This window comes from Erinaceus europaeus, chromosome 14 (genome assembly GCF_950295315.1).
Source record: "Erinaceus europaeus chromosome 14, mEriEur2.1, whole genome shotgun sequence".
In the NCBI taxonomy this organism is placed as follows: domain Eukaryota; kingdom Metazoa; phylum Chordata; class Mammalia; order Eulipotyphla; family Erinaceidae; genus Erinaceus; species Erinaceus europaeus.
In genome coordinates this window covers 55982463-56054551 of record NC_080175.1, presented here as the reverse complement: position 1 = coordinate 56054551, position 72089 = coordinate 55982463, and the positions used below count along the sequence as shown (strand labels likewise).

Genomic DNA, 72089 nt, shown 5'->3' with positions numbered 1-72089 from the left:
GAATTTTTCTCAGGGCCTCCAGGTGAAATTTGGAAAGATCCAATAAATCCAGTGATTAGCAGAAGTACAAGCAAAAGGCTGAGTGGCTTCGGTTCAGTCCAGGAACATTTGCTTTGCAGAGTTCCCCACCATGCTTGGACTTTGTCAGACAGCAGGTATGACATCGCTTTCACCACCAAATCCCATCGGCAGACAGCTTCAAGGATGACACTGCCTAAGTGCTCTTCTTTGAGTGGAGTCTGCTGGGTCACTCAGCAGATTTGGGTCTTGTCAACCACCATAATTGTTTGAGTTCATTCCTCAAACATAAGCAAATGAGCCCACATCTATACATACATATCGTACACACACACACACACACACATTGATTCTGTTTCTATGGAGAATACTAATACACCAGGTAATCAGTCCAAGACATAAACTTGCTCCCAATTCAGTCCGAACCTTCCATCCTCCTAGCTAGGGATAGTCATCATATCTTTTACATTCTCAATTCTGTGTGGTTGGAAATAGCTTTTTGAACTTATCTTGAATCTCCTTCCCTCCTCTGATGTTGTTTTTTCCATTTTGCTAGTTTTGTTTTGTTTTATTTGCTTTGCTTTTTGTCACAAGAGTTATCACTTAGGCTTAGTGTCTACACAATGCTACTGCTTCTGGTGGCCATTTTGGACAGAAAATGACAGACAGAGAGAGATTAAAAAAGAAAGGAAGAGACACATAGAAAGATAGATACTGGGAGTCGGGCAGTAGCACAGCAGGTTAAGCACACATGGCGCAAGCTCAAGGACTGGTGTAAGGATCCCGGTTCAAGCCCTAGGCTCCCCACCTGCGGAGGAGTTGCTTCACAAGCAGGTCTGCAGGTGTCTGTTTTTCTCTCCCCCTCTCTGTCTTCCACTCCTCTCTCCATTTCTTTCTGTCCTATACAACAACAATGACATCAGTAACAACAATAATAACTACAACAATAAAACAACAAGGGCAACAAAAGGGAATAAATAAATTAAAAAAAAAAAAAAGAAAGAAAGAGATATACTGTAGCAGCTCTGCTCCACTGCTTATGAACCTTCTTCCCACCGGACCCTCACACCCTGCAGGCACTCTCCTATGGTGACTGAGGGCTCAAATCTGGGCCTTCAGCTCTGGTAATGTGAGCTCTAGGAGGTGAGCTGCCTAGTTCATTTATATCCATTAGCATCCTAGTTCCCTGCTAGTTCATTTATATCCATTAGCATCTCACTTTTGCTACTTAATGTCTTAGGAACTCAAAAATTATTTTCCCTTTCAAATATCTAGCTATACCTTGCTATAGTTTTTAAGAAACTATTCTTGGCCACAATATGCTTTTAAAATAGTTAATTCAACAGCATGCCCCATCTATCTGATGTAGGGCCCATATTCAGCACAGGAGCCTGTGTAACCTCTGCATTTCTGTAAGTCTGATCTTGCATTCTGTGGTCATAGCTAGGAACATTCTAGGCTGCACTCATTTCAGGCAGAGTATTTTGACCCAGCCTCCCTTTGGAGAATTATGCAGTCCCCACCATTATTGTTCCACACTGAAAGCAATGTCCTATAGAGGCCCACAAGAGGGTCCATGATGCTCTTCCTGATGGGGATGACCAGTGATGATGAAGAGAGGGATCTGTTAGAGGTCTAGACCCATCATATCTATGTGAAATCCCAGGATTCTCTGGCTAGAGCCCCAGATGATAGGGTGGCCTGGTAGTAGACAAAAGAGCCATTATAAAAGTATGCCATTCTCTATATGTTTTTCCCATATTCAGGAGCTACTTTCTGCTCTGATCCAGTTTTCTAGTCCTACTTCCAACTCTGACATCATCTCCCCAGGAAATACCATTAACCCACCTGAATGTTAGCTGTCCAACTCAGGCAAAATTGGGTCATAGGCCCTTTGAAATATGCCTAAAATAGGCTTCCTAGCTTTTTCCAAAATGGAGACCACAAATCTCATCTGCTATATTCTTACCTTTAGGTTCCTTATTATTAGACAAATTGTTCTACTTTATATATTAATGCTTTTCAGCCACCAGGTTCCAGATGTTACTGTGATGCCAACCTGACTTCCCTGGGCAGACAAACTCACCATTGTGTCCTGGAACCTCACCTCTCCAGAGCCCTACCGCCCTAGGGAAAGAGAGATAGGCTGGAAGTATGACTACTTTTAGCAAAGAAGAGTAATTACAAAACTAAGCAACACATTTTATGACATCTTTAATCTTCTTCAAAATTAAACACTAGGGTGCCCAACAAGATGGGTGAATGGACCAACGTGGATTGGATGGGAGTAGCAGCTTGTATGATAGAAGGTTATTCTGACACTGATGTAGACATGTCCCAAATCCTCTTTTATTTGTTTATTTATAAAAAAGAAACGTTGACAAAACCCATAGGATAAGAGGAGTACAACTTTACATAGTTTCCTTATCACATCCTCTCCCCTGATAGCTTTCCTATTTTTTTATCCTCTGGGAGTATGGACCCAAGGTCATTGTGGGATGCAGAAGGTGGAAAGTCTGGCTTCTGTAATTGCGGCAGCACTGAACATGGGCGTTCACAGGTCGATCCGTACTCCCAGCCTGCCTCTCTCTTTCCCTAGTAGGGTGAGTCTCTGGGGAATCAAAGCTCCAGGACACATTGGTGGGGTTGCCAAGTCCTCTTTAACAGCTCTGAAAACAACCCAGCAAAAACTTATTTAGCTGATGTACTTCTTATATATGGTTCAGTGTGAGACATAAGTATCTACAGAAGCTCTGACATCCAAGTTTCTCACTTCCATTTCACCTTTTGAGCTCATCTTCACTGGAAAACATATGCTTTCCTCCCTTGCCAGGAGTGTGTATGTGTGATTTGATAACCACAACCTCCACAAAAGTCTTATGCCTGCCCCCATAACTACCACAGTTGTCATAAAGTCTGAGAGACACATAAGAAGGAATTAAAAAATAAGAATGGGGGGGTCAGGCGGTAGCGCAGTGGGTTAAGTGAATGTGGTGCAAAGTGCAAGGACCAGGGTAAGGATCCCGGTTCGAGCCCCTGGCTCCCCACTTGCAGGGGAGTTGCTTCACAAGCGGTGAAGCAGGTCTGCAGGTGTCTGTCTTTCTCTCCCCCTCTCTGTCTTCCCCTCCTTTCTCCATTTCTCTCTGTCCTATCCAACAATGAAGGACATCAACAATAATAATAACCACTACAAGGCTACAACAACAAGGGCAACTAAAGGGGGGGGGATATTGCCTCCAATAGCAGTGGATTCATGGTGCAGGCACTTCTTCTTCTTCTAGCGTTTGCCCTTCTTCCGTAGCCAGTCAACAGCATCAGGTTGAGCCTGATGTAAAGTTTCAAGACCTCCTTTGAATCTGGAGAGGTGGCAGTCGTTGACTATGTGGGTCATAGTCTGTCTGTAGCCGCAGGGGCAGTTCGGGTCGACTCTGGCTCCCCAGCGATGGAACATAGCGGCGCACCAGCCATGGCCTGTTCGATAGCGATTGAGGAGGGCCCAATCATAACGTGCTAGGTCAAAGCCGGGTTGACGCTTGCAGGGGTCTGTGATGAGGTGTTTGTTCTTTACCTCAGCTGACTGCCAACTCTGTTTCCAAGAGCCTGGAACAGAGAAGTTCAGTGTAGGCGTAGGGGACCAGATTGGGTGATGAGACGTCAAGCGTTGGACAGGGTGGGCGAAGATATCCGCGTATATTGGCAGGTCCAGTCGAGCGTAGACGTGGGAAATGAACTTAGATGATGCCGCATCCTGACGAATATCTGGCGGGGCGATGTTGCTAAGAACTGGCAGCCATGGAACTGGGGTGGAACGGATGGTTCCAGAAATTATCCTCATGGAGGAATATAATTTGAAATCGACCAAGTGGACATGGGGGCTACGGAACCATACTGGGGTACAGTATTCTGCAGTGGAATAGCATAATGCCAGAGATGATGATCGTAGTGTGGAAGCGCTCGTGCCCCATGAGGAGCTGGCCAGTCTTGCAATGATGTTATTCCTCGCGCCCACCTTTGCTGCAGTTTTTATGAGATGTTTGTGAAATGACAGAGTGCGATCGAGAGTAACGCCAAGGTAGACTGGCTGGGCTTCATGCCGGATTCTCGTATCGCCAAGCTGCACATTAAGCTCACGCCAGGCTGAGGCACGGTGTAGATGGAAAACAGATGATACCGTTTTTGCAGTGCTAGGGATTAGTTGCCATTTTTTACAGTAATCAGATATCAGAGACATGTCTTCGTGAGTGTTTCCTCGAGGATGTCGAACTTTGATGCCTGAGTTGCACAGCAGATGTCATCGGCGCAGATGAACTTCCTTGAAGAAGTTTCTGGGAGGTCATTGATGTAAATATTGAATAGCGTAGGAGCCAGAACAGAGCCCTGGGGGAGGCCACTTGAGAAAAGTCTCCACAAGTCTCCACAGTGCAGGCACTGAGCCCTAGCAATAGCCCTGGAGGAAAAAAAATAAGAACAGGATCTGAGGGCATTCTGGCTGTGACATCTGTCACCCCATTGATCACCAGGGTTGATTCAGCTGATCTGGATGGCTAGGTAGGTGTCTTCTTCCTCCCTCACCGCTCCATGTGCATCTCTGGAAGCTGTGTGCTCAGTCAAAGAGGATGGCCTTCCCCAAATAGAGAAGTACCAGTCTTTGGTCAAGTGGTATAAAAGTAGCTGTGATCCCCTGCTAGAACCTCCAAACAAGCTCTCAACAAGGTCCATTTGTAGGAGAATATAGGGTAGTCAGTCTTCCAAGACTCCAGACACATCCAAATGAGGCGCTACATGTGGCAGTCTGCCTTAAGAAAGAAAAAGAATAAATAAATAAATATAAATAAAAAAATAAGAACAGATGTGCAAACACAAAGCAGAACTTAGACAGGACTTGGTGTATTGCACCTAAGTAAAGGACTCTGGGGTGGGTAGGAGTGTTCAGGTCCTGGCACATGATGGCAGAGGAGGACCCAGGTGGGGAGTTAGTGTTATATGGAAAACTGAGAAATATTACACATGTACCAACTACTGTATTTGAGCGTTGACTGTAAATCATTAATCTCCTTAATAGAGAAAAAAAATAGAACAATTTTTTAAAAATATCTGATAGTTTGTTTTCCCCCCACATATGAACTACCTTCCACATATGAGCAAAACCATCCAGCAGTTGTATTTTATTCTTTATTAAAATACTTCATCTGTTTAATGAGAGAGCGAGGCATACAGAGAGCAAGAAACAGAGCAAGATCAGAGCTCTCTACTGTGGTTTATTGTGTGTGTCACTTCAGTGCCTCAGACATGCGTCTTCTTGCATAATAATCATGCTATCTTCCCAGTTCTGTCTTTCAAAGCTATACTTACTTCAGTAAGCCTAACCCTGTAACTCATTATTCATAAAAAAATAAATAAAATAAGGAGAATCACGTGTCCTGAGAGATAGATTATCCTGTGTTTAGTTGATGATAGTATTCTAATGAATATCACAAGACTTCTTTCTTTTTTTAAGTATACATTGATAGGCATTTCAACTGCTTCTAAACCTTGGCTAGTGTGAATATTTTTGCTGGAAAACTTTAATGTCACTAAAAATATCTGAAATATCAGAGAAATGTACAAGTCTAGAACCTTGCTAAAGATAAAAAAAGAGAAACTCAATTAGTTTCTTTTTTTAATATTTATTTTATTTATTTATTCCCTTTTGTTGCCCTTGTTGTTTTATTATTGTCATTGTTGGATAGGACAGAGAGAAATGGAGAGAGAAGGAGAGAAAGACACCTGCAGACCTGCTTCACCGCCTGTGAAGCGACTCCCCTGCAGGTGGGGAGCTGGGGTTTGAACTGGGATCCTTAATCCGGTCCTTGTGCTTTGCGCCACCTGCGCTTAACCCGCTCCGCTACAGCCCGACTCCCTCAATTAGTTTCTTAACACTGTAGAAAAGCTGGGTTTGTTTCAAAACTCAAGTAAAATTGGTAGATTTTCCCCTTTCATAGCCATCCATGATAAAAACTCACAGATGGGGAGTCCTGCACAGCACAAAGTGCAAGGACCAGCGTAAGGATCCCGGTTCGAGCCCCCAGCTCCCCACCTGCAGGGGGAGTCTCTTCACAAGCAGTGAAGCAGGTCTGCAGGTCTTTCTCTCCCCCTCTCTGTTTTCCCCTCCTCTCTCTATTTCTCTCTGTCCTATCCAACAACGACATCAATAACTACAACAATGAAACAACAAGGGTAACAAATGGGAATAAATAAAAGGCATAATTAAAAAAAAAGATGATCAATGACCTGATTATTATATAATAAAGGGTATCATTCTAAATTGCATTTACTTGTTTTATGCAGTTTTCAAAATGTACTGGTTAGTTCTACAGACTATTTCAACTAACATTCTTACCCTTTGAGATAGGACTTTCAATTAAAGTAGGAAGTAGTCATTGATTTTCATTCTGGAAAATCACCTTCCCCTGGGTAACTACTCCAGATCACTTTCCTCTCATTACAGATATGACATCAGAATTTATATCCATGGTGAACTTAAATTCAGAGCCATTTTTGCTGATAAAATGATCAACCATTCTCTTCAAGTCTCATATATATATCAAGGTACTGCTTTTTTGGCAATATCTGTGCCTTTGTCAACTTGTAGTAGAAAATAATTTTCTTGCTTCATAAGTTCTAACTCAGTTTTCCACCTCTTTCATGAGTTGCTGAAAATGTTAAGCTCTGGGGCCACTGGAAAATACTTCACCCACACTATTTTTTAAAATAATATTTTATTTATCTGTTTACTTATTCATTTATTAGGCAGAGACAGAAACTGAGATGGAAGGAGAAGATAAAGAGGGGGAAAGAGAGAGAGACATTGGCAGCGTTGCTTCACCATTTATGAAGTTTCCATCCATGCAGGTAGTAACAAGGGGCTTGAACCCAGGTCCTTGTGTACTGTAACATGTCCTATCAGCCAAGTGGGCTACCACCCGGCCCCTCTTAAACCACATTCTTTGTGGCAGAGACCACCAACCTTTTCAAACAGAAACCTTGACTGCAGTCTTTTGGTTAAGCCTCAGCAATTGCCTTTCATGCTGGATTATTATACTTCATACGTATAAGAATAGATAAGAATAGATAAGAATGTGCTTCTGTCAGATTTTTTTTTCTGCCTTTCCCAGAGAGTTTATTCATAAAAAAAAAATTTGTTCCTTCTATTCGGAACTATTCTATGTGTTCTGGATGCAGGTGGGAACAAAAGAAGCAAGACCTATAGCTCTCTGCAGAAGTTGCTTTAGTCATCTAGACAGTAAACCAGTACCTGTAACCTGCAGCAAGTTGGAGAGTGAGAAGTTCTAAAGAGGAAAATAAACACAGAGCATGTCTGGGTTGTTGAGTGTTAATTCTCCATTTAAATGAGGCAATCTAGAAAGGAGTTTCTTAGAGGCAGGCTTTTGTCAGAAGTCCTAACAGAGGTAAGGAGGAAGAAATAGGGATCCTTTGGAGGGGGTGTGGGGGTGAGGGATTCAGTGGGAACCCTTGCACAGGACACATGTACACAAGCCCATTTTTAAGGTTCTATTCTGTTAGAATTAAATAGGAAATGAAGTTCCTTTATGGTAATGTAGTCATTGGCATGTTGGGGGGAAGGGCAAAGAGGCCACTGGAAGTGGTAAAGAGTGAATAAGGCAGAAGGAAATGAGGAAACTCGAAGAAACAACTGAAGGTCCCTGTGAGCCAAGGTAAAGATTTTCTCCTTTAGGGCTGGATAGTGGTGCATCTAGTTGAGCACACGTTATAATGCACAAGGACACAGGTTCGAGTCCCCTGGTCCCCACCTGCAGGGGGAAGCTTTGCAAGTGGTGAAGCAGTGGTGCAGATGTCTCTCCATTTCTCTCCTCTATCTCCCCCTTCCCTGTCAATTTCTAGCTGTCTCTATCCAATAAATAAATAGCGATAATAAAGAAATTAAGGAGTCAGGCAGTGACACACCTGGTTCAATGCACACATTGAGTAAGGACCCAGTGAGTAAGGACCCAGGTTCAAGCCCCTAGTCCACACCTGTGGGGGGAAGCTTCACGAGTGGTGAAGCAGGGCTGCAGGTGTGTCTTTCTGTCTCTTTCCTTTTCTATCCCCACTTCCCTCTTGTGGGAACACACCCTAGGCCCATAAGTCACTTTCTCATCACTCTGGTATGAGAACGCTTTCCGCCACTAATCTCCCGAGAATAACCTCAACGGTTGTACTTCTAGGAAACCGCTTCAGCAAAACCACACCTGCTTCCCCTCTGCAAAATAAGATAACCCTGCCCGCCAAAATTCTGCCCGCCAAAAAATTCCTTTAAATATCAATGCCCAGCACATAACAAACGAAGAACTGCTTGACAGACTTCCCCGCTGCGTCTGAGTGTCCTTTCGGGCTGGGGCTCCGGGGGTCGGGACCGAGATCTGAGGGTCCCGACACCTCTCATGTTCTCTCTGTCTCTAATAATTAATATATATCAAAATATAAATTAAAAGCAAATAAGTTAAATTAAAAATATTCTCTCTTTTATGAAGCAAGACTGAGTCAATTTGCTCAGAGAAATGACGCTATTGACAAATATTTTAAAAGGTCATTCTGATGAATACAGGAAGTTTTTTTTTTTCCTCCCACAAAATCTACCTGCAGAGATTAGTATTTAAGAGGAACCAATCTCAGGATGAAAGAAAGTTCCTACTGCTTATTTCCTGTTCTCCCCATGTATTAAATTCCTCTGCTTTTTATCGGATCCTCTGATGCAGCTATTAATACCAGATGCATCCTCCATAATCCATATTGGTGACAGGTGTGAACAATGAAGGGTTCCACCAGAGCCACTCTGTTAACACCATTTAATTGGTTTTTCAGGGATTTGGCACTGAAGGAGTTGCCCCTGTGGGTTAATAGCTTCAGCAATGCCTCAGAGATAAGATGTGCTCTAGCTTGCAGTACTATCAGTTTCCATGGATGTATGAGAAGGGGGATGAGGAGTGAAAGGAAAGAAGTCATTGCAGAGCAGCAAAAATCAAACTGTTATGAGGAAATAGTACGAACAAATTCGCACACTAAGAGAATTTAGGCAAGATGGGCTTTTAAAAATATATCTCACAGAAAAATCCAGAATATTGGCCCAATTATTTTGACACTTTGATCCACATCAAGTTGACAAAATTAAGTTGTCACGCCAGGTGTGCATATGACTGTGCTTGTACCATGCCAACTTCTTTTGTTTTTCTTTTTTTCACCATACTTCCTAGTTGAAGTACAAGAGAGAGAAATATCTACTCCTGGTGAATTTCAGAGCTTAGATGCAAAAAGGAGGTGGGGGTGGGAGTTCACAAAATTGCTCACCTGGATAGTGCTCTCCTTTGCCATGTGTGTAGTCCAGGTGCAAGTACAGTCCCCACTGAACTGAAGGAAGATACTAGCTTGTGGTCTCTTTTACTCTCTCTGTTTCTTTTAAAAAGAAGAGAAAATAAAATAAAAGAGCCTTAAAGTAATTTTGCAGACTGAAGGCTTGTACAAGGATTCTCAGACTCCGAAGTCTAATCCACTGCTAGAATTATATTTCTTTAAAAAATTTTAAATAAAAAAATTTTTTTAAAAGGGAAAGGGAAAATTCACATAGATGGGGGCTGGGTGGTGGTGCACCTAGTTTAGCACACATGTTATAATGCACAAGGACCTGGATTTGAGCCCCTGGTCCCAACCTGCAGGGGAAGTGGTGAAGCAGTGCTGCAAGGGTCTCTCTCTCTCTCTCTCTCTCTCTCTCTCCCTCTCTGTCACTCCTTTTCCTCTGGATTTCTGATAGTCTCTATACAATAAATAAATAAAAATAATTTAAAAAGAAAAAAATTACATACATGAAAGCACAGCATCTAACAGGGGAATATTATGAAGTATCCGACTTCTCGCTGACTTCTGCTATCCAGCCAGAAACAGAACTCACATGGTCTTTCCTGTAATTAAGGGAATAGTGGGAAGTTAAGTGTGTGAGAACCAGGGGCAAAAAGGCACATGTATTTCCTATCAAAGCTTAAGGTATCAGGACAACAGTGCATGATGAAATTCAGTTTCTCCTTATAAATTTATGTGCTCTCACCAGTGGGCCATTTCCTATGCTCATCCATGATAATTTACAGAGGGGAAAAGACAAAGCTTTTTTTAAAAATGTGCTGGAGACAGATAATGTTTTTTAAAAGCAGGGAAATATATATCTATCCACTGAACAGGTGTGTGCCTGCAGAAGGGAAATAAATGAACCTTTTAGAACACAATTTTTCATCAAAATGAGTCCTCCTGCTAACAAATAATGTAATATACCCTGTGGATATTTAATGTACATTCATTGGAAAGAGCTCTCTGTCTTTTTGTTCAGTGATCAATTGTTTTTGTCTATATTTTTATTCTAGAATGCCAAAATGAGAGACCATAATTCTGCTGAATGATACAGACAGATATTCACCCATTTGCTTGAATTTCATAGCTTCGTGGGAGAATAAATATACATTAACATTCCTTATATTGATCCTTAATTTACACGGCTGTGGTTAGCTATGCTATTAGCTTTTTGCATTGTGCTCTATATGCATAGAGAGTATTTTTCCTATCCAGGTTTTGACCATTTTGGCAATAGATGATGAAACCTACAGAGCTTAATCAAGGCATTGTTTTCTAATGGGAGATTTTGATTTAGGTTGAATGCAATGTAATGGTTAATACAACTCCAACATCAAATTCATGTGCATATAGGCAAACACACACTAAGATTAAAGATTAGGGTGAGGCAGGGTGCTAGTAAAATGGTATTTTGTCTTTAAAGCTCAGATGTATTGGAATCTTATTTGTTATGGCAGTCGCAGGTTTTGCCGGCTGTGGATTCCCAGTTTTGCTGAAATACCAAAACCACTTTATGAGTTGACCTGAGAGGGGCAGCCTTTTAAGTGGACTGAGGCTCACGAGAGCTCCTTCAAACAACTAAAGCATGCCCTGTTGTTGGCTCTGGCCTTGGGACAGCTTGATGTGACTTAACCCTTCCACCTTTTCATAGATGAAAAGCAAGGGCTAGCAAAAGGGGTCCTAACACAAACAGTAGGGCCCTGGACACAGCCAGTAGCTTATCTCTCAAAAAACCTAGACCCTGTGGCAACTGGATGGCCACCGTGCCTCCACATTATAGCTGCTACGGCCATGCTGACAAAGGACTCCTCATGCTGTAGATGGAATTCTCTGACAACCTCCTGACAGGTTGATCAGAAATGCCCGGCTAACTCAAGATAAAAAAGTTACCTCTCACCAACAAGCGTGGTAACTGGTGGGTGAAAACTGATGGTAAACTCATCTTACCCCAAGCCGTGACCAAACAACTGCTACAGCATATAAAAATGTTTGGGGTCATAAGACTCCCCCTGTGTGGAGGCTCTTGGGACCCAAGCTTAAGCTTGCTAATAAAGGCTCTTGTACTTGCATGTGACTCTGGACTTCCTTGTGTGTGATTGGGATCCGGACCTCTGAGTGTAACACAGCCGGCAAAAAGTGACTGCCATAACATTCTGGAGAAAGGAAAAGGGGAAGAAAAAAGAGGAGAGGGGTGGGGAAGGGAGGGGGAGGGGAGGGGAGGGGAAGGGGGGAAAGGGAAGGGGAGGATGAATGCAAATGGAAAATGCCAGGAAGGAGGAAGGGGAGGGAGGAAGGAAGGAGAAAAGAGGATAGGAGAAGGAAGGGACAAGAAGGGGAAACTTTGGAGCCCCCAGGGTTATCTCTAGTACTCTGTGCCTGCACTATGAATCCACTGCTCCTGGTGGCCATTTTTTTCCCATTTTATTGGGTAAGACAGAGAGAAATTGAGAAGTGAGGGGAAAGTAGAGAAGAGCGAAAGGGAGACACTTACAGACCTTCTTCACCATTTGTGAAGCTTCCCACCTGCAGGTGGGGAGCTGAGGGCTTGAACTGGGATCCTTGTGCTTTGTATTGTGTGTGCTTAACCCAGTGCACCACCAATGCTCAGTCCCCAGTGAGTATATTTGTTTGTTTACCACCAGGGTTATCACTGGGACTCTAGGCCTGTGTGACTCCACAGAGCCTGCTGGCAACTGTTTATAGAGGGTAAGATGCAGAAAAAGAGGTGGGGGAGGAGGGTGTGGTGGGGGGTGGAGAGAGAGAAAAAGACAGAGAGAGGAGAAACACCTGAAGCACTTCACCATATGTGAAGCACCCCCCCCCCCATCTCCCCCTGCAGGTGAAGACCCAGGGCTTAAATCCAAGTCCTCAAGCATGGTAATGTGTGGTCCTACTGGGTGCATCACCACCTGATTCTGCCCCAACACACATACAGGATATTTTTATTTTTACAAAATAGTTTTAAAGCTTATGTTATCATTATAAAGTTTTTGTCCCTCATCACCAGAGATCTAACCTCAAAAAGAACATGCCCAAATAATCCTCTCCACACACTGCCCGCTGAGAATAATGCTGAGTTTTTTTTTAATGGTGGAGAGATATGAAGGTGAATCTGGCTCTAGAAGAGAGTTGCAAAGTTGCACTTCAGACACTGTCAAAAAAAAAAGTATGAACTTCCAAGTGATAAATACCTTAAAATATTTATTGTTCAAGGACTCTGAGAGTTCAGAGAAAACAAAATTATGTTTAACAAAAGTTGACTTCACAACACTTTGAATGAAACAGCGTGCTAAAGTTTGAAGAGTCTTTGAAGAGTATAAGGGGGGAGAAGGAACACAAAGAATATTTAATTTGAAATAAAAAAGCCAGAAAAAAAAAACATACACCTGCAGGACTCAAATATTGACGCATCTGCTCCAAAGCTCTAGGATTAATTAGAAATTGAGTTTCATGCCTGCAATTAGCCTTTAAAAAGATGGGTGTTCATTAACACAGTTTGGTAGCATAATGACAAGCAATTAGTTGTAATTGTTCCAGTCTAGAAAGAAATAATAACTGGAAGAAGATGACTTCTAAAGAAGCTGAAAAATAAGCTTGCTGGATTAATTTTCAGAAATTTGTACAGAGAATTCAGTTAAGAAAGTTTTGTCTTTGAATATTTCTAGGGCATAAGGAAAATAAAATTCTTTTGTTTGTAGTCAGTTTTCCTCTATCCTCCATATCCTTTGGTCCCCTTTTCTTTAATTTGCCTCACCCCACAGAATCCTACTCTAAAATTTTTCATTATCGGGGCCAGGTGGTGGAGCACCTAATTGAATGCACACATTACAATGCACAAGGACCTGGGTTCAAGACCCCACTCCCCACCTGCAGGGTAAAAGCTTCACAAGTGGTGAAGTGCTGCAGATGTCTTTCAGTCTCTCTTACTCTCTATCTCCCCCTCCTCTCAATTTATGTCTGTCTTTATCCAATAAATAAATAAATAACGATAATAAAAATAATTTTAAAAATAATTACTTAAGTTCTCACTGATGATGGCAAGGGCTGAGCTAGATGATGTTCTTAACACCCTATATGAGCTTCTTTCAATGAAATCATTTAGCTTTGAAGGAGTTACTTATATTTCCACCTCTCGAGAATTGTAGTAATTACGAGATTTTTTTTAAATCCTGTTTTTTTTTTTATTTAAGAAACGAGACATTAACAAAACCATAGAATAAGAGGAGTACAGTTCCGCACAATTCCCATAACCCGATCTCCATATCCCATCCCCTCCCCTGATAGCCTCCCCTTTCTCTATCTCTGGGAGTATGGGTCCAGGGTCGTTGTGGGTTGCAGAGGGTGGACGGTCTGGTTTCTGTAATTGCTTCCCCGCTGAACATGGGCGTTGACTGGTGGATCCATACTCCCAGTCTGCCTCTCTCTTTCCCTAGTAGGGTGGGGCTCTGAGGAAGCGGAGCTCCAGTACACACTCATGGGGTCATCTGTCCAGGGAAGTCCGGTCAGCATCTCACTGGCATCTGGAACCTGGTGGCTGAAAAGAAAGTTAACATACAAAGCCAAACAAATTGTTGAACAATCATGGACCTAAAGACTGGGATAATGCAGATGAAGTGTTGGGGGGTATTCCCTGCATGATCTTGTGTACTTCTGCTTTCAGGTATATATTTTTCCCCTAGTTTATGGGCACGGGTGAACCTATGCTCTATCTCAGGGGACCTGGACTATATCTAGGTTTGGGGACTTTATTGGGGAGTAGAACACCTGGAATGGAATTAGAGAATACTATGAAAGGAAAGGTCTCACCCGAGTGATGAAGCTGAAGGGTTGTCATTCCACACCTGAAGTCTCTGGTCACAGTCTGAAGTGAAGCATGCTGGAGTGGCACTCGCGTTGATTAGGTTGCTATCCGTGGATGCAATATTATTTGATTTGAATTGAGAGCAGCATGAAGAAAAGTGGGCCCCACACTAAGGTTCCAGGACTGGGGGAAATACAGGCTCTATAGTGGAAATGTGAGGTTCCTGTTGTCTTAGGGTTCAAGAAGACAATGGATAGTTATTGTTATCGTCACATTATTTGGTGATAGGGTTAACTTTGGAAAGTCCCTTTGATAGGGTTTGGGGTATAATACCCAGCATCTTGTATATAGCTGTGCTACTGGTTGCTTCCATTCTCCCTGGTCTAGGCTTTTGGGAGAGACAACATATCAAAGACAGCCCATGTATTAAAAAGACTCAGTCTGTGTTTTAAGAAGTTCTAGACATATCATCAGTTTTTCACTTCTCATATTAATTAAATAGTGGTTTATATGTTTACACTTTAATAGATTGTACATAAACACCACTCCCACCACGAAAAGACTGTGTCCCATCCCCACTCCCCACCCCCACCTTCCCACCCCCCGCCATGCGGGGAGGCCCAATGGCCGCCTCCCCTTCACCACAGGGTTTTTACATCGGTGCCCTGCTCTCGATTTAATAAGATCCTGCTTTTAGTTTCCCTTTCTGTTCTTCTTTCTCAACTTCTGTTGATGAGTGGGGACATCCCATACTCATCTTTATCTTTCTGACTTAGCTGACTTAACATAATTCCTTCTAGCTCTGTCCACGATGGGTCAGATAAGGTGTGCTCATTGTTCTTTTTTTTTCTTTTTTCTTTTTTTATTTAAGAAAGGATTAATTAACAAAACCATAGGGTAGGAGGGGTACAATTCCACACAATTCCCACCACCCAATCTCCATTTCCCACCCCCTCCCCTGATAGCTTTCCCATTCTCTATCCCTCTGGGAGCATGGACCCAGGGTCATTGTGGGTTGCAGAAGGTAGAAGGTCTGGCTTCTGTAATTGCTTCCCCGCTCAACATGGGCGTTGACTGGTCGGTCCATACTCCCAGTCTGCCTCTCTCTTCCCCTAGTAGGGTGTGTCTCTGGGGAAGCTGAGCTCCACTACACATAGGTGGGGTCTTCAGTCTAGGGAAGCCTGGCCAGCATCCTGATGACATCTGGAACCTGGTGACTGAAAAGAGAGTTAACATACAAAGCCAAACAAATTGTTGAGCAATCATGGACCCAAAGCTTGGAATAGTGGAGAGGAAGTGTTAGGGGGGTACTCACTGCAAACTCTAGTGCACTTCTTTTTTTTTTATTTTTTTTTTTTAAGAAAGGATTAATTAACAAAACCATAGGGTAGGAGGGGTACAATTCCACACAATTCCCACCGCCCAATCTCCATATCCCACCCCCTCCCCCGATAGCTTTCCCATTCTCTATCCCTCTGGGAGCATGGACCCAGGGTCATTGTGGGTTGCAGAAGGTAGAAGGTCTGGCTTCTGTAATTGCTTCCCCGCTGAACATGGGCGTTGACTGGTTGGTCCATACTCCCAGTCTGCCTCTCTCTTTCCCTAGTAGGGTGGGTCTCTGGGGAAGCTGAGCTCCAGGACACATTGGTGGGGTCTTCAATCCAGGGAAGTCTGGCCGGCATCCTGATGACACCTGGAACCTGGTGACTGAAAAGAGAGTTAACATACAAAGCCAAACAAATTGTTGAGTAATCATGGACCCAAAGCTTGGAAAAGTGGAGAGGAAGTATTAGGGAGGTACTCACTGCAAACTCTAGTGTACTTCTGCTTTCTTACTTTGGTGCCATACTCCAAACTCAGTCAATTTCTGCTTTGCGTTTCTACTTCTTTTTTTTTTACATGCATAACATTCCCCAGATTCCCATTTAACAATACAACCCCCACTATTTCATTCATCATTTTTCATGGACCTGTATTCTCCCCACCCACCCACCCACCCCAGAGTCTTTTACTTTGGTGTAATACTCCAATTCCATTTCAGGTTCGACTTGTGTTTTATTTTCTAATCTTGTTTTTCAACTTCGGCCTGAGAGTGAGATCATCCCGTATTCATCCTTCTGTTTCTGACTTATTTCACTCAACATGATTTTTTCAAGGTCCATCCAAGATCGGCTGAAAACAGTAAAGTCACCATTTTTTTACAGCTGAGTAGTATTCCATTGTGTATATATACCACAACTTGCTCAGCCACTCATCTGTTAGAAAAAATGCTACAAATGTTTATCTGGAACCAGAAAAGACCTAGAATTGCCAAAACGATCTTGAGAAAAAAGAACAGAACCGGAGGCATCACACTGCCAGATCTCAAACTGTATTATAGGGCCATTGTCATCAAAACTGCTTGGTACTGGAACATGAACAGACACACTGACCAGTGGAATAGAATTGAGAGCCCAGAAATGAGGCCCCACACGTATGGACATCTAATCTTTGACAAAGGGGCCCAGACTATTACATGGGGAAAGCAGAGTCTCTTCAACAAATGGTGTTGGAAACAATGGGTGGAAACATGCAGAAGAATGAAACTGAATCACTGTATTTCACCAAATACAAAAGTAAATTCCAAGTGGATCAAGGACTTGGATGTTAGACCAGAAACTATCAGATACTTAAGAGGAAAATATTGGCAGAACTTTTTTCCGCATAAATTTTAAAGACATTTTCAATGAAACGAATCCAATTACAAGGAAGACTAAGGCAAGTATAAACCTATGGGACTACATCAAATTAAAAAGCTTCTTCACAGCAAAAGAAACCACTACCCAAATCAAGAGACCCCTCACAGAATGGGAGAAGATCTTTACATGCCATACATCAGATAAGAGTTTAATAACCAACATATATAAAGAGCTTGCCAGACTCAACAACAAGACAACAAATAACCCCATCCAAAAATGGGGGGAAGACTTGGACAGAATATTCACCACAGAAGAGATCCAAAAGGCCGAGAAACACATGAAAAAATGCTCCAAGTCTCTGATTGTCAGAGAAATGCAAATCAAGACAACAGTGAGATATCACTTCACTCCTGTGAGAATGTCACACATCAGAAAAGGTAACAGCAGCAAATGCTGGAGAGGGTGTGGGGTCAAAGGAACCCTCCTGCACTGCTGGTGGGAATGTCAATTGGTCCAACCTCTGTGGAGAACAGTTTGGAGAACTCTCAGAAGGCTAGAAATGGACCTACCCTATGACCCTGCAATTCCCCTCCTGGGGATATATCCTAAGGAACCCAAAACAGCCATCCAAAAAGATCTGTGTACACATATGTTCTTGGCAGCACAATTTGTGAACTTCTGCTTTCAGGCATATATTTTGCAGTAGTTTATGGATACGTGTGAACATATGTTCTCTCTCTCACAGAAACTGGTGTATATCTAGGTTTTGGGACTTTGTTAGAAAGTGAACCACCTGGGATGGAATTAGAGTATACTATGAAAGGAAAGGTCTCACCCAAGTAATGAAGCTAAAGGGTTGTCATTCCACACGTGAAGTCTCTGGACACAGTCTGAAGTGAAGCATGTTGAGGTGGCAATCGTTGTGTTGGTTAGGTTGTGATCGGCAGGTGCAATATTATTTGATATGGATTGGGAGAGGCATACAGGAAAGTGGGCCCTATCCTAAGGTTCCAGGACTGGGGGAAGTAGAGGCTCCACAGTGGAGATGTGAGGTTCCTGCTGTCTTAGGGTTCAAAAAGACAATCAATAGTTAATGTTATCATCACATTATTTGCTAATTGGGTTAACTTTGAAAAGTCCTTTTGTTAGGGTTTGCTGTATCTTGTACCCAGTATCTTGTATATAGCTGTGCTATTGGTTGCTTCTGATCTACTTGGTCTAGGCTTTTGAGAGAGTCTGCATATCAATTACACAGCCTATATATTGAAAAGATTCAGTTTGTGTTTTGAAAACCTTTGAGACATACAATTAATTTTCCCCCTCTCGTATTAATTAGCTAGTGATTTATATGACTACATTTTACTAGGAGTGTACATAAACACCATTCCCACCACCAAAAGACTGTGACCCATCCCTCCCACCCACTCCCACCCCCCCACTGTCCCAGGAAGCTGCATGTTTACTCCTCACCACAGGATTTTTACTTTGGTGCCCTACTTACAATTTGGTCAGGTCCTGCTTTTAGTTTCCCTTTCAGATCTTCTTACTCAACTTCTGTTGATGAGTGGGTTCATCCCATACTCATCTTTATCTTTCTGACTTAGCTCACTTAACATAATTCCTTCTAGCTCTGTCCAAGATGGGTCAGCGAAGGTGGGTTCATTGTTCTTAATAGCTGCATAGTATTCCATTGTGTATATATACCACAGCTTTCTCAGCCACTCATCTGTTGTTGGGCACCTGGGTTGCTTCCAGGTTTTAGCTATTATGAATTGTGCTGCTATGAACATATATGTATGTAATTATGAAATTTAAACCCTGCTCTTATGTTTATCAACTCCAGTGTATTGGTAATTAACTGAATTATATTTATTAGAAGGATATTGTACCCCAAAATTTCATAATGGGAGCCTAGTGTTTGCCTCTTGAATTAAATAGAAGAATGTTCACAGAAAATAACTCCAGAAAATTTCCCAACAGAAGATGCAAGGATTGTTTGCTTTATAGGTCAGATTATCAGATTTGTTTGAAGAGCTAGCATTTTCAGTAACGATTCTGTCATCACTGATAACCAGTGGAGAAACTACCAGTAATTAAGAAGCTATCAGTACAATGAGTAGATGGGCTCAATATTTAAATGGTACTCAGTTCCTTCTAGTCTTGATTTGCACACCTCTGACTATTAGTAACCTGGAGCATTTTTTTCATATGTCCTTGGTCATCTAGATATCTCCCTTGGAGAAGATTCTGTCCATGTCTTCTCCTCATTTTCTAACTTTTTTATTGTTGAGTTTAGTGAGTTACTGGTATATCTATTTTCAGCATCCACTCATGTCAGAGCCATCCTGAAAATGTGTATTTATTTTGTTTCATGCTAGAGTTCCTGATCAGTCCATAAACCATCTTGGGAAAACTTTATTTCTCCTGAAACTAAGCTTATTTTTATGAAAGTAAAAACAAATGGACACATGCTGACCTTCAAATTTTGAAAGCAATTAAATTAAACTGGTTTATTTTCATTATTATGTATAAAAGAAACTTTTATTTTTTACATGTTCTCTATTTTAGAAATTATTACTATGGTAATACAGCTTACAGTTCATAGGCATATGTTATAAACTTCATTTCCAATTATGAAGTTATTCAAATGCATAGTATATCATCATCTTGAAAATACAAAGAACACACTATGGAGGAAGAGTGAGAAAAGGGATGTCCATAGCCACTCATTAGTGATTCTATATATTTTCATCTTAACGTTTCATACAGGAATTTCAAATCCTGATATATTCTGACATGGCTCTGTAAGAAAAGAGCTGTCTGGAAGAGGAGGCAGAATACCCTGTACCATCATAAGCCAGAGATGAGCAGTGCTCTGGAAAAAAGAAAAAGAAAGAAAGTCAAAGAAAAGTCAAGAAAAAAATCCAGGAGAGAGAGTCTGTTTAAAAACGAAATAGAAGAACTTCCTCCAGTCAGAGAATACACATCAGTAGATGTGAAGAAGTGGTGTCCTCTCATTGGACTTTCAAAATTGTCACAAACACGATAGAAAGAAAAGTTTTCAGAGCACTGTGAAAGTAATGGTAGGGCAAAGAAAATGAGTGATAGGACAGCACCTTGCTATTGTGATGCCCTGTGTGACGGCTGTTAAAGATTTCTCATGGACACAACCTATTGCAGCTCAAAGGGTAACTCTCCAGTGTCAGAAGACAGTTTTAATGTCACAATTAAAGTTATCAGAACATAAATGATATTCTTTAAATGAAGGAAGCCTTAACTTTAGTAGGATGTGTTCGGCACCAAAGAAAGTTTGAAATTATTGGTCATTTTCCAAGTACTCAGTGAATAAATTTAAGTGACCTGAGATGTTCTTATATTTCTGTTATATGAAAGTCAGTCCCTAATGAACAGAAGAACATTAAAAATGGAGAGAGCAATGTTCATGCCTTAAAATAATGCAAGGCTTTTACTTCCTTTTCTTTTCGGTGAGAACTGGTACTTAGGAGAAAACTGTCAAAGAAATAGACTCAAGGTTGAGTCAAGTGGATCCACAGAACATGTAGAGAACTTTAGAGCTCTTACTGATGTTAAATATTTATCCTGTCACTTAAAAATCCTCTGTCTAGTGTTTCCAAGTGTAAGTTTTGTATTTAGTATTTACATGGAAAATTCTTAAATAAAATCACTACCTTGATGTGAGTGCTTACAATATCTTTATTTGGCATGGAATTTGAAACACTGCTGATCATTAGTTTTGAGGAAAGCAGTACATATGTGACTATATCTTGTCTATTACATAGCCAATAGCAACCTTTAGTTATGCATTGTTCTGGGTTTATTAGCACTCAGTGGCAATGGTGATTTCTTTCTCTATAGCTTGGGTTAGGACACAGTACATATTTTTGAAAAAGTACTGGTTTCTGGTGGGGAAGAATCTTCTGGTAGCTTCATGATTCCATCCAGCATTCTTAGGTTTGGCAAACAGGAGAATACACTAAAACAAATGAAAAAAAGAAATGTATAAAGTAACTATATTAGACAAAATCATTCCATCTTAAACACTTAATTTTTTAAATCTTCCCTGGATAGAAACAGCTAAAAATTGAGAGAAACAGAGAGATTGAAAGGTAAAGAGACAGAGAGACACCTGTAGAACTGCTTTGCCATTTGCAAAGCTTTCCCCTTGCAGGTAGGAACTGGCGACTCAAACCCAGGTCCTTGTGCATTGTAACATGTGAGCTCAGCCAGGTGCTCCACCACCCAGCTCCTCAAGCACCTTTTTTAAATGAATAAGTGGATTTTGCCTCTTGTTACGTGAAAGATGAGTGGTTACCAAGCACATGTAACAAGAGGCAAAATCCACTTACTCATTTAAAAAAGGTGCTTGATGAAGTAGAACACTATTCTGACTGACTGAGTTGATGATTCTTTTGTAACTTGCCCTTTCTGGATGCTACTAGAGAGTTCTGTAGATTATAAGTGTTGATCAGTAACTTGGGGCTGAATACAGTTTATTTTTACAGGAGAATTCATTCCAATATTTACAAGGTTCTATATGTAAAAAAAAATTTGAAGGGGGCCACATGATGGCACATCTGGTTAAGTGCACACTTAACCAGTGTGCAAGGACCTGGGTTCAAGCCCTTGGTCCTCATCTTCGGAGGGGGGGGACACTTCACAAGTGGTGAAGCAGGACTGCAGGTGTCTGTCTCTTTCCATTCCTATCTCCCCCCTGAATTTCTCTCTGCTACTATCCAATAATAAGTGAATAAAAAATATTTTAAAAGAAACAGAAAAAAAATCAATGAATGAATTCAGCCAATTCTTTGTGAAAGGATGAGTTCATAATACATGTGCACAATATAAAGTTTCAAGTTACAAAGAAAAATCAAAGCAAATCTTTGTTCAGTGAGAGTAAAGGAAAAATTCAAGCTGAGTGGTATAGGAGAGAGAGAGAAAAGGAAATAATACTGTGTTAAGACTCTTTCAGAGAGCATTTTCAAAGTTCACACCTCACAATCTGGACACTCAGTCCAGATTCATAAAAGGTCTTTTCTATTAAATTGGTCAAACTCTAGTCAAGTAGTTAACATTGTCACCAGCAGTGTTTTCTTTCAAGTGGATGGTTTTTTGTGGAATGGGAGTTCTGGGGGGTAGTGACAGGGGCAGTGTGTGCCCTGGGATTTGCCCAGGATGGAAGCATGAGATGTCTCAACCACAACTAGCCGCCATTTTATGTAAATTTATCAAGACCATAAAGTCCATAGGTAGCAAGGTAAAGGCTGGATTCACACTTTTTTGTGTGTCTGCTGTGCAGTTTCTAAAGTCAGGAACATCTAACCACTGTATCTTTTCTCAAAACATCTAGTTATTATAAGCTAGGACCACAATGACTTCTGAAAAAGGACAGATGATTTGGACAATGATCCTGGTAATAAGAGCTTTCCTCTACCTAGAAGGAATTACACTGTCACCTCTTTTAATCTGTTTCTTTTGTTGTTGTTGTTGTTATTGTTGTTGTTGTTTCCAGTTGTTGGAGGCTGGTGCCAGCACTATGAATCCATGACTCCTGTTGACCATTTTTTCCCCTTTCCCATCATTATATTTGATAGAACAGAGAAAGAGAGAGATGAGAGAGAGAGAGAAGGAGAGAGAAAGAGAGTCACCTGCAGACATGCTTCACTACTTGTGAAGCATCTTGCTGCAGGTGGGGAGTGGGGACTCGAACCCAGGTCATTGAATGGGTCTTGCACATGGTACTATGGGTGCATAACTAAGTGCACTATCACCTGCCCCATCTTTTAGTGCTTTTTCTTTATGACTGTGCTACTTCTTATTGGAGGATCTGCAGCAAAGGAGGAAGGGAAAGACAGTCACTGTTCTAGGTGACAATGATCACAAAAAGCTGATAGTGAAATAATTCTGATCATGATGTGAAGGATCTAGTAAAATCGTGTTAAAAACCCTCAATAATAGACACCTGGTGGCAAAATGGATGTAGTTATAGTTCTCAATGTATGGTGCTAGGAACCCAAATTTAAATGAACTTGGGACTTGTGCTTACTTATTCAGCACCAAATGGATCCTTAAATCCTCTCCTAATACTTTGAAAATGACCACATTTTCCTGCTTAAAGCAACCCAGTATTATTAGAGTCAATATGACCCAGTTATTTATAGTTCTACTATAAGTAAATAAATCAGTCTGTATCCACCATGGACTTAGTCTATCAGAGTCAATGCTAGAAAAACAGAGAAAGCTTATTATACCCTTCATAACATAATGCTATACCACATCATGAATTTTGAAAGCAGATTTATAGTGACACCATATCAAATTCCAGATTCTTAATTTTGTTTTTGTAAGGCATTCTTTGAAGGGAAGCAAGTGACTTAGTTGAGTCAAAAATATTTTATAAAAGCTCATTTATAAATGAATAAAATTGAAATAGGATACTAATAACTTATCTTTATGACTAGAGGTGTGATTTTCTATGAGTGATGTTAAAGTATCTAGCTAAATCTCCCTCTAACCAAAAGTAATATAACTTTAAATGACAAAATCTCTCTCTGTCCAAAGGTAATATAATTTTAAATGTCAAAATATTATTATAGTTAAATATTAGCCCAATGTTAAAGCAAGCATGCTTCTGATTTTCACTCTTATGTAAAAGCAACCTGAGAATTTACTGTCATGAAATGTGAAACTCTCAGACCATAGTCACAGGAGAGAGACAAGAGCAGGAATGGGATTTATGTAAAAACAACAGAGCTTTGGATTTTTTTATTTGGGCAATTTTTCATTTTTCATCAAGGGCTGAAACGTCCAGTGGAGATTTCTGGAATGTACTTGTAGTCCTGGGAAAATGGCAGGGTGGGAATGAAGGTAGTGAGAACTTTATCTTCTACTGACATTGGTTGTTAAGGCATGGCTGAGATGGTAGAACAGTCACAGGGCCTGAGCATGAGCTTCCCCTTTGTAAGACTGAGAGCTGAGATGATGGATGGTCTTATGGGAGGCAGCTCCTGGAACTCAGTTGCTGGTATGTGTCCCTTTAATTTTCAGACACACATTCATGTTGGCACTGGGAATTGGCTGGAGAGAAATCTGTGTGCATATTACTGGGTGTACTCTCCCAGGGTATTCAGATCCCATGATTATTAGGAAGATTCCTCATAGTGACACAGCAGTAAGAATAGTTTATTCCTGGCAGATACTCAAGATCTTTTAACTACTAGAGCAGATTCAACTCGTTATTGTCCCTGAGTTCACTTAGTGGTGACCTTGTGGCACAAATCAATGGCAAGAAAGCCAGAGACAGTATAAGCATGTCACATGAACCTTGACAGAAATTTATATTTACAGCTTTCTAGAAAGATGGAGACAGAAGTAGAAACTCTGGTGGTTATTGTTAGGAGGGTGGGGACATAGAACATTGGTGGTGGGTGTGGTGTGGAACTATACTCTGTAATTTTACAATCTTGTAAACCCCCTATTAAATTTAAGAAATGGCTTAGGAATTAAAACTGAGAAGGAGGAAAAGGAGAAGGAGAAGGAGGAGGAGGAAGAGGAGGAGAAGGAAGGAAGAGACATACTGAGAGAGGAGAGAAAGATATAAAAGCACTCCTCTTAGTACTGCACATGATGCTTTTGTGTGGTGCCAGGGCTCCATCCAAGGGTTGTGTAAGGAAAAGCTTTACTGGGTGAGGTATTTCTTGACCCCTATATTTAGAAATTTTCTTTAAGCATCTTTGAAAGAAGACACAGAGGATTTAAATGTCTAAACTGAAACCATCTCTTTCTCTGTGTGTGTGTGTGTGTGTGTGTGTGTGTGTGTGTGTGTGTGTGTGTATGAGAGAGAGAGGGAGAGATGGACTGATTTTGGGACCATGAGACACATGTTTTAACTGCTCCAGGGAAGGCATTTTTCATTCATTCTGTTTCAGACAGAGACAGTAGTAGAACACACCACAGCACTAGGTACTGTGATACTCCTAGGTGGTGCTGGGACATTCTTTAGCCCCTGAAGTGAAGAATCTCCTCCTCTCCCTCCGCCTAATACTTCTTCCTTCCTCCTCTTTGTCTCCTTCTTCTCCTTCTCCTGCTTCTTCTCATTCTTGTCCTCTTCCTCCTTCTCCACCTCCTCCTCTTTACCAAAGTACTGCTTAGCTCTGATATTGGGGATTGAACCTGGGGACTCAAAGCCTCAGGCATGAAAGTCTGTTATGTAAACAGTAGAGCAACTTCCCCATCTTGAAACATCTTAAAACATACTTGTAGGTTATAAGAACAGAGAAATGGCTACCAGGAGAGAGGAGAAAAAGGAGGTGTGCAAGGTAGATAAAGGGTATTAGTTGTGTGGTGAGGAAAAAAATAAAACTGAACTTGTGGTAGTGAATATAATGTATTAAATGCAGATGTCAACTTAAAAAATGCTTAACACTCAAAACCTAATATTATAAACTAATACTTCTCCATTAAAGTTTCCTTAGAGATTAAAATCTATGCTGTGTAAAATCACACTACTAAAAAAGCCTAAAATGAACCACAAATTAAATGAGGGAAGAGTGCTTTCAATCTAGTGGTGGGAATTGTATGTACCTCTTTTATCCTATGGTTTTGTTAATGTCTCCTTTTTAAAATAAATTTAAAAAATTATAAAAATAGCAAGATTAAAAAAAAAGAAGAAAAATCAGTCTAAAGTTCTTTTGGTGAGACTAGAAATCTGAAGATTTCAATATAAGACAAATACTTCCTAAGTGAATGTGAAGAAGAGGGGGAAAACCTGTTAAAAACTTAACAAGGGGCACACCTGGGTGAGCACACAGGTTACCATCCATGCAAAAGGATCCAGCTCATGTCCCAGTCCCCATCTGTATGGTGGGGGAGCTTTAAGAGTAGTGACACTGTGCTACAGGTGTCTCTCAATATCTCTTTCTTTCTCTCTACCTTTTTTCTGTGTCCCTCAACCTCTGTCAAAGAGAAAGAAAGAAAGAAAGAAAGAAAGAAAGAAAGAAAGAAAGAAAGAAAGAAAGGAAGGAAGGAAGGAAGGAAGGGAGAATGGAGGGAAGGGAGAGAAGCAAGAAAGAAAAAAGACAAGTATAATCAACAAAAATTACAAAAGGTGATGACAATTAAGAATATGTGGACTAATCAAAGCCATATGAATGAAATTGAACCACCACACATTACTGTGCACTAAAGTCAACTCCAGATGTAATCCTACCATTTCCGGTAGTTTTGGTGAAATTCACAAGGGTTCCTCCTGAGTATGAGAGACTCCAGAGGTGTGTGCCGGAGAGTTGAGAGTCCTGCCAGTTTCTCAATGTGGTTTTCTGCCAAGGATAAGTGCTGTATCTGAGGTATGGATGGCAGTTGTTTGAAAGATGTGAGATAGTTTCTGTTCATGTTTAAAATTCTACATCTGGAAACAAAATGTAGACATCTTGTATTTGACTCCTAAAAAGGGTGGTCAGTTAGTTACTAAATCTTCCAAAGGACAAATTGGCCTCAACTTGACCTTTATGCTTCAAGGGAGTGACTACTATTCGCTACAAATGTTGTTTGCAAGAAAAGGAGAACATTTGTATTTAAAGGATACATATTTTTAAAAGTCAAATTTTTAAAAGACTGCACAGTAGTGAGCACAGGATCAATTTACCTTTCCATGTGTGCTCTTAGTATTGAACTTAGAATTTGGCATGTGGTGGATTCTCACACACCCTGAATGTGTGGAGGATCACAGATAATTGCTGCAACTTAAAAAAACACATATGAAGACGGCCCTTGAAGTGGCACAGTATTTAAAGTGTTTACATGGCTTTGTTATTCTCAGTCTCTCTCCCTCTCTCTCTGTCTCTCTCTCTCCCCTCCCTCCCTCTCTCCCTTTCTCTCCTTCTCTCTCTCTCTCTCTCCTAGGGTTAATCCACTACTCCTGGTGGCCATGTCTCCCCTCCCTTTTTTTTTCCTTTCTAATTTTTTCTTGACAGGACACAGAGAAATTGAGAGGAAAGGGGAGTTAGGGAGAGAAAAATAAACACCTGTAAACTTGCTTCATCACTCAAATGAAGTTTATCCCATGCAGGTGGGGAGCATGAGCTGGAACCCAAGTCCTTGCACTTGGTAATATGTGTGCTTAACCAGGTATGCCACAGCCCAGTCCTTCCTTCTTTCTTTTTTCTTCCTTCCTTCCTTCCTTCCTTCCTTCCTTCCTTCCTTCCTTCCTTCCTTCCTTCAACTTCCCTCCAGGAAGAGAGATAAACCTGGTTATCTCTGGGGCTCTGAGCTTCCATGATAACTTCACCATTCCTGGCTACCATTCCCCACTGCCCCCTTCTCTTTCTTTTTTCTGATATAGACTGAGAAACCAAGATAAGAGAGAAAGAGAGACACCTGTCACACTGCTCCATTGTCCCATCACTCCTACAGCTTCCCCCTGGCAAGTGGGGACTGGAGCTTGAACCTGTGTCCTTACATATGGTAAAATGGGCTTCCTATTGGATGAGCCACTGTTGGGTCCTAAGTACAGTTTTGAATCTTCCCTTGTTAGGTGTCTATGTACATCTCCCACCACCAAATATAGCTTTCCCCCATCATTGTGTCTGTTGTTTCCTTTATCCTTACACCCCCCCCACCGGCTCAGGACCCCAATTTTGCAAGCCTTGGTCTGTACAGCAGTGCCACTTGCCTGGCTTTATTTTTGTCCCTGGGGGAAAAAGGAAGGAGTCTGTGATTATACATGTATCATCATCATCATCATCATCATACCTCTGACTATGAGTTTGGAAGCTCTAAGATTTGAACTGTAATTATATACTTTGTGTTATTACTTATCCTGTTTCTTTTTTTAAAAAAATAAATAACTTTTCTTAAAGAATGCAATCCAAGAGATTACATTTAAACAATGCTAAAACTAGGAAGTGGGCAGTGGTGTACCCTATTGAGTGCATATGTGTCAAGGACATGGGTCAAAATCTTCAGTCCCCACCTGTAGAGGAGAAGCTTCACAAGTGGTGAAGCAGGGCTGTAAGCCTCTCTCTCACCCTCTCTCCCCACTCCCTCTCAATTTACTTCTATCTCTATCCAATAAATAACTATAATTTAAAAGGAGTAATTTTAAAAAGAGAGAGAGAATACTGAAGCTAGCTTGCCTTTTCTTTTAACTACTCTGCCCCCCCCCCCCATAATGTAGTAATGCTTGGAGGCTAGGAAATAGCTCTCTCAGTCAGGTCCCCACTTTACTATGGCTGGGGCCTTGGGTTCAAACCAGCAACACATGGGAGACCTTGGATGACAGAGAGGTTCTGGAGTGGCTCTCTTTACAGTTGTCTTTCTCTCTCTCTTTAAGAGATGAGTGAGAAAACTGACCTTGGAGAAGGCTGTTGAGTGGTTGTATCGGCCCCTGGTGCTGCATTAAAAAATAATAATAAACAAATAAATAAATAAATGGAAAACTTTGGAAGTTTACAGATCTGAATCAAATCAGGTTCAGAAACTAAAAAAAGAGTGGAGGGCTGGGTAGTGGCACAGTGAGTGGGTTAAGCGCACATGGCACAAAGCACAAGGACCGGCATAAGAATACTGGTTCAAGCTCCAGGCTCCCCACCTGCAGGGGGGTCACTTCACAGGTTGTGAAGCAGGTCTGCAGGAGTCTATCTTTCTCGCCCCCTCTCTGTCTCCCCTCCTCTCTCAATTTCTCTCTGTCCTATCAATGACAGCAATAACAACAATAACAACAATGATAAACAACAAGGGCAACAAAAGGGAAAAAATAGCCTCCAGGAGCAGTGGATTCATAGTGCAGGCATGAGTTCCAGCAATAACCCTGGAGGCAAAATAAATAAAATAAAATAAAGAAATTTTTAAAATGTGATCTACTTCAACATGTTTGAAATGTGCCATCTAGCTACTTAATCTTCTTTACTTATTGTGTATTTACTTAATTGTGTGATAGGATTGATGCATCACTCACAAATCTCTGGAGGAGTCTGGGGGGGAAGAAAAAAATCTCCTGAAACTTAATAGATTGACAATAAGCATTACTGAATTCTCATCCATGGTGGGCATAAAAAGTTTACTTTGATAAAAGTTATTTGAGTATTTTTTCACTTTTGTTTTATTTTACTAAGTAAGGTACCTCTAAAGACAAACATATATAAAATGGTACTAAGTATTGATCAGCTGATGAAAATGTCATGACCAAAGGCTCCAGGAAACTGTCTGTATTTCCATTACAGATACTAACTTGGTATTCACTCATTTATTTCAAAATGCTTTAGTTATTTTTATTTTAGTGTTTTTATTGAAATATTTCTCTTACTTTATTTTATTGGCTAGAGACATGCAGAAATCAAGAGGGAAGGGTGTAATGGGAGGGAGGGAGGGAGGGAGAGATAAAGGGAGACACCTGTAGCCCTGCTTTACCACTTGGGAAGCTTTCCCCCTGCAGGTGGGGTCTGGAAGCTGGAACCCGAACCCAGGTCTTTGAGCACTGTAACATGTGTGTTCAACCAGGTGCACCACCACCAAACCCCTTACTATTATTTTTTTTTAATATTTATTTATTTCGGAGAAACAGAGAGACAACCAGAGCATCACTCTGGCATATGAGATACCAGGGATTAAACTTTGAATCATCATGCTGGAAAGTCCAACACTTAACCCTCAGTACCACCTCTGGATGACTGATTTGGTAGCTCAAAAGAACTTATGTTCAATTCCCATGTTCATCTTCATCGGGGAAGCAATTACAGAAGCCAGACCTTCCACCTTCTGCATCCCACAGTGACCTTGGGTCCATACTCCCAGAGGGATAAAGAATAGGAAAGCTATCAGGGGAGGGGATGGGATACGGAGTTCCGGTGGTGGGAATTGTGTGGAGTTGTACCCCTCTTATCCTATGGTTTTGTCAATGTTTCCTTTTTAAAAATAAAAAATTGAAAAAAAAGAAGTTCAATCCAGATGCCCAGCAACTCCCTCTGAGTTCTGAAGACCTTAGAAATGACATAAATGGGGGATATGTGGGCATACTGCATATCATGCCACAACAGACTACACCTCATGCTGGGAAATTGTGCCAATGCAGTCATAGCTGCCATGTTGTCCCCTCAGGCTACTGCTAGTTCCCGCGAGAGTTGGGACATTCTCGGAGTGCCTGTTCAGCCATGTTGTGCCCTCAGGGCATTGTCTATATTCCCGAGATATTTGGAGTGCTTTGGTTACTCCTCCCCCCTCCCATTCTCACGAGAGTTATTATCCTATCCTGGAGTGCTATGGTTACTCCTCCCCCTTCCCATTCCGCGAAAGTTGCTCCTATAAAAGCCTTTCTTCTTCCGCACCTCACTCTCTTGCCAGCGCTTCACTCAGGTGTTCAGAAGCAGGAAAGGTTACTACGTGAGGCGGCCATTTTTGCTACCTCCACGTGGCCCAACCTGCTTCTCTAGCACCCAACTCTGAAGTGCCAGTACAAATAAAGATTTGTGTTTCCTCTTCGCTCCGGATCCCTCCTCTCTCTCTTCTCTGCGGCCCGCGCACAACAACAACCTCACATGTGTCCTGCACCATCACAACTGAGTGCCCTGGCTTTCTGGTGCCCAGGTTCATTGAGGAGCCTGCTCTAGAATGTTCCCTTCCTTCTTGTGACTACTCTTTCTCCTCCATTTCTAACTGCTCCTGAGGATACTGGCTGCACCTCTCATTTCTTTTACTTTTCCTTTCTCTCCCCCACCCATTCTTTATTTGTGATATAGAGACAGAGAGAAATTGAAAAGGGAGGAGGACATAGAGAGGGAGAGAGACACCTGCAGCACTGCTTCACCATTTGTGAAGCTCTCCCCCTGTAGCTGGGGACCAAATGCTTAAGCTCGAGTCCTTGTGCACTGTGATATTGTACGCTCAACCAGGTGCGCCACCCCGTGACCCCGCTGCATCTCTCATTTCTTTCTTTCTTTCTTTCTTTCTTTCTTTCTTTCTTTCTTTCTTCATTTCTTTCTTTCTTTCTTTCTTTCTTTCTTTCTCTCTTCCTTCCTTTCTTTCTTTCTTTCTCTCTTCCTTCCTTTCTTTCTTTCTTCCTTCCTTCCTTCCTAAAAAGGAAACATTAACAAAACCATAGGATAAAAGGGGTACAACTCCACACAATTCCCACCACCATAACTCCATATCCTATCCCCTCCTCTGATAGATTTTCTATTCTTTAACCCTCTGAGAATATGGACCCAAGGTCACTATGGGATGCAGAAGGTCTGCACTATTCCAGCCTTTAAGTTTATGATTGATCAACAATTTGTTTGTCCTTGTATGTTAACTCTCTTTTCAGCCACCAGGTTCCAGATGCAAGCACCTCTCATTTCTACCCATGCTTATTCTTCTCGCCCACTATGTCTCACAAAGCAGGTAATCATTTTCTAGAAAGCTTGTCACGTGGTCCAGGATTCTAGAGTAAGTGGTAGATTATCTCACATATCATGAGATTGGGGTCCTTGGAAGATCCCTGGAGTATTCCCCCTTTTTTTCTTTATTGGAGGATTAATTGTTTACAGTTGACAGTGAAATACAATAGTTTGTACATGCATAACATTTCCACATAACAACACAACTCCCACTAGGTCCTCCTCTGCCATTAGTTTCCAGGACCTGAACCCTCCCCCACTCCAGAGTTCACTTTTTTTTTAATTGCTAAATTTATTGAGGGGTTAATGGTTTGCAGGATAGTTGCTGACACATAGGTACAGTTTCTCACCTACCCATGACAGGTGTCTGCAAAACACTCTCTTGACAGTCTAGGTCCTTTCCCACATACACAGGATCCCAAAGATCCCTACACTCACCAGGCCTCTCCTTGGCCTCCTCCTGCAGAATCCACTACTCTGGTGCAATACATCAGATGTTTAATTACTGTTTAATTTCTGCCACTGACCTTACTGCAACTTCAACCACTTCATTAGAAAGTGAGGGGGGTATTGGGGGGAAGGGACTGGGCAATGGTGCACCTGGTTAAATGCACATGTTACCATGTTCAAGGGCCCCAGTTCGTGCCCCTTGCTCCCCACCTGCAGGGAGTTCCCAGGCTATGAATTAAGTACTGCTGGTGTCTTTCTTTCTCCCTCTATAGCTCTTCTCTCCTTTCCATCTCTCTGTCTCATGCAATAAAGACAGACAGATAGATGAAAGAAAGAAAGAAAGAAAGAAAGAAAGAAAGAAAGAAAGAAAGAAAGAGAAAGAACAGAAGGAAGAAAGAACAGAAGGAAGAAAGGTCAGCAGTAGTGGATTCATCATGTAGGACCTGAGCCTCAGTGATAACCCTGGTGTCAAAAGGAAAAGAAAAAAAAAAAAAGGAGGAAGAGGAGATGAAGGAGGAGAAAGAGGATAAAATTGTCCAGAAACCAAGACTCTGGTCAATAATCTGGAGAATATTCCCCCATGGGTGTTCCACAGCTGCGGCCAACTGAAGACTGATGGCCTCTTGCCATGACAATAGACATATAATTTCATTGCATTTCCCAGCTTACAACAAAAAGGACATAGCTTGCTTTCCTTCCACTTTGAGTTCAGATGTACATATTACTCTCCCTGGGGCAGGGGTGGGGGTGGGGTGGGGAAGTGGTGGCAGCGGGTGGGGCTAGCACTTTAGTGGAGGCTGTGGTGTGAAACTGGATGCCTCAAATCTTAAAATCTTGTAAAACACTGTTAAGTTACTAAAATAAATACAGAGGGGGAAAAAATGAGGCCTCTGAAAAAATTACTCTTCTGAAAACTGATCATGACAAAATCAGTTTGGGAGGGAACAGTGTTTTCTGTTGTTTGTTTGTTTATTTGTCTGTTTTAAAAGTGTGACACAATAAGTGAGATAAGCCAGAAAGAGAAGGATGAATATGGGATGATCCCACTCATAGAGAGAAGTTTGAAAATAACAAAAGGAAAAACACACAACACACGCGTGTGCAGAACTTGGACTGGCATTGGTGTATTGCACCAAAGTAAAGGACTCTGGGGTGGGGGAGGTGTTCAGGACCTGGAGAATGATGGTAGAGGAGGAACTAGGTGAGAGGGGGTTTAGAGTGTTATGTGGAAAACTGAGAAATGTTACACATGTACCAATGACTATAAAGCATTAATCCACCCCAATAAAAGAATAAAAAGAAAAAAAGAAAAACAAATCAAATAAAAGTATGATACTTTTATTTAGTTTCAAGATTTTATTTATGATAGAGAAGCTAAGAAGGGTGGAAGATAGAGATACAGAGACCCCTATAACACTGCTTCACCATTTATGAAAATTCTCCCCTGTAGATGGGGAATAGGGGCTTGAACAATGGTCCTTGAACACTGCAATGTGAGTTCTCAACTAGGTGCACCACCACGTGGCCCCCAGCATTTTGATATATGTCTCTCTTTTTGCCCTGTTCAGAAATTTCTTCATGCTCTGTATCACCATTTGAGTCTGACCACATGATGTGAGTCAGAGTCTATACTAATGGTAGTCAGCTGTATCCAATGAATATTGCACCAAAGCTAAGGTTTCTGGGAAAGGAAGGAAAGGGACAAAATGGAGGGACTCTAGGGTCCTAGTGCATAATGGTAGAAAAGAACCTAAGTTGGGGGAGAGACTTATCACAGGGAGATGAGAAACTGTATCCATGTGTCAGCAACTGTACTGCAATCCATTAGGTCCTTAGTAAAATGTGAAAAGACATATGAACAAATGTTTGACTTTCATGTTGTAACTACGAGCGTTAGAGAACAGGTACCTTGGCAATCATATGGCACTTAAGTCCTGCAGGGAATTATCCACTAACCAGAGGGTTTCAACTCGAATCAGTCTTCTAAGAATCCTTTTGAAATTTTCCACTTGGTAAGGGTCCCCCAAATCCTGAAATGAAATGTTCAAATTCTGAAGGGAAACACAAATAAAAAGAAAAAGGAAGGTTTTTATCAACTTTTTTAATATTGCCATTGATTGAAAATGCCTGTATATGTTATTTAAGTCAGTGTTTTTCACCTTTTCTTTTTGTCCTCTCAAAGTCTCACCCACACAAACATAATTACAGTGCACAGCATGTCAAGGTTAGGGATGGGTGGGTGGCTAAAGATACAGACCTAGTGGGCTGGGTGGTGGTGTACCAGGTTGATACCATTCATGGGGACCCAGGTTCAAGTCCCCCGTCCTCACCCATAGGAGGGAAGCTCACAAATTGTGGAGATATGCTATGGCCCCACCCCCTCCAATCCCCTTCTCTCTGTCTTTTATGCTTTATTAAAAAAAGTGACTACTGGAAACTGGAGTTATGCACTAAGCTCCAGTGATAACACAGGAAGAAAAAAAAACAATAAAATAACAAGATCCTTTCTAAAAATTTTGAAGCATACATTAAGTGAAATAAGAGGTGAGAGAGAAAAGCAAAGGAGTTGGCAAAATATATTAATTAATCTCTCTTGTACTGTTTGAGAACTGCAGTAGTTATGGTGGAGGGGCACAGAGCTGAGGTGAAGGGTACAGTGATACGCACACACATATACACACACACACGTGAAAATATACCCTTGAAATCTTATAACGTTTTGAACCACTGTTGAATCAGTAATTGTAAGAACTATCAAGAACTTGAAGCATAGTAACTTACTGTGTTTAAAGAAACACAGAGGATGCTATCATTTATTTCTTTATTTAGCCACTGGGGTTCTTGCAGGGACTTGGCATCTGCACAATCACACTATGGCACCTGGTAGATTTTTTTTTTTATAGAGACTCAGTAATTGAGAGTCAAAAAGGAGAGAAGAAGAAAGACACCTGTTAAAAAGACAATTATTTCACTGTTCTTGAAACTTCCTCCCACCCTGCAGGTGGAAACTGGAAGTTTGACCCCAGGTCCTTGAACATGGTAATGTGTGCCGTTCTTAACCTGCCTGGCCCCAGAAGGCTCTGTCTTCTCTGTCTTGAGAAAATCATTAAGTAAAAGTGCTGATGTTTTTTAGACACTTGCCATCATAAAATTTGATACTTATAAGTTCTATATCTAAATAATACAAAAATCCCTAATTTTGAAATAAGATTTAAGAACTGATAGAAGATTATGTCTATCATTTCTACATGAAATGTGATCTCATCAGAGAGGAGTTTTTTAAATTAAAAACTACAACACTGCCAATTAAGTTTTGTTGTTGTTGTTGTTACTGATGTCTTTGTTGTTGGATAGGACAGAGAGAAATAGAGAGAAGAGGGGAAGACAGAGGGGGACAGAAAGATAGACACCTGCAGACCTGCTTCACCACTTGTGAAGCAACTCCCCTGCAGGTAGGGAGCCAGGGGCTTGAACCGTGATCTTTAAGCAGGTCCTTGTGATTTGCACCACATGTGCTTAACCCGCTGCACTACCGTCCGACTCCCCAATTAAGTTTTTTTTAATACCACTTTAGAGTTTCTTTAGATGCTTGCTTACTGATAGTTTTTTTGATGCAAATTAAAGCCTTTTGGGGTCATCACTGGTACTTCACCACTCTAAGCTGACCTTTTTAGATAGATAGATAGATAGATAGATAGATAGATAGATAGCCAGAAAGAGAAAGACCAATACTGAATAATCTCACTTACTGGTGAAACTTTAGTAAGGGAATACATAAGGTGAAAGTTGGACTGGGTGTGGTGTATAGCACCAAAGCAATGGACTCTGGGGAAGGAGGGAGAAGGTCAGGATGAAGTGACACTGGAATTCCGATGTGTTGCCTAGACACCAGTCAAGGGGAGATGAGAGACTGCACACACATTACAGTGGGCAAGGACCAGGGCTCAAGCCCCCAGTACACACTTGCAGGTGGAAAGCTTCATAAGTGGCGAAGCAGTGGTGAAGGTCTCTCTCTCTTTTTCTCTTCTTCTTCTCTCTCAATTCCTCTCAATCTCTATTCAAAATAAATAAATATCTTAAAGTATTTTTTTAACTACAGGGGAGAAAATAATTTGTTCTGCTGGTAATTTCCCTTTTAAAAAAAGTGCTGCAATTTGTAATAGCCAAAACCTGGAAGCAACCCAGGTGTCCAACAACAGATGAATGGCTGAGCAAGTTGTGGTATGTATACACAATAAAATGCTACTCAGCTATAAAAAATGGTGACTTCACTGTTTTCAGCTGATCTTGGATGGACCTTGAAAAATTCATGTTAAATGAAATAAGTCAGAAACAGAAGGATGAATATGGGATGATCTCACTCTCAGGCAGAAACTGAAAAACAAGATCAGAAGAGAAAATACAAATAGAACCTGAACTGGAATTGGCGTATTACACCAAAGTAAAAGACTCTGGGATGGGTGGTAGGGAGAATACAAGTTCAAAAAGGATGACAGAAGACCCAGTGGGAAAACTGGGAAATGTTATGCATGTACAAACTATTGTATTTACTGTTGAATGTAAAACATTAATTCCCCAATAAAGAAAATTTTTAAAAAGTGCTGAAGCTAGGGAAACAGCAAAATGGTTATTCAAAAGAAAGATCTTCGAGCCTGGGACTCTGAAGCCCCAGGTTTTATTCCCAATATCACTTTAAGCCAGAGCTAAACAGTGCTCTAGTCTCTCTCTCTCTCTCTCTCTCTCTCTGTGTGTGTGTTTGTGTTTGTATGTGTATCTTTCTCTCTGCAACTCTCTCATTAAATAAATAAATAAAATATATTAACATATTAAAAAAGGGGACAGGAGAGACAAAATAATAGTTACATAAGAGACTTTCATGCCTGAGGTTCCCATACTCCAAGTTTTACCACCAGCACTACCATAAGCTTGAGCTGAGCAGTACTCTGGTATAAATAAAATAATAAAAATGTGTCATGCTTAGTTAAGTAATGGGGTCAGAATTGATCTGTGAGGGGAAAGGACACCCTCTTTGCTTTGTGAGGCCTCACCGTGCAGTCTTCCCAGTTTTCTTGGAGCCACGTGTCCCACTGACTTTTTTCAAGAGCATTTTTCCGCAGAGGCGAGGTCCTCTCCTCCTCCTCTCTGAAAAACACATCTCCTGCAGAGGGTCCTAGGTAAGAACCACCAAGGGAGAACCTGAAAGAGCTTTTCATGTACAAGACAGACCAGATGCTCTTCGCTGATACTGGTTGGTTGCCATCTAATCTCATTCAGTGTCAGCACTGACAGAAAGGTTATCTGATTCATACCATGCACTGTTGGAAGTATAGGAAGTACCAAGATGTGACTTCATAAAGTCCAGTCTGCCTTCTGCCTAACCTGATTTGTGGAGGGGTGAGGACAAGGACCACTCCAGAATTTTCCAGTTATGTCTTTTTCTCTTCTCTTCTTCCTTCCTTTCTTCCTTCCTTCCTTTCTTTCTTCCTTTTTTTTCTTTCTTTCTTTCTTTTTTTTGGCTGTCCTTGTCCTGATTTTCTTCTCTCTTCCTTTACCTTCTCTTTTCTTTCTCTTTTTTGTCTTTTCACTTCCCCTTCCTTCTTTCTTTTTCCCTTCTTTCTTCTCTCTCTTTTATTTTTCCATATCATTTTGTTGGGGGAAATAATGGTTTACAGGGCAGTTGTTGACACATAGGTAGAGCTTATCTCTCTCTGATAGCTGTCTGCACACCATTCCCACCACCCACCTTAATTTCCTGCCTCCCTTTTTCCTTCTTTTGTCGGGCTGAGCTTCACTGACGGGAGACAGACGACCAGGGACTCATGGTTGAGCTGTACGCAGTATCTCTTTATTCATGCAGGACACAGCGCAATCCTTACCAAGCTAGACTAAACTAACAACTAACTAAAACGAACAATGTTGTCTTTATATATACTTCCCAAGTAGGGTGTGAACAGGATGTGACGAAGAGAGGGTGGAGAGAAAAGTGACTGGTGAAAATCAGGGTGTGACAAGGAGAGGATCAGGGTGTGACAAGGAGAGGGGGTGGAGCAGGTGAGAATTCTACCACTAAACCACCAATGCCCTGGAGGGAAGGTGGTGCTTTATGTAAATATAAAAGTGATTTATGTAAATAGACAGCAGTGGTTATGTAAATAGAATACAGTGGTTATGTAAACAGAATGCAGTGTTAAGCAGGGGGGATTTAAACCAAATGAAACAGAAGGGGTTTTTAAAAGCAGAATTAGAAGATACCAACATTCTTCCTTTCTTTTTCTTCCTTTCCCTTCTCTTTCTTCTAACTTTCCCTTCTCTCTTCCTCCTTCCCTTTCCCTCTCCCTCCATCTCCCTTTCCATCTCTCCTCTTTTCCCTTCTCTAAATCTCTCTCTCTCTCTCTCTCTCTCTCTCTCACCACAGTACTGCTCAATTCTGGCTGTTGGTGTTTCTGGGGCTCAAATCTGACACCTCTCACATGTGCTGTCTCCCCAGCTCTGTTTATCTACTTTCTAATACTGGAAATAATTTCTCTCTCTCTGAATATCTTTGCTCTTACATTTCCCAAATAAGATTTAGTTTAAATAAGTTAAATCTCTACTTTGAACACACTATATCAGAATCATAGATACTACCAAAAGATAATCAAGATTATGAAATATTTGAACCATCTGACTCCTCTTTCTGCTTTAGGAACTCTAGTGATTGTTACCTACAATATATTTGCTACTCATGCTCAGGGGTCAGGTGGTGCATCTGGTTAAGTACACATGTTATAATGCACAAGGACCTGGGTTCAAGTCCCTGGTCCCCACCTGTTGGGGGGAAGCTTTACAAGTGGTGAATCAGGGCTTCCAGTGTCTCTCTATCTCAATTCCTCTCTATCACCCTCTCCCCTCTAGATTTCTGGGTGTCTATATCCAATAAATAAAACAATATATAATACAAAAAAATTACTGCTTAGGCTCTCACATCACAAAATGAGTTATACAAAACAGGAAATAAGAAACAAATCAGGAACTTTGTTCTTAAGGTTTACAGTGAAATGAATAACTATTAGGAAAAAAAGGGCTATTGATTGTTTTAAATTGTTCACAGTTACATTATCCATAGTCCAGTTTCTAAAGATGATTAGAGATTAGCTCTAGCTCACATTTTTACATGCAAATTTATTTTTTTTTAAATCCAATTTAGCACAGCACTAGAAGTAATGTCATGGCTATAACATGTGAAACCTGTTTTCTTTTACTAGAACACTTTCAGTTCTGAGCAGACAACTTGAATCCATAAATCCTTTGGGAATCTTACAGAGCTATGAAATAAATGGACAGAGGAATAACTTTGGAGAAGACTCATGAGGCTTAATAAAAATGCTGAGCTATGGTACTTTGAAAGCACCCTAAGCTTGCTTATTGCCAATGAACCCTATACTCTGCCACTCTATATCACAAGCAAACATCATTCTGACTTAATGGCAACCAGGCCCCTGGCAGCAATTCTAATGAAATAATTTCAAGTCCCTCCCAACCCAAATAGTGTATTTCTGTGAGTCATATCTGGTACCACTTCCGTGCACTTCGCCATCTCTATTTTTCTTATTCCATAAGAAAAGAAGACACCAAAGCCAGAAGGAACAGACTTGTTTTTGTGGCAGGTTGGAAAGGGCAATAATAGAATTCCATGAGTCTACTAGTAAAGGATTCATGGAAGACCATAAAAAGAAAGAAGGAAAGAAAGAAAGAAAGAAAGAAAGGAAGAAAGAGAAGAAAAGAAAACTCAGCCAATGAATACATGAGAAAGTGTTCAGCCACTGATTATTAGAGAAATGCAAATGAAGACAGTAATGAGATACCACTTTACACCTATGAGAGTGTCATACATCAGAAAGAATAGAAGCAACAAATGTTGGAGAGGATGTGGGGGAAAAGAGACTCTACACTGCTAGTGGGAGTGTAAACTGATTCAGTCCTTGTGGAAAACAGTCTGGAGATTTCACAGAACACTAAAAACAGACCTATGCTATGACACAGCAGTATCTCTCCTAAGGATTAACACAAAAGAAAGAAAAACACCCGTCAGAAGAGATCTATGTATACCTATGTTCATAGCAAAATTCCTAATTCCTAAGTTGCACGAAACAACTCAGATGAGCAATGACAGATGAGTGGCTGAAAAAAAAAATCTGATATATACCAGAGCATGAACGTGCACACACACACACACACACACACACACACACACACACACACACACACTACTCAGCCATTAAAAATGCTGAAGGCATCTCCTTCTAGTCATCTTGGATATAACTCAAAGACATCATGTTAAGCGGGACAAGCGAAAAAGAGGCCAAATACCTAATGATCTCACTTACAAGTGGAAATTAATATACAGGGGGCAAGGAGGGAGAACACAAAGTGAAACATGGAGTGGGCACGGCGTATTGCATCAAAGCCAGGGCTATGAGGAAGGAGGGGGAGGAAGTTGGAAGAGAACTTTGGCTTCTTGGTGCATAATAAAACTGTGCCAGTGTGTCAGTGACTGTAAGGTAGACACTAGGTATCCAACAACAGATGAGTGGCTGAGAAAGTTGTAGTCTATATACACAATGGAATACTACTCAGCTATTAAAAATGGTGAATTCACCTTCTCTACCTCATCTTGGATAGAGCTTGAAGGAATCATGTGAATTGAGATAAGCCAGAAAGAGAAGGACAAATATGGGATGATCTCACTCATGGACAGAAGTTGAGATATATAAGAATAGAAGGGAAAACACAAAGTAGAACTTGGACTGGGTTTGCTGTGTTGCATTAAATAAACTACTCTGGGGCTGTGAGGGGCTTTCAGGTCCTGGTACATGATGGTGAAGGAGGAAGATGTTTCACTGTTTTGATTCAAGCATCAGTTCTTTCATTGGACTCAGTAGAAAGCCTGGGTGTGACCTGCCTTTTGGGCATCTCTCTCAAATCAAAACACATAGTCATCACCCAGTCACTGGCTGTCCCTGATAACATCAGTCTCACAAAAAATCCACAGAGAAAGCTATTCAATATAAGCAAATCATCTTCCTTAGCTAGGATTGCTGGAGTTAAAAGTCACAAAGCTGAAAATCCCAGAGCATTGATGTTGTTAAGTGGAGAGACCTGTGTTCCGCTGTCTTTAATATCTTTCATCTCTCCCCCAGTCTGGAAGCTCTCTGTGTGTCACAGATACCCCCAAGTTACTATAAATCCACGCCCTAGATAAGTTTAGTTCTATAGTTCTCCTCTTTCCATGATCTCTTTCAAAAGTTCCTTAACAATTAATTGTACACCCAAGGTCAGTTTCCTCTGCCTATTAAATCAGATTAAGGAACCTCAATCTTGGCTGGAAATTGAAGACCTGTCCCAGCAGCTGAGAGCTAGTCTCGAATATTTGACAGTTTGGAGGTGTTGATGGTTTTTCACCCTCCATCTCTGAGCTGGCTGTCTGTCCTCTCACTAGATTCCTGACTCATAACAGATGCAGCTAAATTAACTTTCCTGCCTGTTTTCAGACAGAAATAATAGATTCTGGAAAAGAATTCTGCCTGTAGCTTGCAGAAGTTTGTTTGTTTGTTTTGCATTGGTAAGAGCTAAACTGTTCTTGAACTAGCTGTCAGTCTTGGGAAATTACTGGTTATCTCCCACCAGGCAACCTCTCTATTTCTCCTCCTCCTCATCCCCATCCCCCTCCCCTCCCCCTCCCCTCCCCCTCCCCCTCCCCCTCCTCCTCCTCCTCCTCCTCCTCCTTCCTCTTGCTACAGAAGCTTTCTACCTTCCCAGAGTGCCTTGTTTTCTCCACCCCCTGTTTTAGCCAATCCCGTCCCGACTTGCCACTTCCGGAATTCTCCCATAAAAGTCTCTGCTGTTTGCGCTTTCTCTCTTTTTTTTTTTCTTTTCCTCGACCTGACCCAGAGAAGGGCTGCTGTGCATAGTGGGAGGCAGCCATTTTCCTAGCTCCACATGGCCTAAACCACTCTGCTCTCACCCATTTCTGGGGTGCCCACGTGAATAAAGATTTGTGTTCCCTCTCCACTCCAGTCTCTTCTCTCTCCCCTACGATGCAACTGTACATCTTTCTTCCTCTTCATCTTCCTCTTCCCCCTCTCCTCTTCTTCCTCCTCCTCTTCTTCTTTGTTGATAAACTCCTAGTATACGGCCTCTATTTTCTCTGTTCTCTTTCCTTCTTGTCTCCCCCATCACCGCATTCTCTTGTTTGAGAAATATTCTCTGCAATGTCTCCAGATGACAACTCAGATGTAAACACTAGTACTATCCGGTACTAATAGTACTGACTATGGCTGATAGTGGCACGCATATCAGTATTTTAAAAATAGGAGTCTGTGCAGGTTTGCAAAGAGAGCTGACAGAGTTAAAGCATAAAACTATGTTTTACTCAATTTCCAAAAATTAAGCTATTTTAATCTTCCTTTGTAAAGGAGCTCTGAGTAAGAAAAAAAAAGGTATAAAGGTTATGTGAGTAAAATAGTGTAGTTAAGAGGAGGAAATAGACAGGTTGATTCATCTAGAGCAAACTTTTCTTTTTATTGAATTAGTTATTTTATTATTGGATACAGAGAGCAAAACTGAGAGGGGAGGGGGAGACAGAGAGGGAGAGAAACAGAGACTCCTGCAGCCCTGCTTCACCACTTGTGAAGCATCTTCCCTCCAGGTAGGAAGCCAGAGGCTTAAACCTGGGTCCTTGTGTAGGGCTTAACCAGGTGCACCACTATCTGGCCCTGCAAAGTTTTCTATAATCTACTATAGAGGTTGGGGAGACAGCAAAATATTTTCATGCCTGAGTCTCTGAGGTTCCAGGTTCAATCCCCAGCAGCACCATAAGCCAGAGAGAGCAGTGCTCTGATCACTGAATCTTTCTCTCTGTATCTCTCATTAAAACTAAATAAATAAGCTATGTATATAACATATATATTATAGAGCTTCAAGTCAGTAAATACAGACATGCTATACTCAAAATATAAGTGAGACTGCTTACTCAATTCAGTAGAAATTATGCCTAATGTTATTTCATCAGCTTTTAGAGGTTGTGAAAGAGACAGGAGGAGTTGATGGCAACTGTTCTTATGTATATGATAAATGTTTTGAAACTACTTATAGAAATCAAATACTATGTGCATTCAGTGCTACAGATAAGACAGCCTAATGCTGTCTTAGCAGGACATCTGTAGAAGTTGGTGGGATGGAAAGGGAGCCTTAAGACAATGACTTTCCTTTCCAACGTAAAATGTTTAGTGAACACAGAAAATGAGATGACTGGGCCTGTTAAGATTTTATTTTGATGATACTTTACAAACCTATGTAGAGTTTAATCAGGTTCAATTATCCATATAAATGATGGTGCTGTTTGCAATGATTCAATGCAGTAAACAGACTGTGTTTCTGACAAAGGTTATTAGCTAGAGACATTTACTAAGATCCAGAGGAGGGAAATGTAGAATTATAACATGACTTGGGTGATGTTTAAAAAACATAAAAGGAGAGAAGGCAAGATAACTCACTTGCATAGTGCACCTGCTTAGTCTTAGGAAGGGCCCAAGATCAAGCCCAGTTCCCACTGCATTGAAGAAAGATTCCATGCTGTCTTTCTATCTATGCCTCTGATTTTGTATCTGGAAAATTTTGGGGTGTTGAAACCCCAATGATGAGGAAGAAAAAAAAAAGAAATGGAAAAGAAAGAGAAAACAGAAAGAAGTATTCAAATTACCAAGATTCATGAAAAATGAAATGAAATGAACTCATAAAATGAGTTGTTTACTGTCTCAAAAATTTAATTATAAAAAATTCTTTTTAGCTATCAGGGAATGGGATGGGATATGGAGATCAGGTGGTGGGAATTGTGTGGAGTTGTACCCCTCCTATCCTATGGTTTTGTTAATGTCTTCTTTCTTAAATAAAAAATAAAACTCTTTTCAGGCTGAGTGGCAGCACAACTTGTTGAGTGCATATATTACAATGTGTAAGTACCTGGGTTTGACCCTCTTGTCCCTACCTGCAGGGGGAAAGCTTTTTGAGTGGTGAAGTAAGATAGCAGATGCCCCTCCTTCCTTTTGATTTCTGGCTGTCTCTATTCAATAAATAAATATACATATACGCACACACACACACATATATATAACAATAAAAATATTTTCAAAAAAGGACAAAAAGAGAAGTCAGCTTCATAGTGGCTATTTCTGCATAATGAAATTGTCCCTAACTCGATTCTCCTTTCCCAAGTCAACTAGGAATACCAAAGGAGATCATCTGGGACCACAACAAGACAGGACTAGAATGACTTCTGGAACCCACTAAATCACATGTGGCTCATGGACAGAAAACAGCCTAGGGAGAGATTAAGTGGCTTATAACAGTTTGGCAGTTTACCAGTTGAGACACTACCTCCAGTCTACTTCACCAACAAAAAGATGGCTGAAGGGAGGAGAGGACTCCCCTAAGACTCACCAAATGCAACTCTGAGTCTTCATTGCTACTGCCCTCAGAATCTGGAGCAGAAAAGGGGAGGCCCTGAGCTGACACCAGAAGACAGAGAACTAACCAGGAAACTCAGGAGAAGATCTATACCTTGGTGGCCTAGTGGTGGGGCTGTGAGAGTCTCTTTGTATAACCACTGGATTATCTCTGCCCCACCCTGCTTTATCTCTTGGCCAGGAGTCAGGGATTAAGCTAAGAAGTCTACTTATAGTTTAAATTCACTCAGGCTCTTTTTCAGGGAAGAAAAAGAACAAAAGAGGCTTTTATGCCACTGTGCTCCAACTCAGGGATTAAAATAATATTGAAACAACTATCAATTTCCACAACTCTGAACCCTTTAATTACCTTACTTAGACACAAGTCAATCCAGGCAAGAGTGATCAGTAATTTGAAAAGTACTGAGAGAGGTACCTCATAACATACTGTATAGAATGGTTAAGCCAACAAAAAGAAATATTGGAGATATGAACCAGGACAAGAGTCCAGCTAAAAGCCCCCCAAAGGTTGCAGCAAAAAATAATGAGGTCAACATGCAAACACTAGTTAAGGAAATAATCACAGGAGTGAGTAAAGAGTTTGAAAGAATTGTCATCAGAAATGCAGAAACAACAAATGAGATCCTGGAAGAAAGCACTAATTATCTCAAGGTTATTAGAGAGCTGAAAGCTGAAATAGCTGAGCTAAGAACACAACTAGCTAAACAAGCTAAAACAGTATCAGAACAGGGAAACAAAATAGATGAACTCCAGAAAACAGTAGAGGGGAGAGAGAATAGAATAAATGAGGCTGAAGACAGAATTAGTAAGATTGAGGAAGAATTAAGTTCCAGAGATAACTAAAAAAGAAGCAAGAGATCTCAAAAAGAGATTAAGAGATACTGAAAAGAACAACAGTGACCTATGGGATGACTTCAAAAGAAATAATATACATATTATTGGCTTACCAGAGGAAGAAAGAGAGGGAGGGATAGAAAGCACTCATCAGGACGTAATATCTGAGAACTTCTCTAGTCTAGACAACATCAAAGACATAAAGATTCAAGAAGCCCAGAAGGTCTCAAATAGAATTAACCCAGACTTAAAGACAGCGAGGCACATCATATTTAGAATGGAAAGGAATAAAGACAAAGAAAGGATCCTGAAGGCTGCAAGAGAAAAACAAAGAGTCACCTACAGAGGAAAACCCATAAGATTAGCAGCAGACTTCTCCATACAAACACTACAGGCCAGAAAAGAATGGCAAGATATCTATAGAGTGTTCAATGAGAAAGGCTTTCAACCAAGACTACTGTATCCTGCCAGACTGTCATTCAGACTAGATGGAGGCATAAAAACCATCTCAGACAAGTAACAGTTGAATAAAAACAACTATTACCAAGCCTCCCCTGAAGGAAGTTCTGAAAGGTCTCCTATAAACAGTCATACCACCATAAATAGGCCATATATCAGAACACTCTAAAAATCTATAAGAATGGCATTAAAATATATTCAATCTACAGTATCTTCAATCTAGCTTCACCTACTATCTGTTACAGTTCTTTCACTCCAAACCTAACCTCATCAAAGCAAGGACTGCAAAAGCTAATAAGGGCAAGAGACTGGTATATTTTAACAATGATTCTTTAGTCACTATCAGCCACCCCATCAGCTGGGGCCCTAGTCTGGGAAGCCTGAGATTCCCAAACAGACATGATGGGCCTAGACCTCAAATAAATCCTTCTCTCCATTTTTACTAGTCATTTCTATCAAGAACAACACAATAGACCCCTTTGTGGGCCCCCATAGGACCTTTCCCTAAACTTGGATCAACAATGGTAGAGAATATTCCATCCTCCGAAAGGAGGTTGGACAATATACTCTATGATACACCTGAGGAAAATGGGTCCTGATATTGGGGCAGCTTGGAACATTCCTACTTATGACCACAGAATGTGAGCTCAGATCTACAGGGATGCAGAGGTCACATAGGCTCCTAAGCTGAATATGGGCCCCAGATCACATCAAATCGATGGGGTTTACAATCAACCATATTTATACACCTTTTCCATATTTGGGAGCTACTCTCTTCCCTGATCCAGCTTTCTCGTTCTTCTACCAGCCATGACATCATCTCCCTAGACAATAATTAGGATCCACCTGCATATCAGATTTCAGGCTCGGGCAAAAAAACAAAAAACAAAACAAACAAACAAACAAAAAACCCCACTAGTATTGCCACAGGCCCTTTGGAATACAACTAAAATATGTCTACTCATTATCTACAAAATGGAGACCCCCCAACTCTTCATCTGCACCATTCCAGCCTTTAGGTCCATGATTGGTCAACAATTTGTTTGGCTTTGTATGTTAACTCTCTTTTCAACCTCCAGGTTCCAGTTGCTAGCATGATGCTGACCAGACTTCCCTGGACAGACACCACCACCAATGTGTCCTGGAGCTTCGAACCCCACCCTGCAAGGGAAAGAGAAAGAGAGAGGCAGGCTGGGAGTATGGATAGACCTACCAAAGCCCATGTTCAGGACCTTGACCAGATGGTTTTACAAATGAATTCTACAAAACCTTCAAAGAAGAACCAATACCTCTGCTTTTAAAAGTCTTCCAGAAAATTGAAGACACTGGAATACTCCCTTCCAGCTTCTATGTAGCCAACATCACTTTGATTCCAAAAGCAGACAGGGACACAACCAAAAAAGAAAGCTACAGACCAATATCTGATGAACATAGATAATAAAATTTTGAACAAAATTCTAGCCATCCAGATATAGCAGTATATTAAATATATTAAAAAGATTGTTCATCATAACCAATTGGGGTTTATCCCAGGGATGCAAGGTTGGTTTAATATATATAAATCAATCAGTGTCATCCACCACATCAATAAAAGCAAGACCAAAAACCACATGGTAATATGAATAGATGCAGAGAAAGCCGTTGACAAAATACAACATCCCTTTATGATCAGAACACTACAAAAATGGGAATAGATGGAAAATTCCTGAAAATATTGGAGAAAATATTGGAGTCTATATATATAGCAAACCTATAGCCAACATCATACTCATTGGTGAAAAACTGGAAACATTTCAGGTACTAGACAGGAATGCCCACTATCACCCTTATTATTCAACATAGTGTTGCAAGTTCTTGCCATAGCAATCAGACAGGAGCAAGGAATTAAAGGGATGCAAATTGGAAGAGAAGAAGTCAAACTCTCCCTATTTGCAGATGACATGATAGTATACATAGAAAAACATAAGGAATCCAGCAAGAATCATGTGGAAATCACCAGGCAATATAGTAAGGTATCAGGCTACAAAATTAACATTCAAAAGTCAGTGGCATTTCAATATGCAAACACTAAGTTAGAAGAAGTTGAAATCCATAAATCAATTCCTTTTACTATAGCAACAAAAACAATAAAATATCTAGTAGTAAACCAACCAAAGAAGTGAAAGACGTATATACTGAAAATTATGAGTCATTACTCAAGGTAATTGAAAAAGACACAAAGAAGTGGAAAGATATTCCATGTTCATGGGTTGGAAGAATTAACATCATCAAAATGAATATACTACCCAGAGCCATCTACAAATTTAAGGCTATCCCCATCAAGATCACAACCACATTTTTTAGGAGAATAGAACAAATGCTACAAATGTTTATCTGGAACCAGAAAAGACCTAGGATTGCCAAAAACAATCTTGATAAGAACAGAACTGGAGGCATCATACTCTCAGATCTCAAATTGTATTATAGGGCCATTGTCATCAAAACTCCTTGGTACTGGAACATGAAGAGACACACTGACCAGGTGAATAGAATTGAGAGCCCAGAAGTAAGCCCTCACACCTATGGACATATAATCTTTGACAAAGGTGACCAGACTATTAAATGGGGAGAGCAGTGTCTCTTCAACAAATGGTGTTGGAAAAAATGGGTTAAAACATGCAGAAGAATGAAACTGAACCACTATATTTCGCCAAATACAAAATTAAATTCCAACTTGATCAAGGACTTGAATGTTAGACCAGAAACTATCAGATACTGAGAGGAAAATATTGGCAGAACTCTTTTCCGCATAAATTTTAAAGACATCTTCAATGAAATGAATCCAATTACAAAGAAGACTAAGGCAAGCATCAAACTAAAAGGCTTCTGCACAGCAAAAGAAACCACAGCCCAAACCAAGAGACCTCTCACAGAATGGGAAAAGATCTTTACATGCCATATATCAGACAGGAGGCTAATAACCAAAATATATAAAGAGCTTGCCAAACTCAGCAACAAGAAAACAAATAACTCCATCTAAAAATGGGGAGAGGACATGGACAGAATATTCACCATAGAAAAGATTCAAAAGGCTGAGAAACACATGAAAAAATGCTCCAAGTCTTTCATTGTCAGAGAAATGTAAATAAAGACAACAATCAGATACCACTTCTCTCCTGTGAGAATGTCGTACATCAGAAAAAATAGCAGCAGCAAATGCTGGAGAGGTTGTGGGTGAAAGAAACCCTCCTGCACTGCTGGTGGAAATGTAAATGGGTCCAACCTCTCTGGAGAACTCTCAGAAGGCTAGAAATGGATCTATCCTATGATCCTGCAATTCCTCTCCTGGGGATATATCCTAAGGAACTCAAGACACCCATCCAAAAAGATCTGTGTACACATATATTCTTAGCAGCACAGTTTGTAATAGCCAAAACTGGAAGCAACCCAGGTGTCAACAGATGAGTAGCTGAGCAAGTTGTGGTATATATACATAATGGAATACTACTCAACTATTAAAAACAGTAACCTCACCATTTTCAGCCAATCTTGGATGCACCTTGAAAACATCATGTTAAGTGAAATAAGTCAGAAACAGAAGGATGAATATGGGATGATCTCACTCTGAGGCAGAAGTTGAAAAACAAGATCAGAATAGAAAACACAAGGCGGATGCTGTTGCTGTTGTTGTTGTTGTTGTTGTTGTTGTTGGATAGAACAGAGAGCAATCAAGAGAAGAGGGGAATACAGAAAGGGAGAGAAAAAGACAGACACCTGCAGACCTGCTTTACTACCTTTGAAGCAACCTTCCTGCAAGTGGGGAACCTGGGTTTGAAATGGGATCCTTAAGCAAGTCCTTGCACTTTTTGCCATGTGTGGTTAACTTGCTATGCTACCGCCCAACCCCCCAAAAAGTGCTTTTAATGATAAATTTTCCATATTTACAATGTCTGACCTTGATAAAGGAAATCTGGGGACTAGGGAGACATTTCTCCCTATAAGATCACCAAGTTTCATGCCTCCATGACTGAGACCCCATAAACTATAAGTTAAATCATTGACACTACCATACACTAGAACTGAGAAATGTTATAATGTGTTTAGTATCTTTAATTCTCTTTCTCTTTCTCTGACAAACACATACACACACAAACACACACATAGACACACAGACTTATTCATGTATACAACGAATGCACACATTCATTGATTATTTTCTATTTACTTATTTGGGTAGAGATAGGCTGAGAGAAACTATATGGAAGAGAGAGATAGAGAGATAGCATGAGACACCTGTAGTGCTACATCATTGATCATGAAGCTTCTTCTCTGCAGGTGGGGAACAGGGGCTTGAACTCAGGTCCCTGTGCACCATAACATGCACTCTACCAAGTATGCCACCTCCTGGCTTCACACGTTGATTCTTTTACCTTCTCTTATTCTTGGACAGCACAGTTGACTTCCTTTGATGTCATGTTGTTCAACCTTAAGCCAAGTGAGGTACTTCACAGAGTCTGATGGAATCTTTACAATAAAAGAGAAGAGAGATATGTGACAATGTATGATTTGTTTACTTTTAGGTATAGCAGTAGTGCAAATTTATGCCAAACATTCAGCAGAATTTAACTGCAGGTAGCTAGTGGTTGGAGTCTAGTCTTAAATGGCATATTTGTCTTCCATTTTGTACCTGCAACTGATTTATGTGTGATGAGAAATAGAAGAGGAAATATATATGCCTAGCGATTCATGAAGTTAATTTACACCCCTAATAAATTTCCATTTTCTAGTTACTAGAAACTCCATTTTAGAGAAGTTCTTATTGAATGAGGCTCTTCATTACATGAGACCCCCCAAATCCCTCTATCTTGCTCCAAATATACAAGTCGTGCCTTTTTGAGGACACACAAAAGGATGTCTCCACATGTGACAACTACTGTAAACACTTGATGGTGATCATCATCTTTTTTTCACATCATGAAATTATCACTCAAAAGTCATGGCTTATGTCAGGCATGAAATGCCAGCCCTTCACCCTCATTACTCAGGTGAGACCTTTCCTTTCATGGCATTCTCTAATTCCATTCCAGGAGGTTAAACCTAGATATAGACCAGGTCCCGTAAGATAGAGCATATGTTCACATGTATCCATAAATTAGGGCAAAATATATACCTGAAAGCAAAAATACGCAATAGTCTGTAGTGAGTCAGTATCAAGTTCATAATGAAACAGTGTCTACTTAGATACTCTCCTCACCTGCTTCCTATTACAGTTCTCTCACTCACTCCAAAGCTAACCTCATCAAAGCAAGGACTGCAAAAGCTGAATAAGGGCAAGAGACTGGCATACTTTAATGATGACTCTTAAGTCACTATCAGGCCACCACATTAGCTGGGGCCCTAATCGGGGAGTCCTGAGATTCCCAAACAGACTTGATGGGCCTAGACCTCAAATTGAGCAGTGGGCTGGCTGGGGGTGGGGGGATATATGTATTTTTTTAATGAAGCTACTCAAATGTATATTTGAGTAGCTTCATGTTTTAAATGGAACCAGTAACAAAATTTCCCTATCTCGTCAGTGGTAAGACTGAAAAGTTCACATGTGAGCAATTACTTGAGATACTCAGGATTTCCTAACTTGTTCATAGAAATTCATTCATTCCTCTGAAGTACTCTGTAAAAAACAATAACCACAAATGCATTTTATATTATTGAAGAATGTTGTTCTTGAACTATTCTTGGCTCTCAGTTAACATGTTTGTAGTATTCATCATTTTGCAATTCATTAAATGCTTATAGATTTTTTTCCATGCTTCTTTCTGACAAAGAATAAGACTTTCTTACAAGTTAAATATTCTGGAGTTGGAACACCTCACTGCCTCTTTGTGCTTCAAAAGGCTTTTGTTGGGGTAAAAATAATCTAATCTAAGGCAAGAAACCTCCCATTTTTAACTGACATCTAATTTTGTTCAAAACCTTGTTTTATTTATCTTTTTGATAAAAGATGAGGCAGAGAGAGAGAGTGAGAGAGAGAGAGGCAAGAGAGACACTAGCAGCCCTATTCTATTATTAGTGGAGTTTCCTCTTTGCAGGGATTTGAAACAAAATCCCCACCAGGGATTTGAAACAAAATCCTCATGGGTAGTAATGGGTATACCGCTGCCCAGTCTCAAAACTCATTTTTTTTCAAAGGATTTATGTGGTTGATTTGGGGATTTCTGTCATTGTAGGAAAACCCTTTTGTTTCTTTGCTAATTTTTATTTAAGTTTGTTATTGTGACAGTTTATTCTTAAAAGTAAAAAGAATGAAGACTTCTGGAGGTGTGAGTAGGAGCTATTTCAGACTGCTCACGTGTGGAAGTAGGTAAAACAATAAAAAATCAGCTGGAAACTCAACAAAACGCAACCAGAATTTCTTCAGAAACTCACTAAGTCACAGGTAAGTATAGACAAATGTGGCCAGTGGATGAAAGGGGGGTGAAGATGAGATCCTAGGGTAGCTGGGCAGTAGCACACCTGGTTAAGGGCACATAGAACTAAGCACAAGGACCCATGCAAAGATCTGGGTTCAAGCCCCTGGCTGCCAATCCAATGCTAGGTAGAATCTAGAAATAGTTATTGTACAATTGGGGAGAGAATCTGGGGTCCAGCCCAATCAGTCACATTCCTTTTGTGTAACTAAGTTATATCCATTTCTCGGTCTCTCTTTTTTCTCTTATTTTATCTGTTATCTACATATTTTTGTTATCTCTCTTAATCACTTCTTCTTCTAACATTTGCCCTTCTTCCGTAGCCGTCAACAGCGTCAGGTTGAGCCTGATGTAAAGTTTCGAGACCTCCTTTGAATCTGGAGAGGTGGCAGTCGTTGACTATGTGGGTCATAATCTGTCTGTAGCCGCAAGGGAAGTTTGGGTCGTCTGTAGCCGCAGGGGCAGTTCGGGTCGTCTCTGGCTCCCCAGCGATGGAACATAGCGGCGCACCGGCCATGGCCTGTTCGATAGTGATTGAGGAGGGCCCAATCATAACATGCTAGGTCAAAGCCGGGTTGACGCTTGCAGGGGTCTGTGATGAGGTGTTTGTTCTTTACCTCAGCTGACTGCCAAGTCAGAAATCAGACTGTTATTTATGCCCTCTTATCACTTCACTTTCTTATCTCTATTTTCTGTCTTATTCACTAAAGAGTGATTAAGTGAAAAATTTAGATATTATTGAAGTCCCCAAGGCCAGTTATAAAAATAACTCCCAGTCAACTCCCTGGCAGGAAAGCAAGAGATAATAAACTACCTTGCTTCATTCACTTCAAGGACTGAGTTAAAGAAAAAAAAAACTGCCAAATTTTTATAATTGTGACTTATTAAACAACTCACTTAGCCACAAGTAGATCTAGGCAAATATGATCAAGGGATTGAAAAGATGTGATGGAGGGACACCTTAAAGTTTAAGAAGCTGTGTTCAGCATAAATCATCTTGCTGTTTCAGTAATCTATTTCTCTCTTCAGCTTGAACACAAGAGATCCTACCTCTCATCTTCGAAAGGCAGTGATGTCACTATTGTCACTATTAGACAAATAGCTCCATTCACTCCTGAGACCCAATAGGTCAGAGGCCACCTCACACTACACCTGAACAGCAATACCCAGCAAAAAAATTTCAATATACACAAAACATAATGGAAAAACCAAAAAGAACCATTGCAGAAATGAACCAGGACAGAAGTTTGCAAAAATTGAACAAGCCAGAAGCAAATAAGAAAGATGAAAATATCCAAACACTAACTGATGAGGAAAGCTTTTGAGGGAAACATCAGAAATGGGGAAATAACAGAGACTCTGAAAGACAACATGAACCATCTCAAAGTAATTAGAGAGCTAAAAATTGAAGTTGATTTAAGAGCCCAATTAGTCAAATATGCCAATACAGTAACTGGACAGGGCAATAAAATAGTTGAACTATAAGAAAATAGCTGAGGGCTGGAACCAGAAAACACCTAGAATTGCCAAAACCATTTTGTGGAAAAGAAACAGAAATGAAGGCATCACACGCCCAGATCTCAAACTATATTATAAGGCCATTATCATCAAAACAGGCTGGTACTGAAACAAAAATAGGATACAGACCAGAACAGAAACAGAAACAGAACTGAAAGCCCACAACTAAACCCCCACACATATGGACATTTAATCTTTGATAAAGGGGCCCAAAGTATTAAATGGAGGAAGGAGGCTCTCTTCAATAAATGGTGCTGGGAAAACTGGGTTGTAACATGCAGAAGAATGAAACTGAACCACCTTATCTCACCAGAAACAAAAATCAATTCCAGATGGATCAAGGACCTGGCCAGAAACTTTCAAATACTTAGAGGAAAACATTGGTGGAACACATTCCCACCTAAACCTCAAGGACATCTCTGATGAAACAAACCTAATTGCAAGGAAGACTAAAGCAGAAACAAACCAATGGGACTACATCATATTGAAAAGCTTCTGCACAGCCAAGAAACTATCACACAAACAAAGAGACCCCTCACAGAATGGGAGAAGATCTTCACATGCCATACATCAGACAAGAGACTAATCACCAAAATATACAAAGAGCTCAGCAAACTTAGCAACAAAAAAGCAAATGACCCCATCCAAAAATGGGCAGAGGACATTAACAAAACATTCACCTCAGAGGAGATCCAAAAGGCTAACAAACACATGAAAAATTGTTCCAGGTTGCTGAATGTCAGAAAAATGCAAATAAAGACAATATTAAAATACCACCTCACTCCTGTGAGAATGGCATACATCATAAAGGACAGCAGCAACACATGCTGGACAGGCTGTGGGGACAGAGGAATCCTTCTGCACTGCTGGTGGGAATGTAAATTGGTCCAGCCTCTGTGGAGAGCAGTCTGGAGAACTCTCACAAGGCTAGACATGGACCTTCCATATGATCCAGTAATTCCTCTCCTGGGGATATACCCCAAGGATTCCATAATGCCCAATCAAAAAGATATGTGTACACCTATGTTCATAGCAGCACAATTCATAATAGCTAAAACCTGGAAGCAACCCAGGTACCCAACAACAAATGAGTGGCTGAGAAATCAGTGCTATATATACACAATGAAATACTTTTCAGCTATTAAGAACAATGAACTCACCTTCTCTGATCTTTGATGGAGCTAGAAGGAATTATGTTAAGTGAGCTAAGTCAGAAAGATAAAGCTGAGTATGGGATGATCCCACTCATCAACAGAAGTTGAGAAAGAACAACAGAAAGTGAAACTAAAAGCAGGATTTGACTAAATCTGGAGTAGGGCACTAAAGTAAAAACCCTGTGGTGAGGGTAAGGGTGGACATTCAGCTTCCAGGGGCGGTGGGGGTGTGGGTGGGGGATGGAATGGGACACAGTCTTTTGGTGGTGGGAATGGTGTTTATGTACATTCCTATTAATTTGTAGTCATATAAATCACTATTTAATTAATATGAGAGGGGAAAAATTGATTGTATGTCTCAAACTTTTTAAAGAAAGACTAAATCTTTTTTAATACATAGGCTAAGTCTTTGATATGTTGACTCTCTCAAAAGCCTAGACAAGGAAGAACAAAAGCAACCGGTGGCACAGCTATATACAAGATGTTGAGTATTATACAACAAATCCTAACAAAGGGACTTATCAAAGTTAACCCAATTACCAAATAATGTGATAATAACAATAACTATTCATTGTCTTCTTGATCCCTAAGACAGCAGGAATCTTACATTTCCACTATAAAGTCTATATTTCCCCCAGTCCTGGAACCTTAGGGTGGGGAGCAGTTTCCTGCATGCTCTTCTCAATTCATAACGAATAATATTGCATCCGCCTATCACAACCTAATCAATGCAATGAGTGCTACCTCAGCATGCTTCACTTCAGGCTATGTCCAGAGACTTCAGGTGTGGAATGACAGCCCTTCAGATTCATTACTCGGGTGAGACCTTTCCTTTCATAGTATTCTCTAATTCCATTCCAGGTGGTTCACTTTCTAACAAAGTCCCAAAACCTAGATATAGACCAGGTCCCCTGAGATAGAGCATATGTTCACATGTATCCATAAACTAGGGCAAAATATATACCTGAAAGCAAAAGTAAACAATAGTATGCAGTAAGTACCCCTCCAACACTTCATATGCACTATTCCAACCTTTAGGTCCATAATTCTTCAACAATTTGTTTGGCTTTGTATGTTAACTCTCCTTTCAGCCACCAGGTTCCAGATGCCAGCATGATGCCGACCAGACTTCCTTAGACAGACAACCCCACCAATGTGTCCTGGAGCTCCAATTCCCCAGAACCACCCCACAGGGAAAGAGAGAGGCAGGCTGGGAGTATGGATTGACCTGTCAACACCCATGTTCAGTTGGGAAGCAATTACAGAAGCTAGACTTTCCACCATCGGCATCCCACAATGACCCTGGGTCCATACTCCCAGAGGGTTAAAGAATAGGAAGGCTATCAAGGGAGGGGATGGGATATGGAGTTCTGGTGATGGGAATTGTGTGGAGTTGTACCCCTCTTATGCTATAGTTTTGTCAGTGTTTCCTTTTATAAATAAATTTTAAAAAAGAAAAAAGAAAAGCTCTATCCCCAAATAAAATCACCTTGAGAAAATAAATAAATAAATAAATAAAATAAAAATGGTTAATTGACCTTCTTCTTTTCATCTTGGACACAGCTTGAAGAAATTATGTTAAATAAGTTAAGCCAGAAAGAGAAGCATGATCCCACTCATAGACAGAAGTTGAGAGATAAGAACAGAAAGGGAAACACAAAGGAGCATTTGGACAGGGTTTGGAGTACTACACCAAAGTAAAAGACTCTGGGGTGGAGGAGGGGCACTTTTCAAGTCCTCTGTTGGGGGTTGGAAAAAATAGATTGAAAATTTGAAGTTCTTTAACTGCTTAGATTTCAGTTCTGAGTATATATTCTTTTAGTCTAAGCATTTAATCATTCAAATTGTAAACTGAATGAACTCTGATAGTGAGGTTAAATTTTTAGAGCATTTTAAAATAACTTTTTAAATTATTGTTACTTACAACATTAGACCAGATAGTTGACATAATTAAATGACATAAAGCATAATGAATACAAATATAATACAGTAAATTCTAACTTTGTAATTCAAAAAGGAAGAAAGAGAGAAAGAAAGAAAGAAAGAAAGAAAGAAAGAAAGAAAGAAAGTAAAAGAAAAGCTCCTAACCAACTTTGTAAATAATAATTATCTATTGCCTTTTTAAACTATAAGGAACCTTTCCCATTATCTTTAAAAGCCGTATTTTTCCCATTCGTAGAATTTCTGGGACTTTGTATTTCCTGATGCTTCTTCTCTTGATCCCTTACCCTGTTATACCACCTCTGCTGACATCAGTTTAGTCAATATAACCAGTGCCACAGTGCCACATTATGCTGCCACCGCCTTTTTGGATTATATCCAGAGATATCAAGCCTGAGATGTCAACTTTCCAGATCCAATAATCCAATGAGACCTTTCCTAACACATGGGACTTACCCAGTTCCATTTCAGATGGCACATCATCCAACAAAGTTACAGATGCTAGATATAGGCTAGGGCCTCTGGGACTGGGCACATGTATACACTAATATATATTACTTAGGGGGAACTATATACCTCAAAGTAAAAGTGATTAATAACCCTCTATGATTAAACTTAGACATAATAAACTCAGAAATCTAGTAGAATGGCCCAAAGAAGGCACATACGTTTTCTAATCAAATATCTATTACTTAGGCTTAGACACCCTCCTCTCCTATTCTCTACCTCACATCCCTCAGTCATTCCTCTATTCAACTAACTAACACAAAAGAAAGAGATGTCCCCTAATCTCTTCTGAAAGCATCAGACAATCTTGGTAATGTTTAGAAGAAAAAAGGTATATATGAATATATTCATACATGATATGAATATACATAGGCCCTGGCTCAGATTGATGTGGCAATAAGTTCATTATATTTTTCTATTTTATCCCTTCTTTCTTGTTCTTATTATTAGACATTCTGTCCTGCCTCGTATCTTACAGCCTTCCAGACACCATAGAGTTGCAGATGTCACTATAACTCCATCCTGAACTCTATGGGTAGATGACTTCACTGATGTGTCTTAGAACCTCACCTCTCCAGAGCCATACTTCACTAGGGAAAGATAGAAACAGGCTAGGGGATGGGTCAAACTGCCAATGCCCATGTCCAGCAGAGAAACAAAGAAGCCAGAAATCCTATTTCCTGCACCCCCCAAAAAATTTGGGGGGAGTCAGGCGGTAACACAGTAGGTTAAGCACACGTGGCAAGGACTGGCTCAAGGATGCCGGTTCAAGCCCCCGGCTCCCCACCTGCAGGGGAGTTGCTTCACAAGTGGTGAAGCAGGTCTGCAGGTGTCTATCTTTCTCTCCCCCTCTGTCATCCCCTCCTCTCTCCATTTCTCTCTGTCCTATCCAAAAACGACATCAATAATAACAACAACAACAATAACTATAACAACAATTTAAAAAAGAAGAATTTTGGTCCATATTCCCAGCAGGGGAGAACTGTTGGGGCAGAATGACCATAGGGCTCTGAAACCCAATTTCATCAGGACCCTGAGAGAGAAGAGGAAAAAACGAAAGACATTCAGAAGTAGTAATACATGTAGGTGTGACTTAGCTAGGAAGAGAAAAATAGGACCATAGAAAAATGGGCAATATATATGTAGTTATAGAAATAACAGTCGGGAGTGGGGGGGGGGTAGCGCAGCGGGTTAAGTGCAGGTAGCACGAAGCACAAGGACTGGTTCAGGGATCCCAGTTCGAGGCCCCAGCTCCTCCACTGCACGGGAGTCTCTTCACAAGTGGTGAAGCAGGTCTGCAGGTCTCTATCTTTCTCTCCCCCCTCTGTTTTCCCCTCCTCTCTCCATTTCTCTCTGTCCTATCCAACAGTGACAACATCAATAACAACAATGATTACAACAATAAAACAACAAGGGCAAAAAAAGTGGAAAAAATAAATAGATACTAATAAATAAATAAATAAAAAGAAATATGTTGTTTTTAAAAAGTCTTTAAAAAATAGTAGTCAAGCCATATCTGTGACCTTGGGAGAACTACTGCAGCTTCCAGTGGAGGGAATGGGGCACAGAATTCTGGGGGTGGGAATACTGTGATTGTACCCCTGTTATTTTCTAATTTTGTAAATCATTAATAAAAAAGGTATAAAGAATATTTGTATCTTACACCACTTTTTTAATTGATAAAATGGAGATATTGACAAGACTATAGGATAAGAGGGATAAAATCCCCACCACCAGAACTCCATATCCCATCCCCTTCCTTGAAAGCTTTCCTATTCTTTATCCCTCTGGGAGTTTGGACCCAGGATCATTATGGGGTACAGAAGGTGGAAGGTCTGGCTTTTGTAAATGTTTCCCCACTGAACATGGGCATTGGCAGGTCAGGCCATACTCCTAGACTATCTCTATTTCCCTAGTGGGGCAGGGATCTGGGGAGATGGGGCTCCAGGACACATCGTTGGGGTCATCTGCCCAGGGAAGTCAAGTTGGGGTCATGGTAGCATCTGGAACCTGGTGACTGAAAAAGAGTTAAGATATAAAGTAGAACAAATTGTTGACTAATAATGAACCTAAAGGCAAGAATATTGAAGATTAGTATTTGAGTCTCCGTTTTGGAAAAAACTAGTGGGTCTATTTTAGGTATATTCCAAGGGGCCCATGACTTTACTGGTTTTTGCCTGGGTCTGACAGCTGACATGCAGGTGAACCCAAGGTATTGTCTGGGGGAGATGGTGTCATTTTTTTATACTTTGAAAAGGTTTAATTGACTGAATAATCCATTTTATATCTAAGTGAGTAGAAATATAGAGAACTATTACCCTGGTGTGTGCTAGATACTAGTTAAGTAATGGAGATACTAAGAAGTGAAATTTACATTGTCTTTATGCTTGAAACATTCACTTTTTACAATTCAGAGGGAAACATGAATTCATGTACTCCAGAGAAGTTTAGTAAAACAAATAAAGAAAAGTGGGTGGAGCAGGTGTGATTCCAAACAGCTTTTCAGAGAAAAGATGGTTCTTAGAAGAGAGACAATATGAGCTCAGTGGTAGAAAGGAAGGGCTACCATTTTGGGTATTATGGTCACAACCTTTTCTACTCTCTTCTCTTCCTCTCCTCATCTCCCAGATGATTTCTACCCTTTCTGATGAAAGACTAAGAGTACTGATCTTCCATCCCTCTAACACACACAGATTCAAGACACATTTAAGAAGTTGGTATGTTTATTTTAAAATGTTAAACATAAGCTAAAGTAACTGCTAGAATCCTAACATAAGAGGAAAAGAGAACATGAAAATGGTACCGGGGATGATATTCCAGAATCTGATTGAGCATGGAATACTCTGTTCCTTGATGGAGTTGACTGAGTGTGTGAGTCCGGCAGGTAAGAGCAGTATGACGAAGTGGAAGGAAAAGTCTCCCTGCTACTTGTGTTTCTACCTGAGGAGCTGAGAGAGAGAAAATGAAAAGGTGGTTAATGCACTTGTTTAGGAGGAGGAGGGATGATACATAGGTAAGCCCAGATTTGAACCCAAGCACAATACAAGAGGTGCTATAACACCAGAGAAAGCTCCTGTGCTACAGAGTCTCTTCTTTCCTCTCTCTGGTTGCTCTGTTTCTCTATCTGATTGCACAAGTTGGCCACAGAGTGGTGAAATCACACATATGGAAGGCTCTGACTCTGCAAAGCATCAATAAATAATATATTGATATATATATATTTCCCTTAATAGTCTTTAAGAATGAATACTTAGATCAAACAATTTACAAGGCCATATATCTATTTCATTTAAAAAAGAGACAAATTATTCCCTCTGAATTTACATATTCATAGATCTCAGAAGGACTTTCTTGCTATATCTTGTCATTTCCTGAAGTCCACTATTAGTCATAAAATAGTCACTTAAGTGACTTCAAAGTCACTTGAGAAAAACTCTCCCCAAAGGTAAGGATGTCAGCATAGACTGAAAAACTTAGGAATGTAGGTCTAAGGTTATGCACAAATAGATGAGCACCATGTACAAGATCCTAGCAAGGTATGTTTTCATGTTGTATAGATTCCTGGGGCCGCTACAAATTCGGATGTGGGATGAACAAGTATACCTATATTCTCTACTGGTCTCCCAATGAACCTTGGCCTACCATCTTCCCTCACATATCCCTAAGGCCCCCTATTGTTCACTCAAAGAAAGCAATTAAGGCATAGGGAAGTTTCCAATGGAGGGGATGAGACAGGAAAGCGGGAGATGGGAACTGTATGGAATTATACCCCAGTGATCTTATAATCTTGTTAAGCATTATTAAATCACTAATACTTTTTTAATCAGGTGCTTCAAGCCATTTCAGCCATTTAAAAATACTACTCACCCATTTCATTTAATGGCAAACCCATTCTCTTTGTGTAACTATTTTATACCACCAAGACATAAAATGCCTTTTCTGCTTGCCTATGCTAATTTTCTATTTTAGTATTCACTGCCCTTTTTTACATTTTTCTTCTCAGCATTATGTATTTGTACTGTACATTGTTTTAAGCTGATTTAAAAATAACACTCAAATATACTTTCTATGTTATGACATATGTGTATTTATCTCTCCCTATTTTATTTTTTCTTATAAAGTAAGACAGCTTTTTAAATTAATTTTAATTGCATAGAGACAGAGAGAAATTGAAAAGGGTGGGGGAGACAAAGAGGGATAGAGACAGAGGGACAACTGCCCACCTGCTTCACCACCTGTGAAGCTTGCCCCTGCAGGTGGGAATCAGAAGCTTAAACCTGCATCACTGTGCACTGTAATACGTACACTTAACCAGGTGCACCACCACCTGGCCCCTTCACACTTTATTCTTTTTTAAAATTTTATTTACTTATTTTAGTAGTGATTTAATATTGATTTACAAAATTATAAGATGCAGGGGTACATTTCCACCACCAGAGTTCTGTGTCCCTAACCCCGCCATTGTAAGCTACAGCAGTTCTCCCAAGGTTGTAGATATGGGTTAACTATTATTTCTACAACTATCTAACTAATATATTTGTATATATTTGGCCCTTTTTTTAAGGTCCCATCTTCTCGTTCTTTCTAAGTCCCACATACACCTGTTACTACATACAAAGGTTCTTCCTTCCACCCCCCTCCTACTCCTGATAGAGTTGGAGTTCAGAGACCTCTGGTTATCTTCCACCTACCATTTCTCCCTGTCTGGAAGAATGGACCAAAATTCTTTATGGTGTAAAGAAGGTGGAAGGTCTGGTTTCTGTAACTACTTCTCTACTGGACATGGACACTGGCAGGTGGATCCACACACCCAGCCTGCTTCTATCTTTCCCTAGTGGAGCAGGGCTCTGGAGAGGTGAGGTTCCAGAACACGTTGTTGAGGTCCTCTGCCCAAGGAAGTCAAGATAGAATCATAGTACCATCTGCAACTTGATGGCTGTGGCTTAGTGAGTTTCTAGAAAAATCCTAATTATATTTTGTTGAATTCTCAGGTGATATTTCATTTTTTTCTCTAGTTTATCAGGAGCATGATCTGAAACAGCTCCTACTCCATAACCACATCTCTAGAAGTGTTTTTTTCACTTTAAAAATGCATATGCATAATAACCCTATATTCTTAATCATTACAGTCAAATTAAGGTTCAGATAAGCCACTATGATTCTCCAAATAACTGTAAAGATATTTCATTATTAGGATGCTTTTGACCTTACAGAAACCATTAATGTTAATTTTCCTTATTTCATTTGTTCCACTTAGCAATGGAATCACACTAATTAATAGAGTATGTAAATATTAATAGTAACTTATGGGAATCAAAAGCTAAATTGTCAGGAACAGAATCTATGAGAAAACCATTTATGTTTACATCATGCTGTTTTCTAAAACTCTCCCTTAACTCTGCTCCCTGAAAGAAAATAAAGCTAGACACAGGCACTTTAGTTGGTATAATGGTTTCCTTCTTTTTAATCTCCCTTCCTGCAGTAAACAGTTATCATAAATTACAAATCTCAGTTCTTATGAAAGAGAGATTAATTTTATTAATGCTTGAGTATAAAGCTGCCAAAGAGGAGGTGTCACAACTAGAATGACCCGACATTTGTTAGCAATGATTCATTACATCTTTAAAATAGGTGGCACTATCAGAACTGGCCATCTATTTTTGGTGCTAAAAAGGAAAAAAAAATAGTGGAGGATGGCAAACAAGAATGAAGCAGTGGAGTCTAAGAATGCAGGGTGGAAAACAACAATAATATCACTTATCAATTCATGAGCAGCCCTTCCCTCAGTAGACTGCAATGTCCTCTACGATGGATTTAGAGGCCTAATATATTATCTGTTGTAGCAGGAGCTATCAGTTTAATTAAAATGTCAAAGTGGTCATTATGTAACTTCCTAAGGCAAGTGAAGGAGGAAGCAGAAGAAGGCCTAGCTTTTTAGACAAAGCTGAGCTGTTGAATTGAAGTCATGCTGAGTGTGCGCACACACACACAAGCACACACACACAAGTACACACACACACACAGGGACTGAGCTACCTTTGTGTTCCCACTATAAGAATATTTTCCCCCACACCTATGGACATCTAATCTTTGATAAGGGGGCCCAAAGGATTAAATGGAGGAAGGAGGCTCTCTTCAATAAATGGTGCTGGGAAAACTGGGTTGAAACATGCAGAAGAATGAAACTGAACCACCTTATCTCACCAGAAACAAAAATCACCTCCAGATGGATCAAAGACCTGGATGTTAGACCAGAAACAATCAAATACTTAGAGGAAAACATTGGTGGAACACTTTCCCACCTAAACCTCAAGGACATCTTGATGAAACAAACCCAACTGCAAGGAAGACTAAAGCAGAAACAAACCAATGGGACTACATCAAATTGAAAAGCTTCTGCACAGCCAAAGAAACTATCACACAAACCAAGAGACCCCTCACAGAATGGGAGAAGATCTTCACATTCCATATAGTAACAAAAATATACAAGGAGCTCAGCAAACTTAGCAACAAAAAAGCAAATGACCCCATCCAAAATGGGCAGAGGATATGAACAAAACATTCACTTCAGAGAAGATCCAAATGGCTAACAAACACATGAAAAATTACTCCAGGTCGCTGATTGTCAGAGAAATGCAAATAAAGACAACATTGAGATTACCCTTGTGAGAATGGCATACAACATAAAGGACAGTAGCAACAAATGTTGGAGAGGCTGTGGGGACAGAGGAACCCTTCTGCACTGCTGGTGGGAATATAAATTGGTACAGCCTCTCTGGAGAGCAGTCTGGAGAACTTTCACAAGGCTACACACGGACCTTCCATATGACCCAGTAATCTCTCTCCTAGGGATATACCCCAAGGACTCCATAATACCCAACCAAAATGATATGTGTTCACCTATGTTGATAGCAACATAATTCATAATAGCTAAAACCTGGAAGCAACCCAGGTGCCCAACAACAGATGAGTGGCTGAGAAAGCTGTGGTATATATATACAATGGAATACTATGCAGCTATTAAGAACAATGAACCCACCTTCTCTGATCTTTGATGGAGCTAGAAGGAATTATGTTAAGTGAGCTAAGTCAGAAAGATAAAGAGAAATATGGGATGATCCCACTCATAAACGGAAGTTGAGAAAGAGTAACAGAAAGGGAAACTCAAATAAGGATGTCAAAGGACATAAATTATGGTGATACAGCACCATGATACAGCATGTATCATGATACAGCATGTATCAGTATGATACAGCATGTATCATGATACAGTATGATACAGCATGTATCATGATACAGCATGTATCAGTATGATAGAGCAAATCCTAACAAAGGTATATGCCAAAGTTAACCCAACTGCCAAATAATGTGATTATAGCAATAACTATCTATTGTCTTCTTAAACCCTAAGACAGTAGGAACCTCCCGCTACCACTATAGAGCCTATATTTCCCCCAGTCCTGGAACCTCTAGGGTAGGGCTCACTTTCCTGCATGCTTCTCTCAATTCATACCAAATGATATTGCATCTGCCGATCCCAACCTAATCAACACAATAAGTACTACCTCAGCATGCTTCACTTCAGACTGTGTCCAGAGATGTCAGTCCTGGAATGTCAAGCCTTCAGCCTCATTACTTAGGTGAGGCCTTTACTTTCATAGGATTCTCTAATTCCATTCCAGGTGGTTCACTTCCTAACAAAGTCCCAAAACCTAGATATAGACCAGGTCCCATAAGATAGAGTTCACATGTATCCATAAATTAGAGCAAAATATATACCTGAAAGCAAAAATACACAATAGTCTGTAGTGACTCAGTATCAAGTTCATAATGAAATACTGTCTACTTAGACTTAGATACCTTCCTCACCTACTTCCTATTATAGTTCTCTCATGCACTCCAAAGCTAACCTTATCAAAGCAAGGGCTATAAAAGCTGAATAAGGGCAAGAGACTGGCATACTTTAACAATGATTCTTTAGTCACTATCAGGCCACCCCATCAGCTGGGGCCCTAGTCTGGGAGGCCTGAAATTTCCAAACAGACATGATGGGCCTAGACCTCAAATAAATCCCTCTCTCCATTGTTACCAGTCATCTCTATCAGGAACAACACAATAGACCCCTTTGTGGGACACCATAGGACCTTTCCCTAAACTTGGATCAACAATGGTAGAGAATATTCCATCCTCCGAAGGGAGGCTGAACAATATACTCTATGCTACACCTGAGGAAGATGGGTCCTGATATTGGGGCAGCTTGGAATGTTCCTACTTATGACCACAGAATGTGAACTCAGATCTATAGGGATGCAGAGGTCACATAGGCTCCTAAGCTGAATATGGGCCCCAGATCACATCAAATCTATGGGGTTTACAATCAACCACATTTATACACCTTTTCCATATTTGGGAGCTACTCTCTTCCCTGATCCAGCTTTCTATTTCTTCTGCTAGCTATGACATCATCTCCCCAGACAATAATTAGGATCCACCTGCATATCAGATTTCAAGCTCAGGAAAAAAAATAATAATAAACCACTAGTATAGCCACAGGCCCTTTGGAATATAACTAAAAATGCCTACTAGCTATCTACAAAATGGAGACCCCCTAACTCTTCATCTGCACTATTCCAGCCTTTAGGTCCATGATTGGTCAATAATTTGTTTGGCTTTGTATGTTAACTGTCTTTTCAACCTCCAGGTTCCAGATGATAGCATGATACCGACCAGACTTCCCTGGACAGACACCACCACCAATGTGTCCTGGAGCCTCCCATTCCCCAGGGCCCTACTAGGGAAAGAGAGAGACAGGCTGGGAGTATGGATCAACCTGTCAATGCCCATGTTCAATGGGGAAGCAATTAGAGAAGCCAGACCTTCTACTTTCTGTATCCCACAATGACCTTGGGTCCATACTCCAGAGGAATAAAGAATAGGAAAGCTATCACATAAAGGGATAAGATACAGAGTTCTGGTGGTGGGAATTGTGTGGAGTTGCACCCCTCTTATCCTATGGTTTAGTCAATGTTTCCTTTTTTTAATATTTATTTATTTATTTATTTTCCTTTTTGTTGCCCTTGTTGTTTTTTATTGTTGTTGTAGTTATTATTGTTGTTGTTGTTTTTAGATAGGACAGAGAGTAATGGAGAGAGGAGGAGAAGACAGCGAGGTGAGAAAAAGATAGCATACCAGCTTCACCACCAGTGAAGTGACTCCCCTGCAGGTGGGGAGCCAGGGGCTCGAACTGGGATTCTTACCAGTCCTTGCACTTTGCGCCATGTGCGCTTAACCAGCTGTGCTACCACCCAACTCCCCAATGTTTCCTTTATTTAAATAAAAACATTTTTAAAAGAATATATATTTTTAAATCTTTATTATTTATAGGATAGAGACAGCCAGAAATCAGCAGAGAGGGAGGGAGTAGAGAGATACCTGCAGTCCTGCTTCACCACTCACAAAACTTTCCGCCTGCAGGTAGGACCTGGAAGCTCAAACCTAGGTCCTCGCGTATTGTAACATGTGCACTCAACCAGATGTACCACAAGAATATATTTATATATTTTTTCTTTAATTTTTTATTGATGGTTTAAAAGTGACTTACAAAATTATAAGACAATAGGGGTAGGTATATTCCCACACTATTCCCTACCATCAGAGTTCTGTGTCCCCATTTTCCTCCACTAAAAATTTCAATAGTTCTTCCAAGGTTATAGATATGGGTTGATGCTATCTATCTATCTACCTATTATTTTGCCCATTTTTATTCACTTCTATAGCACTGCCTTCACTTCCATTCTAAGTCACACCTACATCTATTCCTACTTGGAGTATCCTTCCTTATTCCTCTTCCTTCTCAGATAAGAGAAACAGTGTCTGACTTCCTCTGGTGTTTTACAGATTTTATAGACTTTCTCATAACTTTATTCTGACCACATGTATAACTGCTTATTAGAAGGCCTTCAAAATGTGAGAAAAGTTTTGCTTTTCCTATATTGATACAACTATAAGCAACCAAATGAAACATCGCAAAAGAGAAGAACGTAGATCCTAAAGAATGATATGTAATTGAGGTGATCTGTGAACAGTTGATAAAACCTTGAGAGACAGCGACCATGCTCAGAAAAACAGTGTAAGTCTCTTGCTTCCTAATGTGCAGACATGTGACTGAACAAATTCTAGCACTAAGGAAGCTTCTTTTCCCCTGCTTTTCCATCCATTCTTCCTTTTTTTTTTTTTCTCAAAGTTAAAGACCATAGTTTAAGTTATGGACTAGATAGAACTCTTCATGCTATCTCTAAAATAATTTTACAGTGGTCAAGGACATGGTTTATCAGCTAGAGTGCATTCCTAATATGTAGGTCTTATATTCAGTACATCATAAGATAAAGCAGTGCTCTGGCATCTCTTTCTTACAAGACAAGTATGTGAATAAACATTTCAAAATTTAAAAAAGACTACTTTTATAATAATACATGTTTTTCAAATAACGATGTTGATAGTAGAGATATCTTCCTGGTATTGCTAATAAAAAGCCCCCTTTTGGTATAGTTTGTTAAGGAATGTGAGCCAGCAGTGTGTGTGTGTGGGGGGGGGGGGGTTGCAATTCTTCAAAAAACATGTGCCTTTTAAAAACAAGCCTGGTTCTCCAGATCATGAATTTCAGTATTAAAATCAACATAATGTCTATGCACTGTTTGAAGTGTGCAGGCTAACAGAACAGAACACAAATAGAACTCTTATAATAGGACTGTTTTCACTCCTTAATCTCACCTATGCATGATTCCTTTAACTGGAGGCAGTAGATGGAAGCTATGGATACATTTCAAACACTTGCAGTGCCACAATGTGCTTAATCTTGCAAATGAAAGATATAGTTTCTACTTTCTGAAAATAGGAGCCAAATTCCAGACCCATAAGGAGACAAAATATTCAAGAAACTTTCAACTCACATTCCCCCAATTGTACAGTTTGCTTTCCAGTCGGCTTTGGGGAACATTTATGCATTAACAGTGAATTAAGGAAAAGACAAGGATTGGGGGTTGGATCTTTTGCTCAGTATAACCTGAGACTTTAATGAGCCAGTGAAAACTGTTCTTTTGGGATGGCAATTTTCTTTAAATGTAGCTAAAAGATATTTATGGAATGGGGAGCTAGCATAATGGTGATGCTAAAAGTCTGTTCTGCCCAAGGCACCAAAGGTTCCAGGTTCAATTCCCAGCACCACCAAAGCTGAGCAGTGCTCCAAAAGGGGGGGGGGGCACACCTAGTTGAGTACACATGTTACTATGTGCAAGGACCTGGGATCAGGCCCCTGGTCCCTGTCTGCAGGGGGAAAGCTTCATGAGTAGTGAATCTGTGCTGCAAGTGTCTCTGTCTCTCTCCCTCTCTATCTCCCCCTTCCCTCTTGATTTCCGACTGTCTTTATCCAGTAAATAAATAAAGGTAATAAAAAAATAAAAGGAAAGAAATGTTAGCCTGTAACTGTTAGTTCTTCTTATCTGTCTTGTCTGATTTTTTTCCCTGAAATTCACTCAGCTTCCACAGATTTATTCTACATTCTATGACTAAAACAGTTTAACCCAACTATCTCTGTTGCAACAAAGATCACAGAAATTGAACTGTACATCTGGGTAGTGACAAACCTGGTTGAGTGCACATGTTACCATGTATAAGGACCGGGGTTCAAGCCCTTGCCCCCTTCAGTCAGGTGGGAAGCTTCCTGATCTGTGAAACAGTGGTTCAGGTATCTCTTTTCCTCCATCTTCTCTTTTCCTCTCAATTTCTCTCTGTCTAACCAATAAAATTAAAAAAGAAAATCAGCCACCAACTTGCACATACTACCATGATGCCATCTTGATCTCCCTGGACAGACAACTTCACGTGGAGGTCTGTGTCCTGGAAACTCACCTCCCCAGAGCCCTACCCCACTAGGAAAAGATAGAAACAGGCAGGGGGTATGTATCAACTGGTCAATGCCCATGTCCAGCAGAGAAGCAATTACAGAAGCCAGACCATCCACCTTTTGTACCCCATAAAGATCTTGGGTCCATACTCCCAGAGGGATAAAGAATAGGCAAACTGCCAAAAGAGGGGTAAGATATGATGCTCTGGTAGTGGGAATTGTATGAAATTGTATCCCTCATATCCCACAGCTCATTAATCACTATTAAATCACTTATAAAAAAATAAACTGAATTACATTCGTGGCCTCACTTTGCTATAAGAAGTGTGGTCAGTGGTAGGGTTTGCTTAGCTACCCTAATGTCTGCCACAGGTAAAGCAAGTTGCAGGCAAGACTTTATATTTTTAACTGACATTGAATCCCGTAACATGATGCTTGCTTATTTGTTTGCCCTCAAGCCACGGCTAAAGTTACTCTGAGCATTTCTGTTTTCTTACCTGTCCGACATGTCTTGGCAATACAGAAAAATCCCTCTGGTCTTCACAAAGCTACTTTTCCATCATTGTGTTTCCTGGAGCATGAGACAAGAACTGTCCCCCAAAATCTGCAGTCTCTGTGGGAGGGGTTTTATATGCATTCACCCACCGTGACCAGGTGACAAGCTGTAACCTAGCAACATAGTCCTTCAGGAGTTATTGTTACCAATCTCTAAGAGCTCATCAAAAGGATTCTTGTGCTCCTGCCACAGCAAGCAGTGAACAATCCCCCACCCCCACCCCCTACCAGGAGTCTAAACCACAATGTAACTGAACCTTAACTCCAAAAACAAGAACCAATGAGAACCATAGCAAAATAGAACAAATGGGTCTACAGCTTCCCAGAAAGGTTTTCTGCCTTCAGTTCTGTTATTTCTTGAATTTGTTGGCATCTAACTGAAACTTAGTTGAAGTAGTTCTTTTCTTTTTAGAATTTTTTATTATCTTTATTTATTTATTGGATAGAGACAGTCAGAAGTTGAGAGGGAAGGGAGGGATAGAGAGGGTGAGAGACAGAGAGGCACCTGCAGCATTGCTTCAACACTTAGTGAAGCCTTCTCCCTGCACGTGGGGACCTGGGTCCTTGCACATTGTAACATGTGTGCTCAACCAGGTGCACCACCACCAAGCCCCAGTTGAAGTGGTTCTTATGTGTTGTGTCCCGTAGTGTCTAGTCTCTTGCTTCTTATCTGTACTTTCAACCTAGGAGAAAGAGCAAGCAGGATGTTACAGAATCCCTGCTTTAACTTGGCTCAAAGAATGCACCATTGATTGGAATTCTGCCTTGCGCTTTGCAAGACAAATGATAGAATTTTTTATTGCAAAACAAATTTTCCAGAACATGAAGGGAATGGGGGTTATGTTATAAAGTGTATTCACAAATTTCTCTTAGTACTGTAGGCAGTATGCCAGTCTCATAAGGTAGACTGGTTGGCCTAACAAATTTGCTCAGAGGGCCTACTGTGTTTGTAGATAATACTGTGAATGTTTAGCTTAATTGGATGGGAAAATAAAAGTTTTGGAAATTTTTGTCTTGTATGCTTTTATTTGTACACAAAATATAAAAATATTCATTGCATTTTTGAGGACTGAAGAATTATTGCTAACTAGAAGCATGATATAGATTATCATATTCTTTTTTTAAAAAAATGTTTTATTCAGAAGGGAAAACATAAAGCAGAACTTGGACTAGGTTTGGTGCATTGCACCAGAGTAAAAAACTCTAGGTGGGGGGAGGGATCAGGTCCTGGAACATGGCAGAGGAGGACCTAGAGGGGGTTGAAGTGTTATGTGGAAAACTGGGAAATGTTCCACATGTACAAATTACTGTATTTTACTGTTGACTGTAAACCATTAATCCCCCAATAAAGAAAAAAAGAACAATATTTTTTAAATGTTCTTTTATTATCTTTTTTATTTTATTGTCTACAGACAGCCAGAAATTGAGAGGGAAGGGGAATACAGAAAGAAAGAGAGAGGGAGAGAGACACCTGCAGCATTGTTTCAATATCCATGAAACATTTCCCCTGCAGGTGGGAACAGGGGGCACTTGAACTCCGGTCCTTGTGTATTCAACCAGGTGTGCCACCACCTGGCCCCACATACCATCATATTCTTTTCTTCTTATTATTTTTTTTTATTTAAGAAAGGATAAATTAACAAATCCATAGGGTAAGAGGGGTACAACTCCACACAATTCCCACCACTGAATCTCCACATCCCATCCCCTCCCCTGATAGCTTTCCCATTCTCTATCCCTCTGGGAGCAAGGACCCAGGGTCATTGTGGTTTGCAGAGGGTGGAAGGTCTGGCTTCTGTAATTGCTTCCCCGCTGAACATGGGTGTTGACTGGTCAGTCCATACTCCCAGTCTGCCTCTCTGTTTCCCTAGTAAAGTGGGTCTCTGGGGAAGCGGAGCTCCAGGACATATTGGTGGGGTCTTCAGTCCAGGGAAGCCTGGCCAGCATCCTGATGGCATCTGGAACCTGGTGACTGAAAAGAGAGTTAACATACAAAGCCAAACAAATTGTTGAGTAATCATGGACCCAAAGCTTGGAATAGTGGAGAGGAAGTGTTAGGGGGGTACTCACTGCAAACTCTAGTGTACTTCTGCTTTCAGGTATATATTTTGCAGTAGTTTATGGATACGTGTGAACATATGCTCTCTCTCACAGAACCTGGTCTATATCTAGGTTTTGGGACTTTGTTAGAAAGTTAACCACCTGAAATGAAATTAGAGTATACTATGAAAGCTAAGGTCTCATCCGAGTAATGAAGCTGAAGGGTTGTCATTCCACACGTGAAGTCTCTGGACACAGTCTGAAGTGAAGCATGTTGAGGTGGCAATCGTTGTGTTGGTTAGGTTGTGATCGGCAGGTGCAATATTATTTGATATGGATTGGGAGAGGCATACGGGAAAGTGGGCCCTATCCAAGGGTTCCAGGACTAGGGGAAGTAGAGGCTCTATAGTGGAGATGTGAGGTTCCTGCTGTCTTAGGGTTCAAAAAAAAGACAATCGATAGTTAATGTTATCATCACATTATTTGGTAATTGGGTTAACTTT

General features: G+C 40.5%; 1 pseudogene; it reads right to left on the bottom strand.

The window, feature by feature from the left end:
• Window positions 1-20675: 20675 nt before the first annotated feature.
• Window positions 20676-69570, bottom strand: LOC103113429 (uncharacterized; annotated as a pseudogene).
• Between the last annotated feature and the right edge of the window lie 2519 nt (window positions 69571-72089).